At 45.0% G+C, this 72,089-nt stretch overlaps 1 protein-coding gene across 2 annotated transcripts; it reads left to right on the top strand.

The window, feature by feature from the left end:
• Positions 1-23,369: 23,369 nt before the first annotated feature.
• Sspn (sarcospan) lies at positions 23,370-71,822 on the top strand. 2 transcript variants are annotated; one of them, XM_057785928.1, is made up of 3 exons: positions 23,370-23,630; positions 61,148-61,234; positions 66,907-71,822. In XM_057785928.1, exons 1-3 carry the CDS (start codon positions 23,433-23,435, stop codon positions 67,270-67,272), a joined length of 651 nt encoding a protein of 216 aa, XP_057641911.1. In that variant the 5' UTR covers positions 23,370-23,432; the 3' UTR covers positions 67,273-71,822. The 2 variants fall into 2 exon arrangements, with proteins under 2 accessions (XP_057641911.1, XP_057641921.1); XM_057785938.1 differs by lacking the exon at positions 23,370-23,630 and adding an exon at positions 44,088-44,141.
• Positions 71,823-72,089: the final 267 nt, after the last annotated feature.

Here is a 72,089-nt window from a genome sequence, read left to right as displayed (position 1 = left end):
GGAGACCCTAGTACTCCGTACACAGCCTGCTGGGGGGAGGAAGCATGGGGGAGCAGTAGGGGGTTCCACCTTGGCTCCCTATGCAGCCTGGAGGAGTGAGACTCCGGGGGCTCCGCCTTAGCATCCTCCCCCATGGCCTGTTTACTGTTTTCTAGCCCTGGGGAGGTACCTTGTTACTTTTGTAAAGGAGCCTTGTAAGTTTCAGGTACTTCCTTGGTTTTAGGAGATGCCCTCCAGCAGGGAGTGTCTCAGAAGGAAAGGAGAAACCACCCAAAGCTGTTTTGTTTTCAAAGTAAACAGTGGGTTGGCACCGGAAGTGAGTGGGAGGACACTAAGAAGTTACTATGAAGCATCCATAGAGATGGGAGTAAGGGACTTGAACAATTCCAGAATGGTGCAGTGGACATTCCCCGTGCTCAGTGTTCGGCCCAGTGGGATTGATTCCACGTGAAGGAAACAGCATTGCGCCGCAGAGGGCCCTCTGTCTTTCCTCCCAGATGTGGTGGATGCTGCACTCATGCAGGTTAATGGCCTCCGTGAGGGCTCTGGGAAACTTAACTAAATCCAGTTCCTGTTGATTGAGCGCCAGCATCAGGGTCAAGGAGTGGCTGACATTCCGGGTTGTAGGAGAGGGTGTGGGGTCCTGCTGCTCTGACCGCGATTCAGACAGGGAAGAGAAGAGGAGCAAGAGGAAGATGCGTGTGTTTCAAAGAAAGAGTCTTTTACGACTCATTAAACTAAGGACATTGTGTAAAAATCTCTCTTGAGAAGAGTGTGTACCCTAGACATGATATGATGGCTAACACAGTACCTGCCATGTGTGCATCAAATATGGTTTTGAATTAAATTGATAATTGTCACCTGTAGAGAAATATGATGTCATTAAAATATTAAGAGGCAAGGAGTGTGTGTGTATATATGATGTCTATATGTACATGTGTGTAATTGCATGTATATGATGTATATGTGCCCACATGTGTATTTATGTATATGATATGTGGGTGCATGTAAGCATGTATACGCTGTATATATGTATGCATACATGTGTGTATGGTATACATGTGTTTGCATGTGTGTATATATGATGTATATATGTGTCAATGTATGTGTATGTATGTTTATAGATGATATGTGCATATATGACCATGTATATTTGTATGTACAAATTCCATTTACCAATCACTACACAAAAAATCATTCCATTCATTTGAAGAGAAAATTTATATAGCAGTGTTTTTGAAAATGGAAACACTTTCAAGAGAAAATTACGGTTCATTAGACTCCTGGATCCAAAACACATTTTTAGAAAAATATACCACAGCTATATACCAGTGTGCACAGGGGACAGGCACCCCGAAGGAAGTGACACCTTCATGGAAAAGCATGTTTGCAAACATTGAAATCTGTGTTTCTGGTCAGGCTCCTGTGGGAAGGAACTCAAACAGCGCCTGGTAGGTCTGAGCATGCTCGGAGCTGTCACCAGCTCCTGTGGATAAGACCCTCCCTCCCAGGAGAGGGTAGAGTCCCTGCAATTCAGGAAGCCGGTGTTGTGAGTGGTCACACTTGGAAAACAGGTTCAATCTTAACTTTGCATTTGATTGGCAAGAAAGAACCTGACAACCAAGGGGCCAGGCTAGGAGATCTACCGCCCCCCATCTCCTAGGCGTCACCCCCTGACTGTGCCTGCTCTAAGTGGCCTTGGGTGGTGTCAGCAGACCCAAGTCCCGGGTTCGCTTGTTTGAACCAAGGTTTTCCTGGGTAGTCCACACTAGCCTTGAACACAGTATAGTAGTTTTATTTTTTGATTTTTAAAGAAATATCCATGTTACTGAAGCACTATCAAAATAGCTCAGCTATGGACTCAGCTTAGGTGTTCATAAACAAGTGAGTTAGGAAGGGAAAATATAGTAGATACACACGATGTGTATTATCTAGCAATAGAGGGGAATAAAATGGTGCATTTTGGGGAAATGGTTGGGATTAGAGTCAATCATTTTAAGTAAAGTAAGTTAGACTCAGGAACATAAATATCACAGTTTTGTCATGTGTCAATCCTAGACTCTCAGTCCCTCTCTGTCCTTCTCATTTTCTGTCTCTGCCCCCGTGTGTATGTGACATGAAGGTTGAAATGATTCCCTGGGAAAGGGAAGGGGCCTGAGGAGGGGATGGAGAGGAAGGGGAGGACATGGACAGGGACTGTGGTCAGAGTACGTGATATAATCAAATGAAAGTGTCTTTATTGAACTTATCACCATGGACAGTGAATATAAGCTGATAAAAAGATTCTAGGCCTTTTGCAAATAATTTAAGGTGATGACGGTCATCTCCCTGGAATCCAGAGGAAATGTCTGAGATGCCTCAGAAGCATTCCAGTACGCAGCAGGCATTTCTCTAGTTTTGAAACTCAGAGAATCAACCCTTTCTAGTCAATTTCTGTCTCTGTCCTTACGTAGCAGCTTCACAAGCAGAAGCCTCTCGGGAATATGTAAATTTATTGTTGACCATGAAGATTGCCTGAATTGAGACTAATGACAGCCATCATGGGGAGTTTGAAACAAATACTTACCATTTCCTGATTTACCGTTTTGCCTGGGGAGGACGGGGAATGCTGTGCAAGGAAGGGGAATGCTGTGGAAGGAATGCCGAGGATGGAGAAAGCTCAGTGCTCAGCCTCTGAGTTCAGGGTGGGCTTTTTGAAGACCTTAAACACGTGAGTCAAGTTTTGCCCAGAAAGATCTTTCAAATTTTTTTCAACATGAACCTGCCAAGCACTAAGTTAGAGAATTCATAGAGGTTTTTTTTTTGTTTGTTTGTTTGTTTGTTCTGTTTTTTCTTTGGTTCATTCGCTTTAAGGAGAGGGCAGGCCTTCCTCGAGGGAAGCGGAACTGTGGGAGTGACTGCTGAGGGAAGCCTGAAGCCTGTCCGGGAGTCTTGGGACACCCAGACCCGCACGGTCCCCTTCTGTGTGGGTGTAGAGCGCAGGAAGGAGGGTTTAGGATGCTGAGGGATGTCTGTGCTGCTGCCCTGCTTTCTGAGGCTGGCCCTGGATGGTCTGTGCTCCTAGAACAAACACTAGCAAAGCTCCCTGCATATCCAAGATGGCGTGATAGGGTGACATGATGTGTGGCTGCGAGGTGGCTGCTGCCTCCTTGATCGGCCTACTCCAGATGGTCACCTTTAATCAAGATGGCAGTGAAATCATGTGACATTGGTCTTCTCTAACCCTAGCAAAGATGGCTTCCATATACGTGGCTGCCCAAAGATGGTGAAGTCACATGACATCTGCCTTCTCCAACCCTAGCAAAGACAGCAACCAGCCATGTGACTGGGTAAAGATGGTAGCAATCCAAAATGGAATCATGCCCATGGTTCCTTTAAAATTACACATACAGAGATATCAACTCCCAGTATTACTAGTTTTAACATTTATTTTTCAGATTTTATAGATTTTTAACCATATCCAACAAAATAAACGTATAAAACTGCTGGTGCAGAATGTTCACATAAACAAGTCTGTTTTGGCAGCTCTCCTATGCTTTTTCTAACTCATCACTGGGTCAGGTGGCTCAGACTAACAGGACACAAAAGAAACTTCTAAATATACCTCTGTCTAAAGGGAGAGGCTTAATCCAAGTCTAGAGCCAGCTTTCGAATAAAATAGAGCAGTATAAAACAATTTCAATGCTTCTATGCCCAAAAAACCTCCGAAGGCCTGCTAACCCTAATCCAGTGACCAGAGAGCTCAGAGGTGAATTCTGAGCCCCCGCCATAAATGCAGCCATGGCAACAGCAATGACTGGCAGCTGGCAACAGCCAAAATATCCAATCCATTTCTGTCTCAGATCCATGCTTGCAACAAAACTTACAGACACACCAGAAAACACAGGGAAAAGTTTCCAACAAAGCAAGGACACACAACTCTCTCCAGAAACAGACAGACGAAACTTTACAAGATAGACAATGCAACAAAACTTACAGACACACCAGAAAACACGAGAGACAAAACTTTAAAACAAAACAAGCATATGCAACTTTCTCAAGTCACAGACAGACAAAATTTTCCCTGGGGAACAAAACTTTCCAACCAGAACCAGATCCAGAACCCGATGGGTATACGTGCTGAACCTGGATGGGAGGATGTTGGGGTCCTTTTGAACCTTCTCCATGCCCCAGGTGGGGTCATGCTTTCTTTCTAGCATGGCAGCTCACTCCAGTAGTCCACGAACTGAAGGCAGTCACGAAACTTTGAAACATCTCAATTCACGTGCCTCCTTAGCCCCAGAATTCCAGAGTGAATGTCTAGTGTTAGAATTTGTGTGGGTGGCGTGAATCTCATTGGGGCCTCCAGAAAACGTTAACCCCACTAGCTGAGAATAAGGCTACTACCACAATTTAAAGCCATATTTGAAGTGAGCTTTAATTAAATACTGGCCAGGTGGTTGGGCTCTCGCCAGATCTGTCTCTAGGTTTCCAGAGATGGCCTCAGATCAGGTTTTGCAGTGGTTTGAGTATTTTCCATCAAGTCTAGTCTGGTGCAAGCATATATCCTGACATCCAATCGGGTTGAGTGTGTATCCTGACATATTTCCTGCCTGTGAACCTCCTGCCCACATGTGATCAAGCACACTCAGTACAGACAGGTCAAACAAATCTGTTTAAGGGGTGAAAAACAAGCGATTTGTGATCTCCCCTAAACAGTAGCTTCCAACATTTCAAGAGATATCTGTCCTTGAGCAAGAGACTTGTAAATCAGAGATATTTTTGTTTCATGGATTCCATAGGCATAGTAATTAAAACTGAAAATGTAACTTTGGATCTCACATCTGTCTCTTACATACTGGACTGGAAGTCCTCAGATGCCCTAGGGAGGGGTTCCAAGGATAGAGAGAGGGAGTCGATATAGAGAAACGAGTTTTCAATGCTGAGCATTTGGGCAAAAGCCAAGACCTCTAAGAAGCATTCGGAATGAGAGGCAAAATGAACTTCTGAAGACGCAACAGGGCCATCAGTGCTTGCCCAGCTTTCCACAGAGTGGGGTGGTGTGTGTAACAGCTGTGTGTGCTGCGATGCATGTGAGTGTGTGTGTTGGGTATGAGCATGTGTGAGCATATGTGTGGAGGAAAGAGCTCAATGTCGAATATCTTCCTCAACCCCTCTCCACTGTGTTTGTTTGAGACAGGGTCCCTCATTGAACCTGGAGCTCACTGATTGATCTTGGCTAGCTGGCCCATGAGTCCCAGGATCCCCCTGTCTCTGCTTCCCCAGTCCTAGGATTATAGGCACTTGCCACTGTGCCTGGCTTGTTATGTGGGTGCCGGACATCTGAACTCGGATTCTCATGCTTATAAGGCAAGCATTTTGCCAGCTGAGCCTCTGGCATGGCCTAAGTAACTGCATTTATCTGTACACTTGACTGTGTAGAGTGTGAGCGGACATTTGCCCCTATTGTGTGCAGTAAGATAGGAGTCTGATGAGGATGAGCTAGCGTGGATTATTTTCACTCTGTCAGTGTCAAACTAGTACAAGCTGAACCAAGAAACTCATCTTCAAATGCATGCATTAATTCCAATTGCCCTAATTGGGAACTGTCCTGGGCCATTAATGGACCAGCTTCCTTCCCTGACTTCAAAGCAGAGTTTGGAACATGGTGCTATTCTGAGTACCCTTGTATTTCCTGAGATGGAAACAAGTGGGTTGATTAGCAGACTGAGCCGCTTTCACAGCAGCAGGCGCTGTAAAACGTCGGCAGAGCATCTCCACCGCCCGCTTCACCTCTTGGTCTTTAATCAGCCCCATCATTACTCTAATTTTCCCCTGTGGCTTATGATTTGCTGACTCCAAATAATCTGGAGGAAATCTGCTTCGCTGCAGGATCCTACTGGCCGTGCTTTAGAATCCATCGAATATGGATTTATTGAGAAAAATTCTCTTTCCACTCGGGAGTCTTTATTCCATCCTTAATATCAACTACGAACCAAATGGGGGAGACTCCGGGAGCAACATCTCTGTCCTTTTACCAATAGAGCCAGTAAGGAGTGGACGTGTGCTTGTCTGTTAAACACGGTGCACCTTCTGCTGCCATGCCGACCATGGGGCATTGATGGAGGAGTTAATTTCATTGGTTAAATAAAGAAACTGCCTAGGCCCATTTGATAGGCCAACCCTTAGGTGGGTGGAGTAAACAGAACAGAATGCTGGGAGAAAGAAGTCGAGTCAGTGAGTCGCCATGATTCTCCCACTCCAGACAGACGCAGGTTAAGATCTTTCCTGGTAAGCCAGCTCGTGGTACTACACAGAATATTAGAAATGGGTTAGATTAATATGTAAGAGCTAGTCAATAAGAGGCTGGAACTAATGGGCCAGGCAGTGATTAAAAGAATACAATTCCGGTGTAATTATTTTGGGGCATAAGCCATGCGGGCGGCCGGGTGCCGGGGACACAGCCCTGCCGCTCTTATTACAACAGGGCATCACCAACATGGGAGCTCCTCGAGCAGGAATTGTTAACCTGCATTTTACAGATGCAGAAACTAAGACTAAGTAGCATGGCCAGAAGTCACTTTAAGTGATGGAGATGGGGTTCAAGTGTTCGGGTTGGCTCTCCAGGGCTCTTAACAACAGCACAGTTACAGTCAACCCTTCTGGGTTTTGTTTTTCAAGACAAGATTTCTCTGTGTAGCTTTGGCTGTCCTGAAACTCTCTCTGTAGATCAGGCTGGCCTAAAACTCACAGAGATCTGCCTTGTGGAATATTAATTTAACTGGGCAAAGATGTGTTACAATTGTTTATACTGCATTAGTTTAATTATGTAAAGATATGTTGTATCTGTTTCACCTTGTCTGCCTAAGGCACCTGATTGGTCTAATAAAGAGCTGAACAGCCAATAGCTAGACAGAGAAAGGATAGGCAGGACTGGTGGGCAAAGGGACTCGATAGGAGAAGTCTAGGCTTGGGAGAGGAATGAGAGGAGGAGAGGGAAGAGGGAGGAGAGGGACACATCTGGGGCTCCAGAAGCCAGGCAGCCACCAGACAGCCAGACACGAGAAGCAGTGAAGGTGAGAGACACACTGAAGGAAAGAAAAGCAAGAAGCCCCAAGGCAAAAGGTAGATAAAGAGAAACAGGTTAATTTAAGTTAAAAGAGCTAGAAATGAGCCTAAGCTAGGCCAAGCATTCATAACTAATAAGTCCCCATGTCGTGGTTTGGGAGCAATTTGGTGGTGTTAAAGAAATAACCTGCTATGCTGCCTGACTTTGCCTCCCAAATGCTGGGATTAAAGGTGTGCACTCTGGCAGCTACTGCAGCTGTCGCCGCCGCAGCCGCCGCCACCACCACCACCACCGTCACTTCCGGGCTCAGCTAACCCTTCTCTATCTGCATCTGATGAGCCATGCTATTGTCATGACTGTCCCTCTCTCTGCACAACGTTCCTATTCTGATTCTACGCGCATGTTAACTGGGTCCCTTTGGCAGCTGCTGTTTTGACCCCTGTGGTTTGTGCCCCTGACTGGACACTTCTGTGAAATCTAGGCACTTGCTCACACTTAGACAAAGAGGTGGCGATGGAAGAGCTGCAGAGGGGGTGACTTCCAGCTTCCACGGGTGAAGCTTCACCATAGGGCGTGAACTGTCATTTCTTTACTTTTGATAATAATTTTTAGAGTTAGTAACAGAGAAATAGGTTTCATTATGACATCTCGATGTATGTATATACATATCGCATGTGTGTATGTATGTACATATGTTTACTATCATTGTGCTTTGTTCTTATTCTTCCACTCTTTAATGATGCCCCCGTTTGCAGATCCGTTCCCAAGCTCCTTCCTCTCCAAACTGCAGCTGCAGAGCCTGGTGCCTCCCTAGTGCTCCCCCACTCAGAGCCCTGACTCTGACCTCAGGTGTAGCCCTTCTCTTTGGGGCTCCCCAGGGCCACTTCCCTGCCAGGATGTTCTTGTTCTGACGGTACCCATGTACACAGGTGCCTTATTATTTTCTCTAAGTTCGTTCCAAGCTTTTCTCTTCTTTAAGGCTCTTTCTGTAGGGTTTGGGGGTGCACACTAATATATGCTGGACGGGAAGCCCGTGTCCTTCTCTTGGGAGGTTATTTCAAGCATCGATGGATAAGATACTCTAACTCAGAATCTTATATTTCGATAAATTTGGAAATAAAATCCCAGAACACTAAAATATATTGCCATGGACTTTTATTTCTCCTGTTATTATGCTGACCATGGCTTCTGTCTGTGGACGATTAATCTGCATGGGTGAGAAAATGATGAGTTGTTTAAATAAGGCCATAGACCAGGCAGACACGGGGCATCGCAGACACAGAGTGGGACAGAGGTGCTGGGCATTTCTGGATTAAGCTGACAGGTTTCTGCCGGACCATCCTGGTTAGATGAGGCAGAGAGAAAGCATCGTAGAGGGGAATGGCACTGCTTAAACTGGTCTCCGTGAAAGTAAATATGCCTCGGTTACAGCCTAGTAAATACAAAACAAAAATAAACCAGAAAAACTCCTTGCAGTAACTGTGAAAAACGCCAGGCATTGGCTGAGACTGAACGCAGACTTCTGGGGCATCATCACTCCCTTATTGCACACACAGTGATCTCTAAATATCCACCTTGGTTAAATATTGTTTTTCCAACTCTACTTAAACTGCAAATACTGACCACATCTTCCTGTGATTTCCAATGGATAGCTTTATTATAGGGAGTGTGATTGACAGTCAATGACGTGCACACAATGTACCATTTGGTAAGGGGTCTGTGTGTGTGTGTGTGTGCACGCGTGCGTGTGTGCTTGTGTGAGAGTGTGCATGGAGGCCAGAGGAGGTCCAGGCATGCTGTCACTATTCACCACATTGCCTTTTGACAGGCTCTCTCACTGGATCTGGAGTAAGGATGTCAGCTAGCAAACCCCACTCTCCCTTCCCCCAACATTGAGATTGCAGGTGTAGTTAGTCACACTCAGCTTTTACATGGGTGCTGGGGATTTGAACTCAGGTCCTCATGCGTGTGCAGGAATCTGCTCTTACCACTGTGCTTTCTCTTCAGTCCCTGCCGGGTCTCTGGGGCATGGAGTGATTTCCCACTGTGGTTTCAGTTTGTGTCTGTGTACGGTGGGTTAGGAAACATTTTTCAGCTCTTGACTGCCCATCTGCTTTCTTCCACAAGGGTTCCGTCCAAACCGTTTGCTTATTTTCATTGGATCACTTTTGTAAATTGCTGAATTTGAGAATTCTTTGAGTATTTTTGGTCTAGGTTCTTTATCATTTTAGGATTTTTTTGCAAGTTTCTTCCCAGTCTGTGAGTTTTCTTTTCATCCCCACTATCTACCTGGTCTTATTTATTTATGTGCATAGTTCATCATAAATTTTATCTTATTTTTTTTTAATTTTCTTTATGTTTTGAAAAGATTTTTAATTTGGAGAGCAGCAGTGCACTGTGTGGACCTGGATGTTCTGGAACTCACTATACATATGAGACTGGCTTCAAATTCACAGAGATCTGCCACCTCTGCCTCCCGAGCTCTGGGATTAAAGGCGTGCACCACTACATCACGATAATGAGCTCTGGGATTAAAGGTGTGCACCACTATATCACTATAGTTACACTTATAACTGGTACATCTAGGTGCTCAACTATATAGAAAAGCTGAGTTGGTGCCAAAATAATAGTTCAATAAGTGTATTCTAATGAGACAGTTTGCTCGAACTGTTAGTCCATAATGGGAAGTTTGAGTGTGCATAATTCATAGAGATTATTTTTTATTGATATTTATTGAGCTCTACATTTTTCTCTGCTCCCCCTCCCTGTCTCTCTCCTCCTCCCTTCAACCTTCCTTCAAGGTCCCCATACTCCCAATTTACTCAGGAGATCTTATCTTTTTCTACTTTCTACTTCCCACGTAGATTAGATCCATGTATGTTTCTCTTAGTGTCCTCGTTGTTGTCTAAGTTCTCTGGGGTTGTGGCTTGTAGGCTGGTTTTCTTTGCTTTATGTTTAAAAACCACCTATAAGTGAATACATGTGATAATTGTCTTTCTGGGTCTGGGTTACCTCACTCAAAATAATGTTTTCTAGCTCCTTCCATTTTCCTGCAAAATTCAAGCTATTGTTATTTTTTTTATGCCGTTGTGTAAATGTACCACATTTTTCTTATCCATTCTTCGGTCGAGGGGCATTTAGGTTGTTTTCAGGTTCTGGCTATGACAAAAAAAAAAAAAGCTGCTATGAACATAGTTGCGCACATGTCCTTGTGGCATGATTGAGCATCCTTTGAATATATACCCAACAGCCGTATTGCTGGGTCTTAAGGAAGGTTGTTTCCTAATTTTCTGAGAAATTGACACACTGACATCCAAAGGGGCTGTATCAGCTTGCTTTCCCACCAGCAATGCAGGAGTGTTCCCTTTACCCTGCAACCTCTCCAGTATAAGTTGTCATCAGTGTTTTTGATTTTGGCCATTCTTACAAGTATAATATGGAATCTCAGAATTGTTTTGATTTGCATTTCTCTGATGACTAAGGATGTTGAACATTTCCTTACGTGTCTTTCAGCCATTTTAGATTCCTCTGCTGAGAATTCTCTGTTTAGGTCTGTACTCCATTTTTTTTTTATTGGATTATGTGATCTTTTGATGTCGAATTTCTTGAGTTCTTTGTATATTTTGGAGATCAGACCTCTGTCTGATGTGGGATTAGTGAAGATCTTTACCCATTCTGTAGGCTGTCGTTTTGTCTTGTTGATAGTGTCCTTTGTTTTACAGAAGCTTTTCAGTTTTAGAAGGTCCCATTTATTAATTGTTTCTCTCAGTGTCTGTGCTGCTGGGGTTATATTTAGGAAGTGGTTCCTTGTGCCAATGTGTTCAAATGTACTTCCCACTTTCTCTTCTATAAGGTTCAGTGTGACTGGCTTTATGTTGAGTTCTTTGACCTATTTGGACTTGAGTTTTGTGCATGCTGATAGATACGGGTCTATTTTCATTCTTCTACATGTTGATATCCAGTTATGCCAGCACCACTTGTTAAATATGCTTTCTTTTATCCACTTGATATTTTTTGCTTCTTTATCAAAGATCAGGTGTTCGAAGATGTGTAGATTGATATTTGGGTCTTCTATTCAGTTCCATTGGTCCTCCTGTCTGTTCTTATGCCAATACCAGGCTGTTTTCAGTACTGTAGCTCTGTAGTAGAGTTTGAAGTCAGGGATTGTGATGCCTCCAGAAACTCTTTTATTGTACAGGATTGTTGTGGCTATCCTGGGATTTTTGCTTTTTCATATGAAGTTGAGTACCATTCTTTCGAGGTCTTTGAAGAATTTTGCTGAGATTTTGATGGGCATTGCGTTGAATCTGTAGATTGTTTTTGGTAAGATTGCCATTTTTACTATGTTAATTCTGCCTACTGAAGAGCATGGGATATCTTTCCACTTTCTGGCATCTTCTTCAATTTCTTTCTTCAAAGATTTAAAGTTTTTGTCATACAAGTCTTCCACTTGGTTGGTTAGAGTTACTCCGAGATATTTTATGCTATTTGTGGCTATTGTGAAGGGTGGTGATTCTATAGAGATTATTTTTTAAGTTAAAGATTGTGATAAAAACTAATAATTTTAGAAGTACATTATAGTGTAAGTATAAAATTTGTTTTTATTCTCAGACAGAAACAATTCAGATCTGGAAATTCTTTGTGCATGCTCTCTTTTTTGCTCCCTCACTCTTGCTCTCTCTCTTCCTTTGCTTTTCCTCTTTCCACTTACAGATCTTTCTGTCTGTTTCTGGCTTGTGGTCTCCCGCTCCAGCCGTGAGCCTCTGCACATACAGTTTCCCTTAGCTGTCTCAATCTGAATTAGTGTTGTGTAACTCTGTGGGTTTGTCATATGATAGAAGAGCCACATTCACTAGGTGGCTCCTAGAACATCTGGTTTTGTGACTCATAAATGCAAGGGGGAGTTGATCCTGGGCCACGGTCTTTAGCTATTTACAAGACTAGATTCTTACAGTGACACCACAGCCATTGAATTAAGACAAATGAAACAAAGCCGGTCAGGCAGTCTGTATCTACACTGGAATCGAGAGCTGCCTGTGGCCCTTTCTGAGCATGCTGACACAGAAAGTTCAGTATTAAAAGTCTGTTTCAGGAATGGGGAGCTGGCTCGGTGAGTAAAGTGCCTGAAAGCATGAGGATCAGAGTTCGAATCCCCAGCACCCATGTGAATGATGGATGGGCATAGTGGTCCATCTATAACCCCAGGGGTGCCCCGAGTACCAGACTGTGAGAGACCCTGCATTAACATGAGACATGATCTCTGACCCCCACACATCATGAGTGGACACACACACTGTGCGTGAAACAACACACATGAACATGCATACATACAAGCATGCATACCACATATACATACAAAACAAAGACAATAACAAAGCTCTTTAGTCTCTGCCATTGCCATCTTAGTTGCTTATCCAGATAACGGTAGTCATTCCTCCGTAATCAGCTGGTTTTCATGATCTAGATTCTTTCAATGTCACTGCTTTAGCACCTTGTCCTGTGTAGCGGGAGCAGCGCCCCCAAACTGATAAATACTTCAGAATGATTTCCCTCTTCTCTGATTCCCAGTTCTTCTGCTCTGTTTACTCCGTCGCCATTGCTGCTTCACTGTTGGACCATCATGGCGGCCTCCTAGCGGGCGTCCCTGCTGCCTTTCTTCCCGTCTAGGTCCACTGTTCACGCTGTAACTCCTGTCATCCTCACCACATGAGTTCAGGCGCCTCACTTGCTCCCCAAGTTCTTGCATAGTTTTTACGACCTTAAGAATAAAGTCGAAGTTTCTCACTGTGAGCCTTTCAAGGTCTTTGTTGTACTCTACCTTAAGGTAGCACCGCTGTAGGAAGAGAGACTGAGTAGAGTGGACATTCTAATGGAGCAAGGGAGGAGCGGGGGTGGGGGTTCGCAGAAAGCACACTATGTATCTGTATGTGATCTGCTTTATGGGATGCAGTGCCATGTGTAACACATACAAGTAACTAAAAAATCTGAATAGCTCAGCAGTGTTGCATTGTGGGTAAAGACCCCAAGAGAAGATGCAAAGGAAAGGACATCAGGAGCGTGGTACCCAGCTCTTGTGTGCCATCTTACTGCTAGTGTTCCCTCTGGGCTTCTAGTGAACTCTGGGAATTACTGGATATTAGAATTGCACTTCAGCGGCTCGTTATTCCAGCTGAAGCTCATTAAGGCCTGGCCGTGTGATTGGCTGATGTGTGGTTCCAAGCGCTCAGGTACATGCTGGGCCACTGGGAACTTTCATCTATAACCGTCAAGGATGTTCAGCTTCAAATAGTGATGCTACCCCATGGCCACAGTCAAAGTCACCCTGGGGGAGGGACTGGAAAGCTGAGAGAAGTCCACTAAAAGTCCAAGAAATCCCCGAAACTGTAAGTCAGAGAAGCTTACCCTGGAGCAGCTGAGTTCCCAGAGTGTAAGGACTTTAAGTACCCTGGACTCTTCACGCATCAATTAGGAGGCAGAGAGTGGAGAATGCTGGTTCTGGAACCCTAGCCTATGGATATGTCATCCACATTTGGGGTTGTCTCCCCCCTCAGTTAATCATCTCTGAAACATCCACGGACACGGTCAGAGGTCTGTCTCCCAGGTAGATTCCAAATATAGCCAAGTTGACAGTGAAGTGGAACCCTCAGACCTCCCATCCAATCTTTCATTTCTCTCCATGTACTATATGTTTTGTGCATGTGATATACATCACCATTAAGAGTGAGAGAAGGCACTTGTGTGCTTGGATTAGGTTTGCAAATGCTAGCCAAGGGTAAGAGCCCTAGCTGCACAGTCGGGCAAGTTAAGGTCTGCGGACCAACGGTTATGCGGTAACAATGCAGATATGGGGTGTCATCCAGCTTGAGTGGGGAGATGTGAGGATGGAGGCGAAACTAGAAAAAGACATTAAGAGCAAATTCTGAACTCCTTGGTTAAAATTCGGGACTGTTACTCAGTGGTAAAGCCACTATAAGTACTCTTTGTTCCAGTAAGCAACCTCCCACCTGTGTTCATGTGAGCAACTCTAATTAAACTCAGGGTAACAAAAACACAACCCACGACTGTGCTGGAAAGAGGAGGGGGCACTGGAGAAGCGGGTGGAGAGAAGAAACGGTCCAGTGGGACTGTGATGAGGGAGGGCGTGGGGAATGATAATGACCAAGGTACATTGAAAATACATATGAAATTGTCAAAGAATAACAAAAGTATAGGGACAGTGACACGGGACAGGTAGGATGCAGGGAACAGCAAACGGAACTGAGTCCGGGTTGGGTGTAGCATTGATTCTGAACGCAGACCCAGGAGGTTGGGAGATGCCCACCTGCCTCCACCCCTACCCCCACCCCCTCCAGCCCCGCTGACCTGTTCCAGTCAGGTTTCTAGTGAGCCTGGCGCCTGCTGCGGTCTCCCTGAGTCTGGTGTGGGATAAAAACCTGAATGTCTTCTGAGGAGCTTGAAGACACAAGACCTGTAAAGACCTGACAGCGGTGTATTGCGGGCTGCTTTTCGTCCCGCCCGGCTCCTGCACGGCTAGCTTTACACCAGAAATAACAACACACAAACTGTATTCTTTTAAACACTGCTTGGCCCATTAGCTCTAGCCCTTACTGGCTAATTCTCATATCCCGATCAACCCATCTCTAATAATCTGGGTAGCACCAGTCTTACCGGGAAAGATTCAGCATGTCTGACCTGGCGGCTTGCTTCATCGTGTCTGCCTCTGAGAGGAGAGCATGGCATCTGCTCCCAGAGAGCAGAGCTGTCGAGTCTGATTTCACTTCCTCTTCCTCCCAGCATTCTGTTCTGTTTACTCCACCCACCTATGTTCTAACCTATGAGGGCTAAGCAGTTTCTTTATTTTTAACCAATGACCTTCCTCCATCATTTCCCCTTTTTCTGTTATCTGGTTTTCTGGTTATCTGGTTTTCTGTTATCTGTTTTCTGGTTATCTGGGCTGGTTTAAATCGTGTGCCCTTCAGAGACTCAGGTCTTCGGGGAGAGAGGCAGAACAGTAAACATGTCCGTCACAAGAGCTCAGGGAGTGAGTCAGATGATAGAGATGGGGTGGAAGGGATTCCGTCTCGCTTATGACTGGGTCTCCTTCACAGTGATCTGCTGGTTCTTTCTAAATACGGAGTAGGGACCCACAGCACACGGTGCAATGGTCATTTGGCCGAAGAGGAGTCCAAAGCAGGGTGGGTCTCTTTCTCCAGAGGCCTGCTGTTTCCCACATGTCCATAGGAAGCCTTATTCCCTAACACGCCAGTCAACGAAAGATCTGCCAGTGTATTGCAGTAGCTTTACAGATCCAGGATCAGAAAGGTTGATTTTACAGTTCAGCCTTGGGCTCAAATGCCTCCAAAGGGGCCTTGTAGAACTGTGCTAATACAGCGGTCAGAAGTCATTAGAAACAATTGTAAACAGCCATGCTTAGTGAAGGAGTCACCCAGCTGTGCCCGGTCATGCTCACACAGACATGTACAATGTTGTATGTTTCCCCGATGATTCTCGCATCTTAGGCATTAAAACCCCTAAACGCTGAACTCTCTTAGCAGGCATGTGTTCATGTGTACCTTTAGGAAAATACCCCCTCTGCCGCTACCCATGGGTCCTGTGGGTCCCACGTAGAGGCTGTCTCATTTCCCCCAAGACCACCCGATGCTCCTACGACCTGCTTTGGAACCAGAGAATCCTGGGAAGATGAAGAGTGGATTTGGGCGAAGTTGACGAACTTGTGTTTCTTTTCCTTCTCCAGTGTGTGAACAAATCCAGAAACTGCTAAAAAGAAAGGCAGTGTGAAGGGGGAAGGCCATGCGACGGGCCCGGGAGACTCAGAATCCAAGCAGGAGGTGCTGAACATTTGTTCACAGATCGGGCCCATGACGGCAAGACTTCTTTTCTTGAAACATCGAGAGGAGCATCCTGACACCTCTCGACATTAGGCTGCTCAGAGAGCTTCGTCAGGAGCGGCAACCAGGATGAGGCCTGCGTGTCACCTCCCACGCTACCTCCAGAAGTCCCGACCTACAAAATGACACACGGAGCACATGCCCCAAGGTGTGAGCTCAGCAGGCAAGTAAGTAGGAAGTGCACCTCCTCTCCAAGAGAAAGCAGACGCGACTGACGACGTCAGCTTAGACAGTTACGTCCAGGTCCATTTCCTAGGATACCGGCGGCGCTATTTTAAGACGCGCAAACTTGAAAGGTCCTTGAGGCCTTTGGGAAGAAAGAGGAGGAAACTAGACACGCACACTTCAGCTCATCCTGACTCCTCCAGCATCTCCCACACCGGTAGGGACTCAACTTCCGCTGAAGAACCCAAGCACCGCTCTGTGTGCGAGCCTGCAGCAGGTATTTGATGGACACAGCAACTGAAGACAAATGAAGACAAAACACTCGCGAGCTACTTAAGTGTTTGCTCCTCCGGAGAGAAAGCAATAACATTTCCAAGAGAGCCAGGTGAGTTGACACATGCCTGTCTGCAGCCTACGCTACATAGTGAGTTCTAAGCTAGCCTGGGCTGTAGGGTGGGACCCTCCTCAGCAAAAAAAAAAAAAAATCCAATAAGTAGAATGGTATGATGTGGGATTCCCCTCTGTATGCTGTGAATATGTTTTATTACCATTGGTTAATAAAGAAGCCACTTTGTCCATGGTAGGGTAGAGTATATGTTGGCGGGAAAACTAAACTGAATGTAGGGAAAAAGAAGGCGGAGTCAGGAAGACACCATGTAGCTGCCCAAGAAGCAAGAGGTAACAAACCATGAGCCTCGTGGTAAAATATAAAATAATAAAAATGGGTTAACTTAAAATGTAAGAGCTAGCTAGGAATATGCCTGAGTCATTGGTCAAACAGTGTTGTAATTAATACAGTTTTTGTGTGATTATTTGGGTCTGGGTGGCCGGGAAATGAATGAGCAGCAGTCTCTGTTCACACTGGTACAGTGGCAGACACCTGTAACCCAGCATTCTGGAGGCGGAGGTAGGGTGATCGCAACCAGTTTGGTCTAGATCGTGAGTGCACCTCTCAAAAAAACAAAACCAAACAAAAATGTCCCACTGCCTGCCAGTCCCCCAGCACTGTGCTCACTGGACCTCCTAGAACACTCTGTAGTCAGAGTTGCCAGGAGAGCAAATGAGTCAGCCTTGGCACAGACTCTTTGGTGAGGTTCACACTTGTGCTGAGTGTTCAAAGCTCAACACTTATTCTCATCCAGTCCTAAGGGAAGAAACCGTGGTCTGGAAAGCTGGCTGTCTTTACTCTTTCTCTGGTCTAAGAGGCTGCTCTGGTAGCAGCTCTGCCACCACTGAGGGAACCCCTCCTTTGCTGTGGTCTTTGACTATCAGGACGCTCTGTTGTCTTTTACTTGGAGCCAAGGTAACAGCAAACACCCTGGAAGATCATCACCCAGGGCCAGGGTGGAGGCCTTTCTCATCGCTGGAGGGGATTGGTTGACAGGTGTGGCCCTCCCATCCACTCTTGTTTTTAAGACCAGGTAATATAGTCGTGTCTTCTCACTAGTCGATCAAAGCACGGAGTGCCGCGAGAACACGTTAGCAAACGCCGTTTCTTCAGGAAAGCAAGTCAGTTTATAAAAGTGATCAGATGGGCAGTGTTATCTAAGAGCATTCGGTTGTGAAAGTGGAGACACTAATTATAGACCAAAGTGTAGTTGCTTTTGTACTTTGTTGGGCAGTTGAACCCAACTTGTCCAGTGGGGTAATCACCTTTGGCCAGAAAATTGATCACCTGATAGAAATCCATCAACTAAATCCAGAGCACTGGCGTCTGCCCCTGGGACAGTTCTGAGAAGGTGACGTGGAGTGATCTGGAAACGAACTCAAAGACCCTAGGAAACAGAATGCAGATGTGCAAAGCTGCCAGACGAGAGGCATGCCCTGGCACAACGGGGCTGTCACTCAAATCATGTTTTAAATCGTTCTTTAAGAATTGCCTTTGAGTGCTGACAGCTCCAGCATTTTTCTCTGTTTTTTTTTTTTTTTTTAGTTTTTTGAGACAGGGTTTCTCTGTGGCTTTGGATCTCTGTTTTTAACATAGATTTGTACTAATTTTTTAAAATTTGAATGTCGATAAGTGTGTATCTTCATGTATACCATGCACACGCATGGGTGCCTGCAGAGGCCCGAAGAGTGTGTCAGATCCCTGGAGCTGGACTTCACAGTTGTGAGCCACCATTTGATTGCTAACAACCAAACTTTGGTCCTCTGCAAGAGCCTTGTGTGCTCCTGAGCGCGGAGCCATCTCCCTGGCCCCTGTGGCTTCTGATGTTCTCAGAGAATGGACTTAACAGGAGGGGTGATGGATGTTTTTTAGCAGTAAGCAGGAGAGGCGTTGGGTGCGGGCCGAGCGGATTTGCAGTCAGCACTGACATTTGCCGGGAGTGAGGTCTTGGGAAACTGGCAATCTGAAGCATTGGATCATTCATATTTTCATTCATTCATTCATTCATTCATTCATCTTAGCAGTCAGTCATCTGGTCCCAGGAATGTGTGGTGAGAGCATTTAGGTGTCAGGGATGACGTCAATATCTCTCACCTCTCGCTTTATATCTCTGCTCTAGGTTAGTGATCACCATTTAAAAAATAAACAAAAGCCACATTGATAATTAGTTCCCCAAGAGAAATTCTGAAGGTTCTTGAATATCTGTGGTCTTAGCAAGTCAACATTGAACATGGCATGGACCAAGATGCAGAACCTCTCATTTCAGAGGCATCCTTTGGGGCATGGTTCGGTAGTTCGGTAGTTCAGCTAGTTTATTCCTTTCTTCCCTCCCTCCCTCCCTCCCTCCCTCCCTCCCTCCCTCCCTCCCTCCCTCCCTCCCTCCCTCCCTCCTTCCCATTGTGTCACACTGTTGCTATGGAAATATGTACAAATATCTGTTCATCCCAGACAGGGAACCAGTAAGAACAAAAGCAAGGAACCCATGAAAGTCCAGTCAGTTAGTCAGTGAGTGTGCTGGGGTCCCTTACAGGAGCAGAAATCACTCAAAAGTGGCTGTGCCACCAAAGTCCACCCCAGTGTGGGTGATGGGTCAAGATGGAAAATGTGGAGTGCAAGGCACAGCTACAGGGGCTCCACAGGCAGGATAACTCGGCCCCTCCTGGTGTCTGATCTTCAAGTATCTCCCAACAGTTCTTACTGCTTATGTACATGGGGGGGGGGCTGTTAAAGAGTCTGTTCAGTTTCAGAGACTCCAGAAGCCTTTGAGTTGTTTACTTCAGAAGCTTGATGAGCTTCCCTGCAGGATGAGAGGTGCGAAACCTCTGAGGAAATTGCTATCCAACACCTCCATGTCTTCCTCCCTCCCTCCCTCCCTCCCTCCCTCCCTCCCTCCCTCCCTCCCTCCCTCCCTCCCTCTCTTCTTCCTTATGCCCTCCTTCCCTCCTTCCTTATGCCCTCCTTCCTTATGCCCTCCCTCCCTTCTCCCTCCTCTTCCTCCTTTTTTTTTTTTTTTTTTTTTAGACACTTCTTCATGAGAGACACCCAAGTGAGAATCTGTGATCTACAAAGCATTCGAGCTCTGATTTGGGCTGAAACTCCAGTTTAGTAAGGCAGCCAGGCTGCTTTGTAGACACAGAAACACCCCAGATGACAGTGTGCCCATGGCCAGGCAGAGGTGGTGCACACCTTTAATCCCAGCACCCAGGAGGCAGAGGCAGGTAGATTTCTGTGAGTTTGAGGCCAGCCTGGCCTACAAGAGCTAGTTCCAGGACAGCTAGGACTGTTACACAGGGAAACCCTGTCTCAAAAAACCAAAAACAGTGTGCTGATTATTAACTAGGACCTGAAACCCCAAGTTGCGAGTGCTGGGGGGAGGGGGCAGTAGTTCAAGATGGCCTCCAAGGGACATTCCAGAGGGCATCAATTTCTAATACATATTCTAGAAGATCCCCAAAGGCAAGAACTGTCTCAGCAGCCTTCCTGGCACCCCTACAGGTTTAGCTGCATTCTGCCTTATGGTCTCCCACCTGTCTCAGTCAGAGAGAGACCTTCTCCTGCAGAGATTCTCCTGCTTCAGGCGACTGTCTGACGATTATCATCCCTTGTGCACACACCTGAAGACATCTTTATTAGCTTTGTCCTCAACACACAAGCAATATGGAAGTATCTTCGGGTGGGGGAGGAAAGAAAACCAACTTCAAAGGAGCTAAGGGTTCTTTTGATTTTGATTTTGGTCAAGGTGTCAGAGGCAATTCAAGGCCACTTGGCCCTGCTGCTTTGGGTCTGTGGTGGCATTGTCAATCACAGCAAGAACTTGTGGTGGCAGAAACAGCTTCCCTGTGACAGAAAGCAGGGTGGGGTGGGGTCCCAGTGTCTACTCCAAGGTCACATGCCCCAGGGACACAACTTCCTCCCACTGTGCTGCCCCACTTCCTAAAATCTCCATTATCTCTCAATAGTGCCTGAGGTAAATGGCGATGTCTCTAGCATGTGGATTTTTTTTTTTTTTTTTTTTTTTTTTGGATTTTTGAGACAGGGTTTCTCTGTAGTTTTTGGTGCCTGTCCTGGAACTAGCTCTTGTAGACCAGGCTGGCCTCGAACTCCCAGAGATTCGCCTGCCTCTGCCTCCTGAGTGCTGGGATTAAAGGTGTGCGCCACCACCGCCCAGCAAATTTATTTATTTACTTTTATTAACAGTGCATTGGTGTGCACACATACCTGCACGTATGAATGTGCATCTTGTGTGTGCAGTGCCCGCAGATGTCAGAAAAGGGCACCCAATCCTTGACTTGGAGTTAAAAATGGGTGTGAGATGCCCAATATGGGTGCTGGGGATTGACCCCAGGTTCTCTGCACGAGCAGCAAGGGCTTTTAACTTCAGAGCCATTTCTTAGCCCTAGGGATGATGTGTCCTTTAGTTTATTTGTGAAGTTGACACAAGCTAGGGTCATCTACAAAGAGGGACCCTCAGTTGGGAAGATGCATCCTTAAATTGGCCTCTGAGTAAACCCATGGGAGCATTTCTTGATTAGTGATTGATGCGGGGTGGGACAGCTCACTGGGGTGGTGATGTCCCTGGGCAGATGGTCCTGGGTCCTCCAGAAAAAGCCAAGCTGAGTGAGCCAGGAGGAGCGAGCCAGAAGCAGTGTCCTTCCGTGGCTTCTGCTTTGCTCCCTGCCCTGACTGCCCTAGTGACAGACTGTGACCAGACGCTTGTAAGCCAGAATAAACCTTTTCCTCCCCAAACTGCTTTGGCCTCTTAGCAATTAATTGTGGCATCTTAATTGTGGCGTCTTAGCACAGCAATGGGAAGGCTAGCTGGGACAGTGGTAGTGCAGTAGCATATGTGACAGACAAATGCTTGGTCATCCTCTGCAGAGGTCCCCGTACTCCCTTAAACCCTAGCCTTGAACTTACAACTCACCTGCTCCCTTCTCTGCAGTGTCCAGGAACACAGGCCAGTGCTAGATGAACGAATAACTAGTTATAGTTTGCTGCCCCACTGTGATTTTTATTAGATTTACATAGAAAACACAAGTTGGTTTTTTATTTTTGTTTGTTTTTCTTGATGGGCTGTCCTCGTCAGCGGGAATCATCTTCTGTTTTGTTTTGTTTTGTTTTGTTTTGTTTTTGTTTTTTTCGAGACAGGGTTTTTCTGTGGTTTTGGAGCCTGTCCTGGAACTAGCTCTTGTAGACCAGGCTGGTCTCGAACTCACAGAGATCGCCTGCCTCTGCCTCCCAAGTGCTGGGATTAAAGGCATGCGCCACCACCGCCCGGCTATCTTCTGTTTTAATATCAGCTTTTGTCTGTTCCTTCTGGAAATCCTCAGGGTTCTGTGACCCCAACATTGACAGTCACCTCCCTGGGCTGCACTGGGCCCCTGGTGAGTGTGGCAAGGATCAGGACATCCTGACTGGGAACTGAATGTGTGCCTTGGGTTCTGCTTCTGACTTACTGACGTAATCTGTGAGCCATATTTTTCCTCACTGGTGTTTAGAAAAAGCGTTAGGTGAGTGCTGCATCTCATTGACTAAATACCTCCACACTGCACATGGATGCAGCACCGCGCATGGGCGCAGCAAATGGTAATTAGTTTGGAATTCTGAGGGGGCAGTGGGAAGTTAGACTTGGCCATTTCAACCTGCCTAGGAATAGGCGCCATTTATTTATTAACAGCTTGGAAACATAATTTCCTCTTGAATAAAGTTTCCGAATGTTAAGGTGGCCATACAAAAGGAAGTCTAAACTCCACCCCCAATGGGACTAATTCTTAGCAGTTTCACGCTGTAGTGTGTCCCAAATGCTGCTGTATGAAGGCATGCAGAAACGGGAATAACTGGGATTACCTATCTGTTCCGTGCCTTCTACTGGGGGGATCAGATCTGTAGCCACCTGCCCTAGCACAGTGCAGGTGCTAATAGAAGCTCTTAAACATAGCCTGGTCGCAACTGCGCATCTCTGTCTGCAGTGCTCAACACCCTTAGACACGTAGTCAAAACGCCAAAACGCGGAGACTCACTGGGGGCCTCAAAGACACTATTATAAGAGCTTTTAAATTCAGGGACTGGGTGTGGTGGTGCACACCTGTAATCCCAGCGCTTGGGAAGTGGAGGCAGGAGGATTAAGAATTCAGTCGCCCCGAGTGATGGTGGCCTTTAATCCCAGCTCTCTGGGGGAGGCAGAGGTAGGCAGATCTCTGAGTTCAAGGCCAGCCTGCTCTACAAGAGCTAGTTCCAGGATGGGTTCCAAAGCTACAGAGAAACCCTGTCTCGAAAAACCAAAATAATAATAATTTCAGGGTCATAGAGCAAGTTTGAATCTAGCCAGGCAGGGCTGCAATACCGATACAAATGAGGACAAAGCTTTTTAAAACAAACACGGGAGAGGTGTCACCATTAGCTTTACACTGTGGGTCCTGGAGATCACACTCAGGAATAAAAAGTACCTCAGTGAGAAAAAATATTTTACTTTTTTCTGCCCTCTTCCCTTTTTTTCTTTTCCATTTTCTTTATTTTTCATCCTCTGCTCCTTCCTTCCTCCTTCCTCCCTCCCTCCCTTGTTAGTTGAACTACAAATTTAGAAAATAGCATAATTTAACTTTTGGCAATGACTTCACAGCTGTTAGTGCAGCCGAGCCCATTTTTGTGTTCAATGATCTATTAATTAAACACAAGCGGTTTCGCATTCATCACCCTTTCTTGCATGTCCTGGAAACCAAAAAGCACAGCGGGCTGGCATTCCCATCACACAGACTCTAGGCGCCAGGTCCCCACGCGTTGGCAGTTGGCGACCCCCCTCGGGTCCCCCTCGGCCTCTGGTGGCCTGAGAGTGTTTTCCACATTTGCTCAACCCCTTCGCTGTCGACCAGGCAGGCCCAGCCGCCGCCCAGGCGCAGCCACCGCAGCCACCACCTACCGGAACATGGGGCGCAAGGCGAGCCCCGGGGCGCAGGAGCGCGTGGACGAGGAGGCGCGGACCTGCTGCGGCTGCCGCTTCCCGCTGCTGCTGGCGCTGCTGCAGCTGGCTTTGGGCATCGCGGTGACCGTGCTGGGCTTCCTCATGGCGAGCATCAGCCCCTCCCTGCTAGTCAGAGACACTCCGTTCTGGGCTGGGATCATTGTAAGCATCGAGTCTATTCTGCCTAAGCGCCAGCGGGCATGCCAAGCCGCGTGGTGGAGTGGAGACTAACCCAGTTGCATGCGCTCCCCCACCCCAGCTGCACCCCTAACTGCTTGGAGAGTGACTGTGGGCACACTTGGGTTCCCCACAGCGAGGCTGGACTCAGGGGATTCCGGTCTCCTCCTGCCTGAGGCTGCTTGCTCCTCCCAGGGCCCTGACTCTCAATCTGCTGGAGCAGGAGAGGCCCAGTGGGTCGTCTTGCACAGCCTCTAAGACAACTCTGAAGATCCACCCCGCGTGGCTCGGTCCTTGTCCCATTGCCCAGCCCCACGCCTGTCTGTCTAAGTAGCACAAAGTGAAGTTCAGCTTGGGAAAAGCAGGGTAGGAAAACCTGAACTTGGAGTCACGCTGGTTTTGTTAAACTTCAATCCCTTGTTCTCAGGCAGGGCCGGAGAACACCCGCAAGCACAGATCAGACCCACACAGTGTCTGGCTATGGAAGAATGTGTTAGGGACTGTCTTAATTGGCACCCAGCACTACGAGTTAGTGTGGGAATTCTTTAAGGTAAAATAGGTTCGGCTTACTGAATACCTACTGTGTGCCTGCTCTGCGGGAGATCTACCCTGTGTTGTTCCCTACCTCCACTTTTAGGGAACAGTCCTCAAGCCAGAGAAGCCAGGCTGGCCCCGCCCAAGGTCATGAGCTCCGAAAGCATTCAGACAGCCAGGGTGGCATCTCTGTAGTCAGAGTCTGGCTTGCTATTTTAATACCATCGTATCTAAAGCCAGTGCTAAACTCTCTGACCGGTTGTTTCAGTTGATCGTGAAACAGTGAGGATTGTTACTCCTCTTTGGATAAGAGGAAGCCCAGTAAGATAAGGTAAATGACACCCTCATGCCCAGAAGGTAAAACGGCCTCAGGAGAGACCATCAGGGACCCTTCTGCCTTCCAGCTCAGGCTGCCATTCCTCTTGCTGACCACACAAGGAAACCCCCAACATAGCTGTGTACGGTGCAGAACTCAGAGACACCTGATGCATATGCATGGGTGGAGATATTTTTAAATTAAGATTATTCGAGCTCACAGATCTTTGAAGAGGAATTTAAAACATTTAATTCGTGTCCCGAGAATTCCCTTGAAATTATCGTGATTGGAGTTTTCTAAGCCAAATGATTTTAAAAATAACTTCTCGCTTAGACATACTGGATATTTTAGTCGCCTCGATGGCTGTCAACAGACTCTGGGGTGTGGGGGAGATATCTGTCCTTGAAGGTTAGACAGATGGAAGGGTCAGGAATGACACTGGTTTTGAGAACTGACTTTTATTTCATCTTCAAGACCAGTTCCAAAGAAATGGATGAGAAGGGGGACAAAACCATGTTTTAATGTTCAAGGCATGATACAGAAATCCTGAAACCTGGGGAATCCAAAGCTCCTGTGAGGTTTGCCATTCCTAATGGCTTGCTGGGTGTGGTGTGGAGACCCTTCTACACAGCAAGGGACTCTTGTTTCTTCTTCATAGCCTAGGGTTCACTTGAAGCTCACCCACAGCATGAGGCCCTGCTTGAGTTTCCTTTCCTCAGAGAATCTGGGTAGTGTGTCATCCAATACAGATGTCCCCAGACTACTGAGGGAGCCTCTGAGACGCCAGGTGGGGGGCACATCTCGTCTCAGCAGGATGAGGGCTGTGGGCAGTGTGTCACTGTCTCTCAGACACAGGGACGCTGTGCTTGCCTGACCACGGTCGGTGGTTGGTGTCAGGGCATACTTCCAGGATGTCAGGAAGGGAGAGGCAGGAGGCAGATGGTGACGACGGGCAGGTGTGTAAACACCACACCTGGTGGGGAGTCCTGGCTCTAACATTATTTGCTGAATAACTGTGGGTAAGTTAATGTCTCTAGGCTTCAATTTTGGGGACTTGGGGTCATGTTTGTCTGTCTGTCTGTGTCCATGTATGCACACATATGTGTCTAGGAAGGCATGCACACTCACACACACACACACACACACGACCTACCTGTGGAGGTCAGAGGACAAGACTGTGATGTCTTCTTCAATCACACCTCACCCCTGTTTTTGAGGCAGTGTCTCACTGACCCCCAAAACCTAACAACTTGACTAGATTGTCTGGCCAAGGAGCCCCCACCCCTGATCTCCCCATCTCCGCTCCTGCTGTGATGAGGTCACAGACACCTGTAGCCACACCTAGCTGTTTACGTGGGCGCTGGGCTCCGACTCAGGTCCACACATTGTGCATCAGGCACTTTACCCCAGCCTGGTTTCTGTTTCTTTATTGCTAATATAGTAAGTCCTACCCCTTAGGGTCACCCTGAGGAGATCAATACGCGGGAAGCCGCCCCTCGGCGCAGTGCCAGCCCATAGCTAACAGGATGACTGACCCACCATGCTTTAGGTTTGGGGAACAGACCCTGATGGTGACGCTCATCAAGGTCCATCTCCCTGGGGTAAAAGTTGCACTGTGCTGAGAGGCTTGGTACCAAACTCCTGGTAGAAGAGAGCCACACCCACTTCCGGAATGCAGGCGGAGCCTCCACACCGTCCACAGCTGTGCGTGCTTCATATTTTTGTTTATCCAGGCAGTCTCTTGGCATAAGGATTGGCTTTGGTTTTCAGACTCTGCTGTCCTGTTAACTTGAGGTCTGGGTGATGGCATTTCCTTCGTACAGCTCGGATATCTGTGTGAACCCACACAGGGGGCTTCTCTTTGGCCAGGGCCTGTGTGACTTGCTTGGTGACCTTGTACTAAAGGGGTCCTGGGTGGTTTATGCTTGGAAATTTCAGGCATGTGAGATGGTGGGGGATCACTGTGACTGTCCGTAAATGTGACTCCACTCGAGTTAACGATTTCCGTATAGGTGAGGAAGACATTGAATGTGGCTGCGGTGGGGGTTGTGACACACCTCAGAGTCCTTTGTATGTGGCAGAGGTTATAAATCACCAATGATAATGAGAAGAGAGGCGGTATCTCTGAGGACAAACGGGGTTGCAGGCAGAGCCCCCAGGAGAGAGAGAGAGAGAGAGAGAGAGAGAGAGAGAGATAGAGAGAGAGAGAGAGAGAGAGAGAGAGAAAGGTTCTCTGCGCCTGTGCACTGTTTGCCTATTTACTGTTTGAATCAGATTGCCGATCTAGGTTTTAATTTTATGTTTGGTCTTCAAGACAGGATCTCACATAGGGACTTGACTTAGCCAACTTTTTGTAGCTAGCCTTGAACTCCTGATCTTTCTGCCTCCACGTCCCACATGCTCAAGCCATTTCAGTTCTCCTTATGCCAGGGAAGGAATCCAGGACTGTGGGAATTGAGGGAGCGCAGTTCTGATTGAGATGTCTTATGTGTTTAAACATGGGTTTATTCTTCTCTGTTCGGTAACATGTGTTAGGGGCGTCTGCCTGTCTAAGATGGCATTCCCACAGCTGGGAGACATCTCCAACTGCTGATGGACTGGCCCCTCATCACATCTGTCTAATGAATAGTGCCCATTAGAAATGTACCCCACACCCGCGTTTCCAGAGCCCATCTCTGCTTGGAGTCCCAAGCGGTGGTTTATTTCCTTTGGCGTCTCTGCCCTAAAGTAAGTTTCAGTGCCTGTTCCCAAATCTCACCTCCCCTGAGGACATTGTGATGTTCTTGTCTCTAGTACCCAGCTAGTCTCTACTCACCAAGTGGGCGAGGCGGATGAGAACTTTCTCTCATCTTCCTGCCTCTGCCTCCTGAATGCTGGGATTGCAGGCGGGTGCAGCCATGCCCTGCCTCCTGCTATGTTCCTAAGCTGCTAGGCCTCTCCCTCCATCGTCCCCACATCATGTCCCCTGGAATCCAAACTCTGAGATATATGTCATATTAGCCCTGTCAGAATTTAAGGCAAAAGCTTAAAAGAAAGGGAATTGTGTTGGTCACCAAACCCATGGAATGGATGTGGAATGAGAAGTCTGTTGGGTCTTTCACAAACAATGCCAGTGCATAGCAGTGATCCCAGCGCTCCAAAGGCTGAGGCAGGAGGATTGCAAGTTCCAGGCCAATCTAGACAGTAGAGTGATATCCTATCTCAAAACACAGGCGCGCACACACACAAAGAATTTCAATATTTCTTTCTATTTTCAATGCTTCAGTTTCCGATTTCTCTGGGGGATTAGAAATGCAGGTGCGTTTGGATGTTTCAGATCGGCTTGGGACTTGACTCAGTGGAAGAGGAACCCATGGATGGCTGTTTTTAAGAGAGAATTGCAAGTCTGGGGGCTTGGTGAGAATTTACCGTGAAATTTGAAAGCAGATGGCAAGTCAGGTCGAGGTGTAGTTATTATTCACTATTCACAACTAGAGGAAACTCGATGCATGGTGTAGCTAAGGAGCTCCACCATCACGAAGACCAGCCGGAAGGGCACAGGTTTAGTGTCGGCTTTCATCAAGTCAGGAAGCCAAGGGGACTGTCACTTCCCACACAGGAGTTCTGAGATTTGAAAAATTAAATCTGGAATACTATTTTTAGAAACACACTGTGTAATAATTTATTATTTTTCAGACTAGGACTTTAATATGTGTTCCCAAACCTAGTACAACACCTCGGGTACCACTGGGTGACGGGTTTTATTACGTGATTGTCACAGGGTTGTTAGAACTCAGAAATAATGAATCCCCACGGAGCATACATAACAGATGAATAGTAAGAAAATAACTTGATAGCCATGTGAAATTCTCACATCAAATATAAAAATTTTAATGAGTATATGAAAATAGTGTGGAATATTTAAGAATTTCAGGGTAGAAGAGGAAGGTTAGGACAGAACAAAATCCACCAGAGATAGATGGGCTGAAACTTTGTTGGTAGACCATGACCTTGTGGTGTTATACAGAATAATAGACATGGGTTAAATTAAGATGTAAGAGTTAGACAGTAAAAAGCTAGAGCTAATGGGCCAAGCAGTGATTTAATTAATACAGTTTCTGTGTGATTATTTTGGTTCTGGGTGACCAGGACAAACAAGCGGCCTCCTCTAACAGTGGGGAGTGCTAAGGACCTAAAGATGCGTCCTTCACCTAATGAGGAGATGCTGCCATTTCTGATATATTTTAAAAATCCTTCACTTCAGATATATTCCACTCAGAAGTTTACTCAGAGGATAGTGTCTGGATACATCTTTGAGATGTTGATGTGAGTCACCTCAGTCTTTAATGTTTTTGTAAGAGTAATTCTAGTACATAGACTTTTGGGGTCTAACTGAAAGAAAAGGGAAGTAATATATGATTTAACCCCCTACCCACTAGGCTGCAGTATGTCCCCTACACATAATTTATCACACTGTGATGGAGGAGGGTCTCTGTCATTTCTAGAGTTTTGGAAGTTGCTTACTTCTTGTTTACTTAGGTGATATTATATCCTTCTGGAGTCTTTGATGGAGTTGAAGAATGGATAGTTATAATTTTCCTTAGTTATGATAAAAGATAAAATAGATATAAATATAACTGTAATTCTTACTTTATAACTGTTTTGTTATATGTAATTTTACTATGTTAAAAGCCTCTCTTTTTTGTTTAAACAGAAAAAGGGGAAATGATGGAGGAGGAGGGTCTAGGTGTTATTTTCCTTGGTTAATAAAGAAACTGCCTTGGCCCTGATAGGACAGAAAATTAGGTAGGCGGAGTAGACAGAACAGAATGCTGGGAGAAAGAAGCTGAGTCAGGCAGTCACCCATAGCTCTCCTCTCCAAGATGGACACAGGTTAAGATCCTTCCTGGTAAGCTACCACCTCGTGGTGCTACACAGATTCTTAGAAATGGGTTAATTAAGATGTGAGAATTAGCCAGTAAGAGGCTAGAGCTAATGGGCCAAGCAGTGTTTAAAAGAATACAGTTTCCGTGTAATTATTTTGGGTAAAGCTAGCCATGCAGGCAGCCGGGTGGCGGGACGTAGCCCCGCTGCTCCATTCTGCAACACTGAAATCTATTTCTCTCAAGATTGCTGTTATCCAAAGTTTCTTTCTGAACTTATATATTCCCATTTTAAAGTAATAGAACTGGATATTGAAATGAGAGAATGAGAGAAATTTTAGCCATAGCATTTAAGAGGACTCTAAAGTAAGAATAGTGTGTTGTTATTGCTGCCTGTGGCTCTGGGCTCCCAGAATGTATAGAACACCAACTCATGATTTCCAAGATGTTTTAAAGTGGTTTGAGGTTGGAGAGATGACATGGCTTGCTAATCACTCAGAGGACCAGAGTTTGGGTCTCAGCACCCAGGTCAGGTAGTTCACAACTGCCTGTCACTGCAGATCCAGGGGATCTGATGACCTCTTGTGGCCTCTGCAGGTACCTGCATAGACATTTGCCCATACACACTCACAAAATAATAAAGTAAATCTTAAAAAAATAACTAAGTAGCAATAGCAACCACAGAGTAGATAAATTCACTTGGCTTATTTTGCTTTTCCATGGCTAGAATAAATGACCTCTGGGGCTGATGTGCTGGAGTTGACCACTGGTGGGGTTAAGACCCCCAGGAGGGAAGCAACTGGTAAATCTGTAATTCTCAGTCTCACCATCCACAGATTTCTGATACACTGCTCACTTCTCACTTGCTGTGAGGAAATGTCTGGGCTCCCTTGCCCACCCCCACCACTACAGTACCATCCTTGCCATTTCTGTTAAGATTGCTGTCTGATTGGCCATGTTTGTGTTGCTGTGCTCCGGGATAAGACAGCAGCATTAGAAGGATGTGTGCAGGCCATACCAGACTCCAGCCTGCAAATCTTGATGCAACTCCAGGGCAAGATTAAAACTTAGTCACTGGACTAGAACTAGGTAGATGAAGTCCATTTGGGGAGCCTAGACCATGTCAGTCTAAAATGCTAGCCACAAAAACCAGTCAAAATGTGGAGCTGGATGGGGTTGGCGGGGGTCTCAGGATGACGTGGGCTTTGCCATGGCATGAGTGTGGACGTCAGAGGACAGCTTGGAGGAGTTAGTTCTTTTCTCCCACCATGTGAACCCTACAGATCAAATTCAGGGTTGGTTGTAGCAAGTTTACCTTTTGAACCATCTTGCTGGGTGTGCTTTTTGTTTTTGAGACAGGGTTTCATATATATACCTGGTTGACCTTGAACTTCTGATCTAACTACTTCTCCCTCCCTAATTCCGGAATTATAGGCCTGTGAGCAACCTAAAGAGAACGACACTCTGTTCAGTGACTCGTAAGCAGGTTCCTTGTCTAATTGCTGAAGACCTTAGAGTTTCCTAGAACAGTCAGCGAAAATTCTCAGTTGGTGAAAGCAAATATACAGTGTGTGCGTGTGTATGTGTGCATGTGTGTACGTGTGCATGTGTATATACATAGATATGTATATGTGTGTGCTCATGCCTTAGGGAAACATTTGGAAGAGGCTGCTTTTAAAAAAATCTTATTACATCATTTATCCCATTACCTTTCCTTCCTCTAATTCCTCCCTCAAATTCCTGGTCTCTTTTTCTTTAATTGTTATATGTACACACACACACACACACACACATATTTGTATATACTGCATATATGTGTGTGTTAGTTAGGTTTTTATTGCTCTGAGTTGCTATGACCACAGCAACTCTTATAAAGGAAAACATTTGATTGAGGTGGCAGCTTACAGTTTCAGAGTTCAGTCCATTGTCATCATGAAGAGGAGCACGGCACATGCAGGCAGACGTGGTGCTGGGGCTGGCGTCCTGGTCTTGACTTGGAGGCAACAGGAAGTCGACTGACTGTCTCACTGAGAGTAGCTCAAATCCTACCCCCCCCCCCAATAACACACTTCCTCCAACAATGTCATGCTTCCTAATAGTGCCACTCCCTTTGGGGGCCATTTCTTCAAACCACCCCATTCCACTCCCTGCCCCCCAGAGACTTATAGTCATATCATAAGGCAAAAAAAATGCATTCAGTCCAACTTCAAAAGTTCCAATAGTCTCTAACAGTTTAAAACTTGTTTCAAAGTCCAGAGTCTTTTCTGAGACACATGGCAACCTCTTAAGTGTAATTCCCCTTTAAAAGTCAAAAGGCAGATCACATACTTACCATTCCAAAACACACAGAAGGGAGCATAGCAAGGAAATACTGGACCAAAACAAGACTAAAACCCAGCTGGGCAAACTTCAAACTCTATGTTGAATAGCTATTCAGATCTCAAAATCTGAGAGTTAGAGATCTTAGTTCATCTTTATCAACTAATCTTTTGGTCTGGTTCCACTCCCAGTTAGCAGCTCTCCTCAGTAGGTGCCCCATGACTCTGGGATCTGTGACATCTTGGATTTTTCAAGGCAATCCAGACTTCAACTTCACCTCTTCACATAATGGCCTCTCTAGGCCTCCATTCAGGGCCATCCCTAGTACATGTCTGGCCTCAGTGGTATTCCCTTGGTGAAGAGGCAATTTCCTTAACCCATTTCTTCTATCCTTAATTAATATTCACAACCCTGTGACCGAAGCTGCCAACTTCTGCTGTTTTCTGGGGCTGGAACATGGCCCCCTTGTTAAATTGCATCTTCACCAGCTTTCTGTTTTCCACCTTTACTGCTAAAGCTTGACTGTTCTTGAACTTGTTTGATGCATTTTTCTAATTATTCTTTATCAATAAAAACTTGATCAGATATTGGTGTAAGAACCTGTTTGATCAGAGAAGCAATCAATGACCTCCTATCTCTTTTGTTCCTCCATCCAAAAGGATCGAGATCTCTCAGCCTACTAATTCTTGTCTGTCTGTCCTCAGTACTCCAAAACCTCTATGATTAATTTTGGTCAACAAGTAGCTAGTTCTGACCTCTGATTTAAAACAACCTCTAATGTCAGTCTTGGGAGTATCATAATGCAATCAAAATATTATACAACATTTCCCCCTTTTGTCTAAATAAAAAAGGAGGGTTTTAACTTGGAAGCAAAAGAACTATATATAATAAGAAAAATTATCAGGTAAGAATTACATTTATAATGTCCAGTCCATTTGGATTTGGCAAACTCAGAGAAAATACTGCATTATCTAGCGTATCTTAGTGAGTTCCAAGTTTTGTAGCTGATTCACTTTCCATTGTAAGTTGTATTACCCACCCCAAGCTATCCTTTTTTGTATCTCAACCCTATACACTTTGTACCTCTTTCATGAGGTGTTTTTTTTTCTGAATTTGATAGCAAGAAAAACTAACTATAATTATCTAGTCTTCAGCTTCATCAGAGACCTGAGAAGGATATAAGATTACCCGAGTAAATAGGAAGTACAGAGCAAACAACTTCCAAAAATATAGAAATGATGAAAGCAGCTAGCTGCCTGGATAGTCACACAAGGTTCTCTATAAGGTTAGGACATCTTTCTTTGGCCTACAGGCCTAATCTGACAGACTTTTCTGTGAAGCAGAAATTTTGAAGGCCTGTCCTACCTCATCTTGGCAAAGTTTGGCAGTCAGCTTTTTGTGTGTGGGTCTAGCTTGTCCTATTTGGACAGTATACTGCCAGCTGTCAAGGCAAGGACAAATTTGGCCACAAAGAAAGCAAACTCCATATGGAGTTTCTTCAATGCCCATCATCTTCTCTAAGGTAGATTGGTACTGGCAGGAGTATTTCACTGTCATGAAAAGCCTTAAGTTATTAAAACATCTTAAATGACATATTCAATAGATTTCTGAAGTGTTTGGTGATTACCTGCCTATCTAAATATATCTGTTTGATTTTGAAAATATACATAACCTGACTACAAGTTTGATTGTTATAGGTGACTAACTACTAACCTGAATTTCTTTATTATCCTAAATAGATTGTAATAATAACTTTCAATGTAAACCTGCCTAGGGACTGTAATCCGCCTAGCGGGTCAGTTATTCCAGGGTCCTGAAGAGGCGCTATCTGAAAAAGACATGGGCGGGAAAGAGGAAGGAGACCAAACAGAGTTCTTGTCAAGGTCTCCGTTTATTAGCGTAATGGCAGCAGCTTTCCTTGGATGAGGAACTTGGCTTGGGATGGGGGCAGGGGCATGGCAAGGGCAGGAAGGGATCTTGCAACAATGGTCACAAGTTGACACTTGGTCACGAGTTGGTCAGGAGTCAACACACCTAACGTTCTCTATGAAAGCGGAATCGTTCCTTTTGTGATTCCAACCACAAACAATTCTCTAGATAGTTGGGATGTGGGGCAGGTTCCGCTAACAGATAGCTCTCAGGATAGTTGGGTGTGGGGTGGGCTCTGCCAACAAACAGTTCTCAATACAGTTGGGGTGTGGGGCTCTCCACAAACAACCCCAGGACAATGGTTCCTGCTATAATCTTTGGGAAAATGGCTCCTGACATTTCAAGGACTAAAAATTTATATTACATTGTTAAATGAGCTGCATAAACATAATACCTTAAACAAGAGTGTGTGCATATATTTATATATATAAAATAACAAAAATAAACTTAAATTTGTGTCAATATACAAAAACCCATACCAATGTAAAATATTTAAGATTAATAGTTGCTTTTTTAAGTTTAAAAGTGGATTCAGAAATCTACCCCTTTATCCTATTATTTATATATCCCCGATTTTTTTAAAGTATGAGATACCTAAATCTAATCTCTTTTGTTCAGCATTTTCCTGACCATGATCAATCATAACTTGTAACTTATTCCCTAAACAATGACAAATATCGATAGCTCATTGAATGACCAAAACCACCTCTTCGCCTCTTGGGAATGTGTGCTTTGTGTTCTTTGGGTTGCTTCCTGTTGCTTGGGGATGATGGAATTTCTAGAGCATCCTGAGAAAATTGAGATAATGGTCAGGTCCTGGGAGAGCTGGCTGTCTCATTTCTTCTCCAGTTTCTGTGTGATAGGAAAGTGTAGGACTTATTTGAAGTCCTGGCTTGAGTAGGTTACAAGACTGGACTATCTTAGCTAACCAACATGAAATTTTCCTGAGCAGCTTTTACTCCAAAACTTTTATTTGGGTGGTGTTTGTCATCTTAGTGACATTACCACAATCCAGGTGCAATTGTCATTGTGGGGCCCCATCTTCCTTTTGGAGACTCAAAGGTTCTTGTTAGAAATGGCCATGGTTCACTGCAGAACATTTAAATGTCATATGCATTAGATCTTGGAGAGGGTAAAGCATCACAATTTGTTAAGTGTATTTGGGTGCACAAAGTTAATTCCTAGTTACCTGAAAGAGACATAAGCCCAAAATAATGTACAGGAAGTTAGCTAAAACCTTTTTCTAAAGTTAGTACTCTATATGACCATTAATATCACAGCAGAAAGTTTATCTTATAAATTTTGAGATATTTATACCTTAAGACAAGTTTTGAAGGGTCAAAATAAAACTGAAAGCTGAGACTAGTAGCAATGAAATAGTCCCTTAATTTTGGTTTTTCTTTTATCCCATACCAGGTGGCTCTTCTGGCATGAGACAGAGATTTTGGATTTTCTTTTAACACACACGCTTGGGTTTAGAGAAGGAGTGAGCCACACTCCGACTCAAAAGCCAGATTTAATTTTTAATTGAACTGGGACTACAAAAAAGACCATTTGTGTTAAATATCTGTAGAGAACATCAGAAATAAACATTTAAAGATGTATGAAATTTTATCCCATTGGAAATGTGCTATATCATTACACCAATTTACTCTTTTTCTTAGGACATTTTCTCTGGATGATTCAGCCTTTTTCTTCAGATGTCTCATGTGTCCAGTGGTCTTCAGATTCCTTAGTTGGATGCCTTCATTCTGCTGGAAAGACAAAAATAAAACCCTGCCTCAACCCTAATTTTGGGGAGTCTCCATTTTGGCAGGTTATATCTGATCAAATGAAAGGCATTTGTTAGTCTTATAAGTCAGTTTAGATTGAACCATCATGCTGTTTGATGAAGTATCGCCTCTTTTAATCAAGAGGTCTCTCTTGTTCAAGTCTAATCTTTATCAATTTTGATGGTATCCATAGCTTTTCTTCTCCCATGGAAACAAAAATCCTCTTCCCCAAGGTAACACATATTCTGCTTTCCATCCTGAGGTCAACACATCTTTAAAGAATACAGCTGATTTAATTTAGCATTTTTTCCTACTATCCAGTGTCTCTCCACAGCTGTCCTTCCTTTCTCATTAGCAGTTAGAAATTTTAAAGTTAATAAAGCATTGTGCAATTTATCTCTTGGGGGTCTTTATCATCCTTTTCTGTTTATTAAGCATATCTTTTTTGCATGTGATTAGATCTTTCTATAACTGCTTGCCCTGTAGGGTTGTGTGGTATATTGTAATATGCTTTATATTATAATAAGCAAAATACGGTTTCATTTTACTAGAGACGCATGCTGGAGCATTGCCAGTCTAATTTGTACAGGTATCACCAGGATGGCCATGGCTTCTAACAATGTGTAATTACAGAGTCAGCCTTTTCAGAACTCAAAGCAATAACCTATTTTAATTCTAAATATGTATCTGTGGTATGGTGTACATATGTTAATTTTCCAAACTCTACAAAAATCAAACACTTTCATTTGCCAAATTTAATTTCTTTGAATTCCTTTTGCAGTACTCCTGCAGGTTGGTTATACAAAGAACAAGTAGGACATTTCCTTTTATTTCCTGGCTTGTTGACAAATGATAGAAAAATCTATCTTCAAACCTTTGCTACTAACATGTTGTTTCTTATGAAATCCTGAATCCTCTACCAATAGATGATCAATTTCATCATTATCTTGTGCTAAAGGGCCTGGTAGACCTGTATGGGATCTGTTACATGTTACATACAAGGGATGATTTCTATTTCTGAGTATTTCTTGTAATTGAATAAATAACAAAGTTAATTCTGAATTATTTGGAATAAGTTCAGCTGTTTCAATATGTAAAACAACTCTTTCTGCATATTGAGAATCAGTAACTATATGAAATGGTTCTAGAAAATCTGATAATACCCATGAGAATAGTATATAATTCTGACTTTTGAACAGAATAATAAGGGCTTTGAGCTACCTTCCTTAAATTTCCTGACTTATAACCTGCCTTTCCTGATTTATTTGCATTTGTATAGAATGTAGCTATTGGTGTAACAAATTGGTGTTCTCCATACAATGTGAGGGAGGTTCCAATTAGTTCTCTTTATAAACTGAAGTCTTTTGCTCTTGTTGCTAATATCTCCAAAAAATGACTTCAAGCTCTTTGCCAATTTTCATTTCCTGTCTATGATGAGGAAATTTCAACATTAATCAAAAGTATGACAATTTCTGCTGGCTCTAGTCGTGCTAATTGATGACGTTTTAATTTTCCTTTCAGAATCAATTTAGAATTTTTTTTTACATAGGTCTCTAATTGTTTTTTGAGGCAGGGTTTCTCTGTAGCTTTGGAGCCTGTCCTGGGACTAGCTCTTGTGGACCAAGTTGGTCTCATACTCACAGAGATCCACCTGCCTCTGCCTCCTGAGTGCTGGGATTAGAGGCGTGTGCTACTACTACCTGGCTGGTATTTAATTTTTTACTCTGTTTGTATGATAAAAAATCCATTCTAAGATATTATCTTCTCTCTGCATAAGAATTCCCACAGGTGAATGCATAGAAGGTAAAATATCCAACACACAGTCCAGCTCTGGATTGAAATATTCCACATGTGTCCTGTAATTTCATTTATGCCAGAGCCAATTCTCTCTCAGCCTCAGCTGATAATTTTCTTATACTATCAAGTTCTTGTCCCCTTGTAATGTTTGAAATAAATTGCTTAGTTCTTGCATTGTCGATTCAGTTGTGGGCCATAGTCAGTTAATTTCTCTCAGCAATTTTTAAAATAATTAAGAATTTGTAATTGATCTCTCCTGATTTGAACTTTTTGTGGTCAAATTTTTTTGCAAACCTATCTTTTATCTTAGATAATTAATATAATTGCTTCTCTGTATTATTTTCAGGAACAGTTTATAATCCCCAACAAGGCAAAATTTACTTTACTTCTTCAGACATTTTATCTAAGGTGTCTGCATCAGAATCAGCTAGTAAGTCGCATATAATGGTAAATTATAGATTTATAAATGATTTCCAATGGCTGTTGTACAAAATATTGACATAAGGTAGGGATATTTAACATCCATCATGGAAGAATTTTCCACTGATAACTTTTAACAGACTGGGAATTATCATACGTAGGCACTGTGAAGGCAAATTTTTCTCCATCCTGTTCTCCAAAAGGTATATTTAAAAGCAGTCTTTTAAGTCCATCACTACAATAGATTATCCTTTAGGTAATAGATAAGGCAAGGTTGAATCCCCTTTTTAATAGCTTGTGAATCTGTTGCCATTCTTCATTCTTCATATCTCTTTTTAATGACAAAAATAGGAGAATTCCAAGGACTGGTTGATTCTTCACTATGCTGACTATTTGGCTGCTCCTGTACCAGGTGTTCTGAAGCCTGTAATCTTTCTAATGTCAAAGGCCATTGTTCCACCCAGACAGGTTTGTCAGTTAACCATTTTAAAGGTAGGGCTGTTGGTGCCCTTTAAAGATCAGCATATGTGTGCCTGTTTGTGTGACCTGAATGGTCCATGACTGTTCTTGATAAAACCTTTTAATAATTCTCTCAGAAACATATGTTAGTTAATGGTCTGTTTCTGAGATTGGAGGGATGTTAATCTGGGTATTCCATTGCTATAACAAATCATGTACCTGTAAATCCATTGCTATGTTATGATGTGATCTACGTGTTACTTTCATTGGTTAATAAAGAAACTGCCTTGGCTTTTTGATAGGGCAGGATTTAGATAGTTGGAGTAGACTGAACAGATGCTGAGAGAAAGAAGCAGAGTCAGGCAGACGCCATGAAGCTCTGGCCTGAGATGGACGTAGATTAGGATCTTTCCCAATAAGCCACAGCCTCATGGTGCTGCACAGATTTAATGGAAATGGGTTAATCAAGATGTGAGAGTTAGCCAATATGAGGCTAGAAACAATGGGCTAGGTAGTGTTTAAATGAATACAATTTGTGTGTTGTTATTTTGGGTGTAAAACTAGCCATGCAGGAGCCGGGCGGGATGAAAAGCGGGCCTGCTCGCCTCATCACTACAATGTTAGGCATATATGGCTTTAATTTTCCTTTCTGTCCTTCTGGACTTATACACACAACCAATCTTGTGCTTTGTTTTTCCTGAGAGAACGTTGTAATCCCTATAAGCTTAAAATTTACTTCCTGAAGAGGCCAACTTGGATGCCAAGATTTTAATGCAATTATTATTACATCTGCCCCTGTGTCTACCAAACCCTCAATTTCTTGTGTGTTTAATTTTGGTGCTTGGCTGTTTATAGAAGTTTGACCAAATATTTGTTTTATTGTTTCTCCTCAAAATTCATTTTATCTTCTGAAGGTTTTCTGTCATTAGAGTAGTATGCTTTTTCACAACAGGCATGAAGTCTTTTAATTCCTCTGAGGAGGAGTTTCCCCAGTGCTCACAGGGAGTGATTGAACCAAATTTGACACAAGGGCCTGTGAGAGGCCCCCTAAGGTGTTTCCTGATGACAAAGGGTTACCCTGCCTGTCACATGTTGATCTGGATTCATTTGTCCAATGTCAGCCTTTGCCACAATCCTGTTTATTCCAGGAGACCGGGGCCTTCTATTGGGATTACCTCCATGATGACAGAAGTTACAAAATAATCCCACACTAGTTCAGAGTTAAGTATAACAAAGGGTTATTTATTTAGGGGAGACTCACAGATCACTGTCCTACCTCTACAAGAAATATTGTTCCCAGAAATGCCTTGCCTACAATCCCTTTTCAGATGACCTAGTTTACCACATTAAAACATCTGACCTTTTTGATTTTTCTTAAATTTTTTTGAGATCATTTCTCCTACCCAGCTATCATTATGAGCATGAGATCCAAAGTGCTAATCCTGCTGCTAAAGATCTGATCACCCTGTTGCATTCTGAACTAACATTTTCAAAAGCCAAATATTCAATTAATAATTGTCTAACTTCTGGATCTGATAACATTCTATTTATAGCTGTGGTCAGTCTTTGTAAGGAATCAGGAAGGTTCTTTTGGGCCTTGTATAATTTTAGCAAATTGCTCAGTCCTCTTTCCCAATTCTTCAGTCCTGTCCCATGCATTGAAAGCTGCTGCATGGCATCAAGCAAAGGTGTGGTCATCAAATTTAATCTGTCTCTGTAAGTCAGCATGTTGACCCTCACTAAGAATTTGACCTTGGAGAATCTCATAACCTCTAACCGTACCTTGTTCTTCTATGACCCTAGCTTCCACCATCCTTTCCCACTCTAGCTGAGTACCAGGTTCTGTTGTGTGATATTTTGCTCCTTTGGCTTTTGGGGGCCTGCCACCCAGTTCCCAAATAAATCACACATGGAGGTTTATTCTTAGTTATGAATGCCTGGCCTCAGCTTGACTTGTTCCTTGCCAGCTTTTCTTATCTTGAAGTGTTCCAACTACCTTTTGCCTCTGGACCTTTATCTTTGTCTATTTTTGTATGCCTTTCTTTCCTTCTTACTTCCTAGCTGGCTGGGTGGCTGGCCCCTGATGTCACCCTCTCCTTGTTCTCTTATTTGTTTCTCATTCCCCTTGTCTCAGATTTCTCCTCCTATTTATTCTCTCTCTCTGCCAGCCCTGCCTGTCCTTGCTCCTATCTCGCTATTGGCTGTTCATCTCTTTATTAGGACCACCAGGTGTTTTAGACAGGCACAGGAACACAGCTTCCAGAGTTAAACAAATGCAGTGTAAACAAAAGTCACACACCTGAAAATAATATTCCCCAATGAGATTCCAATACTGCTGTAACTAAATCTTTCCAGTCTTGTGGAATAATTCTGAGTGGCCCATGAATTTAACATCTGTTTCACAGAAGGTGAATACGTACCATATGAAACTATTGCTTCCTAAAATCTTTTCAAATCTAACATTTCTACAGGACCCCAGTTACCTTCTGCATAGCCTCGGGAACACCTAGCATCTGGTAATCATTCTTGAATGGTAACTGGATAAGTTAAGGTTGGTTTTCTAGTGACCTGGGATGCTCCCCTTCAGTTTTATAATGCAGGGGTGCAGTAGCTTCTGCTCTAAACTCATCTGTCCATATGTGAATACTTTTCTTAGTTTCATTAATATGTCTTTCTAAGGATTGTATCTTATCAGTTAATTTTTTTATATTTGGCACTGATTTCCAACAGCATTTTAGGGATAAAACATGAATTACCAAACTGATAGTGATTATAGTTGACATAATGTCAATTCACCTACGTTGATTATTCCCTCATTTAATTGTCCCATTCCAAACCATCCATTGAGGAACCATGCAGAGACCTAACCCCCTGTATCCTAACATTGCTTCCCATTTTTAACATGGGGGAAAACTTTAAAAAATGATTCCCCTCCTTAAGAATTCACAGTTGTTTCACCATACCTGCTGACAATCACAGTGGAGTGAGATGTTCACTGTTGCTGCATAGCACAGGTGGGCAGAGACCACAGGTGATACAGCTGCATAGCACAGGTGGGCAGAGACCACAGTTGGTAAGATGCATAGCACAGGTGGGCAGAGACCACAGCTGGTAAGATGCATAGCACAAGTGGGCAGAGACCATAGGTGGTACAGCTGCATAGCACAGGTGGGCAGAGACCACAGCTGGTAAGATGCATAGCACAGGTGGGCAGAGACCACAGCTGGTACAACTGCATAGCACAGGTGGGCAGAGACCACAGCTGGTACAACTGCATAGCACAGGTGGGCAGAGACCACAGCTGGTACAGCTGCATAGCACAGGTGGGCAGAGACCACAGCTGGTACAGCTGCATAGCATAGGTGGGCAGAGACCACAGCTGGTACCGCTGCAGCTGCTTGTGTATAGCTGGGAGCTGAGGTGGGCAGAGACCACAGCTGGTACAGCTGCATAGCACAGGTGGGCAGAGACCACAGCTGGTATAGCTGCATAGCATAGGTGGGCAGAGACCACAGCTGGTGCCGCTGCAGCTGCTTGTGTATAGCTGGGAGCTGAGAGTATGTGGCAGTCACAGCAACAATAGAAGCTTGAAAGGTTATCAAGGTGGCTGATGTGGGGTGACAGTGGCATGAGGAGGGGGTCCAGGGAAAGCCCACAACCCGTGAGGAGAGGGAACCAGCTGCCTGAAAAGTAGACACAGGAATGTGTGGAAGAAGCACCTGTGGTGGGAAGTGAAGGTACAGGTTGCCTGAAGGCAGAGCTAGCTGGCCAGTGGTGGGCAGGAGGCTAACTCAGGAGGCATTTGGAGCCCAGTGCGTGTGGAGTTGGGTCTGTGGAGTTTGTGGCCAAGAATGGGTGGCAACTGGAGGCTGTTGTAGAAAGAGGCTACAACAGGAAAATCCCAGACTCCTTCAGAGGGCCTGGGGTGAGGGAAGACAAGCAAGCTGCCAGTAGCTCCAGAAGTGGCCCCAGCATCTGTGAAGCCAGGGCGAGGGGCAACCTCATGATTTTGTGCCCCGAGTTGGATGCCAAACGATGCATTTATTGAACTATTCTGTATCAATAAAAATTTGGGAGTCAGATGTCAGGGTAAGAAATTGAATGATCAGGGAAGCAGCAGAAAAGCAACCAATGATCTATCTTTTCCATTTCTTCATCCCAAAGGGCCAAGGCCCTCTCTAAACCCTATATGCCCTGTGTCTGTCTGTCCTCAGTTCTCCAAAACTGCTATGGTTAGTTTTGGTCAGCTAGTAGCTAGCTACACCTTTATAGTCTGTGTTGGGAGTGTCAGATTGTGACCAAAATATCATACAACACTTACTCAAGTACTGGCCTCAAATTCAGAGATCCTCCTGCCTCTGCTTTCCCAGTGCTTGGATTAAAGGCATGCAGCACCACACCTGGCTCTAAGCTTTTCTTTAGTTCCTTTTCATTATAAATCTTTATAATTACCACCCAAAGCCACACAGCAGAGTCTCTGCTAGGCTGTTTTGAGATTTCCTCTGCCAATGGAATTAATCCAAAATTCTTCACTTTAGCCTTGGGCAATCTTCAGACAAGGGCAAAAGACAGACACTTTTGTTGCCAAAACATCATAAGAATGCTCTCTAGGCAATGTGCTAGAGTTCTTCTCCTGGAAGACCTTTTAAGGTAGCCCTCCCAGTTCATCAGATCACACCCACCACCGCTGGCTTCTATGTTTCTGCTAGGGGGCCCATTACGCAGCACCTAATGCCTTAACTGTTTTTCTAACCCACAGTCCCAAGGTCCACATTCCTCCAAACAAAAGTGTGGTTGGCCGATCACAGCAACACCCCAATCCCTGGTACCAACTTCTTAGTTTGAGTTTTCATTGCTCTGAAGAGGCACCAAGACCATGATAACTCCTCTAAAGAAAACCTTTAACTGGGGTGGCTAACTTACAGTTCAGGGGTTCAGTCCATTATCATCATGGCAGGGAGCATGGTGGCATGCAGGCAGTGTGGTGCTGGAGCTGATAGTCTTTACATCTTGACTCAGAGGCAACAAGAAGTCAACTGGCTGTCACACTGAGAGAAGCTTGAGCGAGAGACCCCAAAGTCGATCCCACAGTGACACACTTCCTCTGTAGAAGGGGAGCGGCAGGCTGCAGCCCAGCTCCCGGCTGCCGGCTAGCTTTACCCAAAATAATTACATGGAAACTGTATTCTTTTAAACACTGCCTGTCCCATTATATCTAGCCTCTTCTTGGCTAACTCTCATATCTTGATTAACCCATCTCTAATAATCTGTGTAGCACCACGAGGTGGTGGCTTACTGGGGAAGATTCAGCATGTCTGACCTGGCAGCTGGCTCCATCGTGACTGCCCTCACTTCCCTTCTTCCTAGCATTCTGTTCTGTTTACTCCACCCACCTATGTTCTGACCTATCAGGCCAGGCAGTTTATTTATTAATTAACCAATGAAAGCAACAGATAGACAAATGACCTATCCACATCATTCCTCCAGTAAGGCCGAACCTCCTAATAATGCCACTCCCTTTGGGGGCCATTTTCTTTCAAACACCACAATGTGCAAACATGTATAAATGCAGGACGTCTATTGGTGCTGTCCTTGCTCGAGTCTTGCTTAGGAAGCCGTGTTGTTGAATTGTCATGGGTGACACTCCTTGTCACTTCCAGGAGATGTAGAATATCACAACAGATCTCCTCTGCCTCTGACAGTTCTCCCACAATGTTCCTGAGCCTTGGGGTGCTGTAGATGTTTCCACAGGGTCACTTGTTCTCTGCATCTTGATGAGTTGTGGTTTCTGCACTGGTCTGTGTTGCACGGAGAAGCTTTGGCGAGAGGTGGGATAAGTACTTAGAGTGAAGAATGCCACTGGCTGCATTAGCTCTTGCAAGCACGTGTGTGGGGCTGGGGGCTTCAGTCAAGTCCTGCCTCCCTTCCCGGCTCCAGGTAGTATCTTGTTAAAATGCCACTAACTGACATCTTGACTTCTGAGGTCAGTGTGCTTAGCTGAGCGGTGTGGTGGGAAGATGCTCACAGTGTGAACAACTTCAGGAGCCTGCTCACCTGCGAGGGAGATTGATTCATATTTGTTGTAATGGTTGGTGTTAATTATCAATTTAACAGGGTCTGGGATCGCCGGGGAGATGGGCCTCTGTATCTGCTTGCATGGGGGATTATCTTGCTTGCCTTAATTGAGAGGGAGGAAGGGCCCCCTGTGGTGAGCACCATTCCCTGGCAGGGATCACAAACTGTAGGACATGGAGAAAGCTAGGTTTGTCTGTCTCTGCTTCTTGGCTGCAGGTGCCATGCAGCCTGCCCTCTCTAGCCACTGTTGCTGTGACTTCTCTGTCATCACAGACTGTAATCTGGAACTGCAGGCCAAAATAAACCCTCTCTCTTAAGTTGCTATGGTTGGGCTATTTTATCATAGGAAAGGAAAATAAACTGATCCTTGGTGTTCTAGAACTCTTAGAAGCCATCCCTCTGCTTCTCTTTCTAACTTGCAGTCATTGTTTATAGTTTTTGATGTTAGTAATGAAATGTCCATTAGTATTTTGTTTATAGACTGCATCACATATTCCGTCCTCACAGCACAGCCTCCCATCCAGGGGTTCCTCCTGGGTGGTGGCCCACTTATGGGTTCAAGGACAGACACCTTGTAGGATTCTGTTTGTCAGTCATGAAATCCCTACCAGGCTTTGATTTTCCTTTGCCAAGCACTGCACGAGTCTGAGACATCCCAGAGAGAAAGCTGGGAGGGCAGCTCGCAAATGCCAAATAGAAAGCCCTAGCTCTGCTCCAAACCCAGCTGCCAACAGGGGGCACAACCAGGGCTGAAGATCAAGAGCCTTCCTGTGCCTCCTCTGGTATGTGTGTGTGCACATGTCTGTACACGTGTCCACAGCCAGGGGTCCACAGAGTATCTTATGCAATCTTTTCCCTTACTTTGAGAAACAGGGTCTCTCACTGAACCTGGAGCTCACCAAATGGGCTGGACCAGCTGGCCAGAGAGCCACCGCCGGGACCAGTCTTTCCCTGCCTTCCCAGTTCTGGGATTAGTGACAGACACATGGCTTTGCTGGGCTTTGTCCTGTGGGTTCTCAGGCTTGCTTGGCAAGGACCTTATTTACTGAGCCGACAGGAGTGCTCCCTGATGCTTTTGACCACCCACAAGAGTGCTCCCATGCTGCCTTTCCTTGGGGGGTGGCAAAAGGCTAGTAGGTGACTGGATTATTAGGAATAAAGGGTCTGCTGGGGTCCTGTGAAGAAGGAATCTGATGTCTCAGTGTAGAAATGAGCAGCCACGCCCTGGCCGGGACTGTCCTCCTCCTGAGAGGAGCTGTGAGACCCTTACCATGTCATCTCACTCCGATGTTGTCTGGGAAGTGCTTGATGCCGCAATCTTTGTCACCTTGCCTTACAAGCCCCTTTGTGATAAGCTATCGTCAAGGCTCCTTCTCTTGAGTGGAGGATAATAGCCGGAGACAGAGCAATGGCTCATGTGTTAGCCACTCCAGAGGCCATGTTACCATAATAACTGTGGAGAATGCCATCCTGACTTTTCTACAAGGGGACCCTGTTCAGACCATGAGCCCCAGGCTGCACCTTATCTCCTGGTCAGCTGTGTAGTGGAAGTTGTAAAAGCTGAGGCCATTGTGGTCCCAGGAGAATCTCGAGAGAAAGGCGAAGGCAGGGCTGCCCTGCTTTCGGGGAAGAATGAGAATGACGTTATCTTGGGTGGTGCACCCAAGACCACGAGAAGGTCACGTAAAGATGTCAAGGCAAACAACCGAGGGGAAAAGAGGAGAGTTTTGCTGTGCATGAAAGAGGGAGCTCCAACGTTATCCTCAGGAGCCCCCTTCTCGGGACAGCCATGTCCTGTTCTCCTGTTGTCTCTCCTCCACTCTAACTCTAAAATAGAGGTCCAAACACGCCCGAAGAGGCAGTTTACTGGATGTTTACTGAAGGCTTCAGGGGTCTGAGACCAACTATGATTTTAAAAATGAACACGGAGTGACCAAAGCGATTGTGTTCTGAAACCCTCCATAAATAATATCCAGTCAGTCATCAGACCCAGTGCGTCACAGATTTTTCCACATCGAGACCTCCCTGAAGCCTCACTCCGCTTCTCCCTGGCCTCGCGCTTCACAAAAGCCCTGTGTCTGGCTAGCTGCCTTGTGGAGAGGCACACAGGACAGACTGGGGGCTGCTCGGGGACACTGACCTCCTGGTATTGAAAGACAGAAAGATTCTCAAACACAATGTTATGCTCACATCAATTACTTAATGTTCCCTTATAGCCAGCTTATATATTTAAAAAAAAAGTCAGGTCGAAAAGCCACTCCATAGTGTGTTAAGGATCAAACATGATGGTTCATTTGCTCTGCATGTCATATGTTGTCCAGGTGAGTAGTTTTCTGTCAAGTGTGCTATTCTCATGTATGAGCCTAGGGACGTCAGACCTTGTCTGCAGCCATTTCTTACTTTCGTTCTTTCCCCTCCCCCATCCCTCCCCCTCTTCCTCCCTCCTCCTGCTCCTCCTTCTCCTTCAAGATAGGATCTCATTGGCCTGGAGCTCACCAAATTCTAGGCTGGCCTACCAACAAGCCCAGGGACCTCCCCATCTCCACACCCCTTGCTGAGATCACAGGCATGCACCCCACATCTGGCTCTTTGCTCGTGGGTTTGGGGGGACTTGAACTCAGGTCCTCACACTTACAGGTTAGATACTTACTGTCTGTCACCCCAGCCTAATTGTTGGGAATTCCTATGGCTTTGGCTTCAAATTTTAGTGTGTGTACGTGTGTACATAAACACGAGTACCGATTCACTGGTAAGTTAATTCTCTGTGTGTTTACTAATTTTGGTTTGCCTTTCGGGAGGTGTTGTGTGGCAACTCAGAGTGGCCTATCTGAGTGTATCCTCCAGGTGGTTTGGTCTTACCCAGCATTCCAATGGCTTCATAAGATCATATAACCATTTCTCTTAGCCCACTTGTTATGAAGGTTCAGGCAGACTCAAAAGAGATAGGACTTCATAGTGAGCTTCCATGTTCCCTTCCCCAGCTTTGATAATTACCAACTTCCGTTTTTTCGTGTTTGTTCTGTATGCCCTCATAATTCTCTAACCATTCACAGTTATTTTGAAGTAAACCCCAGTCTTGGTGTCATTTTACCCATATTTATTTTGCTATTTAAGTCAAATGGTAAAGAATATAACAATCAAATTCTAATATCACACATTAAAATTGAAACAAACCAGTGTTCAAACATCCTTAATTAATTTGTGAATATTTCTTCATAGTTTCTTAAAGATTTAGTTGTAATTAGTTAATATGGTCTTTATTTCTCCTTCACTAAAACATTTGCCCTTTATTTTCCATACCCCCATTATTTATTTATTGAAACAGCCAAGTGTTAATCAAGGTCAGTTTCATGTCTGTCTTAATAGGTTCCAGAATCATGTAGATAGTTTAGAAGACCTCACCCCAACCCTTGCCCCAGTGGCCCAGACAATTGTGGAGCCATCAGAGCTGGTGGTTGACTACTTTGTAGACTTGTCAGGACGCAGCCAAGCTAAAGGCGCAGGCTTGGTTCCTTGGTTCCATCTTGATGCCTAGAAGGATGCTCAGACCTGTCATGGGCCTATGTAGCTGTTAAATCCGGTCTCTTCTTACCCAGAAACGGCCACATCCTCCCATACTGTGCCCCACATCTCTCTAAGACCTTTCCCCTTATCGACTCATTTTATTTTCTTGCTAGTTAATATAAAGAATATTTGCTACATTTAATCCAGTATTTTAAAGTGTTTTTATAAGGAGTTTTTATGTAATTTAGTCCTTGATACAAAATAAAACTTCTTGATGCTTTTAAAATTAGTTTTGGATTAACTTAAAATTTTCTCAACCTTTCAGAGTCAGTTTTCTATAAAGAAATACAATATTTTCAATTTACTACATTTTTGTAAGTAAATGAGCTACTATATACAGTATCAGTTCAATTTTTGAGTAAGGGCCGTATTGGACATGACTTAAGGAATAAATTAATGTGGCTGGATTGTAGACAAAGAAGTGTCAGTGCCCCAGGCAGAAAGAAAAGGGCATTTTCTGTCAACTGTCCAGTTTCTTTCCCATTGGTACCTAGCCTAGTTTTCATCCTTGACTTCTTTGTTGCTTCAAGATTCAGTTGTCTGTATATATTCAGTCTTTTGAGGATGTAATTGTGAACCTTCTCAGCAGATCCTGTGAATGAGGAACCTTCACCCAAATGCACGGATTTGTGTTACACTGTGAAAAGACAACACCAAGAAGATGCTGGGGTAGACGTGGGTTCATGAGAGCCACGAGACATGCAAGCAGAGAGCCCAGTGGCTTACAGCTATGAACTGCTTGCAATGGTTTTCAAATGAGGCTTTAGAACATCCGCATCATCCACATCAGGGCTCCCGAGTGCTAGCACGCTTCCCGCGCATCCTCCCGGTTTTCCAGCAGAAATCTTGCTTTGGCAGAAGCATCCGGGAAAAGGCACAGTACCCGTAGGATTCGGGGAATTCACACTTCCCTGACCCAGCCACTGTTCTCACATTCAACTCGTCCTTATCGGTTCTGTGGGAATCACTGTGTACATGGTGCAAGGAGGCAGGTCAGCGCCTGCGCAGCCCTGTGTGCTGGCTGGGCAGTGGCTTGAGGCGGAGCGCATCTTCCCGCTAGTGTGGTTGAGTAACAGGTCTGGCTAAACACAGCCGTGCACATTCCAAAGCCTCATTGGTGGAACTATAACAGCAGAAACAGTTGTGCTCATTGGAGGAGTCCAATCGCGATGAAGCCCGTCACTTTGACTTGAACAGAAGGTATTGAACGGTGGCAGGGGCGTTGCCGGTTTAAAAAGTTCTCCCGAAGCCCTGTGCTTACCCTGCTGGTCAGAGCTTTGGTCCCAGGAGAGCAGGTGGCTCTTGTTGCGTGAGGGCAGTGAGAGCAATACTTGCCTTTAGAATCAATGGACTTTATTTAAAAAAAAAAAAAAATCTCAGAAATTTCGTTTCCACGATTTATTTTGTAAAAAGATGTAGATAGCAAATCTGTGGGCCAGGCTAGGTTGACTTTTGTATTATAAGGTAATTGCCATATTATTAGTGCTGGTTTAAATTCAGCGTCTTCACACACTTGCGTATGAAAAGTGTATATGAACAGTTCTTGTAATTCAGAGAGGCGCTTGTCACATAGAAACTTCTCAGACGAAAGGACAAGAACTGAGAAGAAAATGGGAGAGCAGGGTTGAACTGATGTCGCTTGTCGTTTGGCAAGCCTGTCTCTCTAAACCCTGAGGGTACACTTCATGCGATAGCGTTATCATTGACAGGTCCCTTCTGACACAGAAATTTTGACCTGTACCTTCTAATATTTACTTCTTTTAAAAGTAATAAAATATCTGTGCGTGGTGGTACGTACCTGTCATTGCGGCACGTGGGGGCCGCGGCAGGAGGCTGAGGAGTTCCATGTTGGCATCGTGAGCTCCCTGCCAGCCTGGGCTTCATTCAACCTCCTCTTCCTTACAAATTCAATATAACAGAGTTCCCACCTTTCCTGGAAGATATGGCGATATAGAGCCTCCTAGGCCACAACTCAGATTGCATCTCCAGGGGCAGGCAGAGCGATTCTCTCCGCTAACCTTTCCCTTGACAAGCTCTGCCCCTGTGGAAACTGTTAAGGCCTAAGTAAAAGTAAGCAATGAAGTGAGCTGTCTCTAGGACAGCAGCTTCTGAAGGCAAATGACAGGGCCCTGACCACCCTCCTGCCAGGTCACAGGTAAACGAGGTGCCCCGTGGCAGTAGTTCCTGGGTGTGTGATTCATTTTCTCTGCAGCTTTGTGTATAGTAGAAAAGAAGCCACTATTCTGAATCTGACTTAGGAAATCAAGGTTGGTTTTTTGTTTTGTTTGTTTTGTTTTTATAGAAGATTACAGTTAAAGCCCAAGTCTGACGCCTGCACCCAAGGCTCCCTGTCTCTTCCTGCCTGTTCACCCCGAGTCCTGGAACTTAGTCTTTCTGTTTGTTCCCCGTCACTTCTGTTCTCTGATAACGTCTTGCGCACTTAGTTTGGATGGAACTGTTGTGTTTTTTTTTTTTTTTTAAATAATACTAATTTTGAATCTGTTATGGCCAGAAATTATTTTTTTCAATGAACATTTTCTTACAGCATTTCTAAATGCTCGCCTCTATAAAATTATAATAGGGTGGGTTAATCAGAAACATACATAGCACACAGTGATCACTGAGAGTGGCCTCTCTGGGCATTTGGTAACAAATTGGCCTATAGCAGAAGCGGAATGAAGCAGAAAGACAAGGTCTCTGTCACCTGGGTATTTGCTAACTGTTCGCATCAGCGTCACTGGAGAGCTGCCTGATGGTGGCCCTTGCAGGAGCAGGCCAGGCCACTCCATGAATAGATTCTTTTACCCTCTGGGTGTTGTTTATCAGCTGCCTTGCTGGGTGTTACACCAAGGCCTTTCCATATGTCGTCATGCTAACTCCTTCAGCAGCGCAGGGAGCAGACATCTCTGAGGCCCTAGACATGGAGGAACTACCTGGTCCACAGCTGAGTCTCTGTTTTAAGCTGTACAAACGACCTTACTATGAAACCATGGACAGCTGTTGCATTTCCTTTTTTCTGTTCCCTTGGTCCATACACGTCACATATGTTGCTGTGAGGTCTTGGGTAATGTGCAGTGGATCTGTGCAAATTCACTGGTGTGTGCGTGTACGTGTGCGTGCATGTACACGCATGCATGCTCTCGAGTGGGCCTGTGCAAGCTTGTATATTGGAATTGTTGAGAATTACCCACTCTTGTGTCTCAGGCAAAACTGTCACTTAAGAGTGAATTGCTGCCGGGCGGTGGTGGCGCACGCCTTTAATCCCAGCACTTGGGAGGCAGAGGCAGGCGGATCTCTGTGAGTTCGAGACCAGCCTGGTCTACAAGAGCTAGTTCCAGGACAGGAACCAAAACCACAGAGAAACCCTGTCTCGAAAAACCAAAAAAAAAAAAAAAGAGTGAATTGCTGTTTTGTGTTACTTTGTCCGCTGGAGAGGAACATTGAGGTGCTGTCTGTAACCCCAGTCATTGCTGTGTTACAGCCCCCTTATTGGTGCTAAGGACGTCCCTCTCTACTCAAGGCCATTGAGGCAGGGGTTTGGGTGTCGCTCCATGGTGCACGATAGGAGTGCAATGGCTTTGTTAGAAGAACAGAGGGAGATCACATCTAAGATATGACGGGGGTGCTTTCATTGATGTGCATTATTTGTTTCCAGCTCAGACGTCAGAGTAAGTGACTGGCAAAGACTGAGCTCGTGTGAGATGGGAAATAAAACGCTACTTAAAAGTCTTTGAGACAATCTATAAATTAGCCAGTAGGATTCTCTCTGCCGAGTACGAGATAAGGGAGGCTCCCTGGCTGAGAGGAACTGCCAGTGTTTCACCCATGACTCAGCCATTCAGGGGAGGAGCGGGAGCTGGCAGGCTCCACACATCTCTGCCACTTGCTGCCAGGATTCCTCCGGGAGACACGGCGGCCTGCGGTGGCGAGGAGACAGTGCACTCAGACAGGTCCACTGTTAACTCTGGTGTTATATTCTGTGACGCCTACCATCAAGCCTTTGTTGACTTAATCTCATTAAGTTTTCCATTCCTCGCCTATAAAACCGAACTAGTAGCAGTGGCTTCCGAGGACGCCTGTGAGTGTGAAGTAGAAGCCAGGTGTGGCAAACACTTGTGAGCCCACCACCTAGGAAGTGGAGTCGGGAAGGGTGGGAGTTTAAGGTCGTGTTTATCGGCAGAGTTTAGAAGACAGAGCATGTGGAATCAGCGGTCTCAGCTGTGAGCCTGGCTAAGTTGACAGTACATTCGGGACCTTTTAATAGACTTTTAGTTTGGTCTCTGACGGCCACAATAACTATGGCATTAGTAATCACTAGCTAATGATATGTCAGCTGGCACTGGTGTCCTCTGTATGGAAGGATTAGCCCAGCTGCTTTCTTCACGTTTCTGTTAGTCATCAGATTAACTACTGCAACAAAGCGTCATTGCTTCTTTTTACAGATGGGGGAATGGAGAACTCAGAGAATCAGATAAAGCCAGGCATGGTGATGCATGCCTGCAACCCTAGTACTCAGGAGGTAGAGAGAGGAAGGTCCGAGTTCAAGGCTACCCCAGCTACCTAGTGACTTCCAAGTCAGCCTGGATTTCATGAGATTCTGTCTCAAATGGAGGATCAGAGGGCAAAAGACTTATGTCTAAGATACTCCATGAGTAAAGGAATGGAGTCAGAATTCAAGCTGTGAAACCCGTGTTCCCATCACGCTGCTCTAGTAGCAAGTACAGTTTCATGCTTGCCTTTCAGCTGAGCTAAGCAACTAGTTTTTATTTGTTAAAGGAACTGTGACTTAGCGTTTTGTGGTTTCAAATGTTCTTTCTTTCTTTCTTTCTTTCTTTCTTTCTTTCTTTCTTTCTTTCTTTCTTCTCTTTTGGTGTATAATCTAATCGGGAAGAATACATTTCTGTGTCTTATTATTTTGCATTTGCCCAAACCCACAGTGAAAAGTGATGTGGTAACAAATGCAGAGGATGTCCTTCACAATCCCATTGTGCTTAAACTCTGTCTGATTAACTCCAAAAGCTTCATCTCTAACAAACGGTACATGGCAAAAAGAGATATAACTGTTTCGATGGCTATAACATTATGAAGTGGATAAAGATTTGACAATAATTGGGAGGGAACATAGTATTGGCTGCTTATTTCACAAGAGGATGTGAATTGTCCCTTTGTTCACTGTTTCCATGTTGCATCCACTACCTTCCTATTACCCATTTAGCAGATATACAGGCTACCAAATCAACTATAATTCTAGTATAGCATATATATTCAACTAATTCTATTTTATTTACTAATGCTCTTGGCATACTAGAATATTGATGCTGATGGGTAGATGGATAGATAACTAGAAGATAGATAGATAGATAGATAGATAGATAGATAGATAGATAGATAGATAGGGGTAAGTGGGTGGATGAATGGATGGATAGATAGATGGGTAGCTAGATAGATAATAGATATATGATAGATATAAATATAGAAAGATACATAAATGGGTGAATGAATAGATATAGACAGATGATAGATAGATAGATAGATAGATAGATAGATAGATAGATAGATAGATGAATAGATAGATAGACAGACAGATAGCTACTACCTGCTATCTCAAGCATCTGATGTGTCCTTAGAATATATCTCTCATAGATAAAGATGGACTAGAGTGTAGTGGGATTTGTCTTTGGTGCTCTCCTGTGCCCCCTTTTACTTAGTCTGTGTGCTTATTTCAGGGATTCTAAGCAGTTAGTAAAGTTTAATATAAGCCATCCTCACTGGGTGAGCAGCTGCTCCCATCAAAGCAGAGGCAGATGTGGTGGGAAGGGAGCGTGGAAGGGAAGCCTGGCATCTCATCAGTCTCTTTGGGTATTGTGACATCTACCATGGTAGAGTCTACTCCATGGAAGTGACTGAAAGTGGCAAACTGCTCCAAGCCATCAATGGAACAATGGCTGTCACATCCCTGAAGACATGGTCCAATTTTGGAAAAGATCACTTTGCTTTGATCTGATATGGGTGATAACTGTCCAGTGTATCCGGATGACATGTAACGCAACACGTGCTGATAGTTCAGAGACTCCCTGAGCCTTCCTAATGGAAAGCTAAATGACCAATAGCGAGGTGGAGGGGGTAGTGGGGGTCGGCAGGCGGAGAGGATGAGTAGGAGGAGAAATTTAGACTCAAAAGAAAAGAAGAGAGACTGATGGGGAAAGAAGAGGAAGTTGCCCAGGGGCAGCCAGCCAGGCTGTCACCAGCCAGTTACTAAGTAGGACATACAGAATGAAGGAAAGGTTAAAAGCTCTGAGGTAAAATGTAGACGAAGAGAAACAGGTTAATATGAGTTATAAGAGCTGGGGGACAAGCATAAGACAAGGCCACACATTCGTAATTAATATTAAGTCTCCACATCATGGTTTGGGGGCTGATGATCCAAGAAAGCCTGCTACATTCTACACGGCGCTGAACACAATATAAGTGGCCATTGATAATACATACTGTCTTCACCAGTAGTAAATAAATCTCTACAGTGTTCTGCTGTCTTGATAGACCCCACACAGACACTTAAGGGATTGTATTTACAACTGGACCTGTGTGTCTCAGTGGTGTGGGAGGTCCTTTTGTCTATGTGTTGCTTTTATTGGCTAATGAATAAAGAAACTGGCTTGGCCTGATAGGGTAGAACAGAGCTAGATGGGGAGAACTAAACTGAATGCTGGGAGAAAGGAGGCAGAAGCAGAGAGAAGCCATGGAGCCGCCAGAGACAGACTCTGGGAACTTCAGCCAGTAAACCACTGTCACATGGCAATGCACAGATTAATAGAAATTGGTTAAATTAATATGTAAGAGATTAGCCAATAAGAAGGTAGAGACAATGGGCCAAGCAGTGATTTGATTAATACAGTTTCTGTGATTATTCTGTGTCTAAGCTAACCCGGCAGTCGGGGACCAACAATCAGCTTCCTACTACATTTCAGGGGGTGTGGCCCAGGACCACTAGCAGCAGGATTGGAATTTCTTAGAAATTCGGATTCTGGGTCTCAACCATAGACCTGTCGAATCAGAAATGGTGAAGATGGGTTGGATCAAGTTTTTTAGGTGATCCTGAACCAGGCTCCTTGACCTTCTCTAATGAGGAAGCAGCAATGAGAATCGAGTAAGAAAAAACAATCCCCAGCCCTGCTTACCTATCCCCTACAGTCCTGAAATCACGAGCCAATAAGCAACCTTTAAGAGTTCATTTATTATTTCTTATTATCTACTTTCCTGGCACATTATTTGTTAACAAGTCTCCTGAGCAAGACAACAAACATCACACTGAGACTACAATACATTTATTTGTTGAAAAAGACTCCAAATAGTTTACGTTCCCTTACATCTATAGACAGTCCCTTCAGGAAAATCCAGTGAGATGCAGCTGCTCCACTTCCGTGAGTGGTCCACTGACTTCGTGACCACAGGAAGACGTTAAGTCTCATTGTTACAATGTTTACTGCGTGGAAGCACTTTGCATACAATCAGATGCAAATAGATACAGAAATAGAGTCACGTTTCTCGTGTTTACGACTGATCCATGGGGCCAGGAAGGAAAGAGAAATAATAAGAGGTATTTGACGGGAGACGTGTATATCCCTCAGTAACCTTGCCTAGCGTCTCTGTCAACAACACTGAGTGAAGAAAACAGATAAATTGAAGGTAGGGGAAATGTCGCAAGGCCAGAATATGAATATACAATGAGAGAGGTAAATGATAATAATCCTATTTTTCTAATCTTTCGGGTGGTACCTTCTTGCCATGGCAAAATGGAGAAATATCCACGCATCTCCCTGCCTTGCTCCGGCTTCCCACTCGTGATTATTTAAGGGATGCGTCTGCAGCCCCTGATGTCAGCTAGGCCATTGTGTGGCAAGACCTGGGACCTCTGTCTGGAAACAGACCTGATTCAGAGAACATTCCAGCCCCACTTAGCTCTCCAGCGCACAAGAAGCAGACTTTCCCCTGTACAGACAAAACTGTCTGTCTATAGATTGTGGGGTTTAGAAGCAAAGAGATTGTAGATACATTATGTCTGAAAATAGGTTAAAATTATTTTTATCTTTTGATCCTTTCCATTCTAACAAATACTTCAAGGTTTTCTTATTAATAGAGTTATCTACCAGTGGTGGACTGACCTCCCAAAGCCTTCAGTGACCCGGGTCCTGTTGTTTCTTGGTACTGATGTTCAGGGCTCTTGGTACTGTCTCCTCGGGCTTCGTATAGTGTGGCACGACCTGGCCCACCTGGACCTGTGTCTGGTCCAACGAGTAACTTCTGAAAAGCCTCACACTAATGTCCACTTCATACTCTTGGGCCTCCTTTCACTGTATGAAATGGAAGCTCTGGCCCAGATTCCAGCAGATCTTGCATTAGCATGCCTTCCCCTTCCCTGCCTGGAAACCAGAACACCCTGTCTTCTGGGCATGTCTACATCCTGCCAGCTCAGGAAGTGGGCCCTTCAGTCTGGCATGAGAACTCTAGTTCTTTCCCTAATGCCATAAAGCCTTTAGCTTGAAATATTTGATAAAAAATATTTCTAGATCATCCTTGTGCACACTACCAATAAGAGGAAAAAATTGTTAGTCCATAGAAGGCTGTGGGTAAGAAGACCCCACTCTCAGCTTATACAAACCAACTTATTAGCATACGTTGAGTTTGCTCAAGCACTATAACAATATAACCAATGTACTAAAGTTAAAAGAAGTATATTTGAGGTACTTTCTGCACAAAGTGGGTAACTTGGACGGTTTTCTATTTTCACTAGATTCTCTAGTTGGGCCAGTATTTCCTACAATTTTAACTGCCTCGTATAGGTACATGACAAACATACCAGCATCCATCTTCCTCCAGGGAACTTCCCCCAGCCTCCATGAGGTCAGTTACACCATCTGTACATTCCCACAGCTAACATGATGTTCACGACGCCATTGTATTGTAACTTGACTCTACCAGGCTGGATCAGTCTGGAGTGAGACTGTGGTTTTCATCTCTCAGTTCCCAGAGTCGAGTATAGAGCATGTAGCCCTAACGTCAGTAGACGGATGGGTGGTGTGCTGTTGATGTGGTCAGGCATGACCATGCTAGGCAGCGTCTTGCTGGAGCTCAGGCCTAGTGAAGGTGACACAGGAGGGGCTCTTTGATGTGGAGGGTCTGTGATGGTGTTTAAGATGCTGGCCAGTCTGTCTTGCTCCTTAGAAGGTATGTGTCTCGTAATGAGAGGGAGAGCTTAGCAATTACGATTTCAGCCCAGCATCCTCCAGGGACCAAGACAATTATGTGGGAGAAATCTCAATCCTGTTGGCAGAAACTAAGGCGAAAGCCCAGGCATGTACTTCAGGATGTGACAGGAGCGAGTTGGGAACATTCTGCCTGGCTTGCTGCTGCTGAAAACAAACCCAAACAAGGTTCCTTTGGTTCAGTTCTGCAGATCCTCCATGTGAGGGTAGGTAGTGAACCCCAACAACCTTGTCAAACTTGCGCTGGATTGGAACGCTTAAAAACGTACTTAAAGACATGAAAATGAAGTAGGGGGTGGTTGCAAAGAGAAAGGGGGTCATTGGGATGGGAGGGGGCAGTGAGGGGAGTGGATGAATGCTGTGGGAAAATGTCACTTGTATTTTCAATAAACGCTCATTGGCCAGTAGCCAGGCTGGAAGTATAGGTGGGGAAAACAGGCAGGAAGTAGAGGTGGGGCAGCCAGAATTCTGGGAAGAGGGAAGTTCCAGTCTGCAGTCATCACCCAGACGCAGAGCAATCAAGCTGTGACTGCCTCACAGAAAAAAGGTACTAAGCCACGTGGCTAATACAGACAAGAATAATGGGCTAATATAAGTTATAAGAGTTAATAAGAAGCCTGAGCTACTGGGCCAACCATTTTATGATTAATGTAGACCTCTGTGTGTTTCTTTGGGACTTTACAACTGCAGGAACCAATTGGGACAGAAACCTCGGCCAACAGATGAGTGTGATTAAGACTTATTATATGTATGTATGAAAATGTCATGATAAGATCTGTTGTTGTGTATTATACGTGCTGATAAAATAATAAATTTTGCCAGGTGGTAGAGGCACATGCCTTTAATCCCGGCACTCAGGAAGCAGAGGCAGGAGGACCTCTGTGAGTTTGAGACTAGTCTGGTCTACAGAGTGAATTTTAGGACAGGCTCTAAAGCTACACAGAGAAACCCTGTCTTGACAAATCAAAAAGTAAAATAATAATAATAAATTTAAAAAGTGCTTTCAAAAGGACTTGCCCCCGACTTAGAAGCATGACCGGCACAGCCTCTCATCTCCCCCGCCAGCACCTGCTTGTCCTGTGCTGCAGAACCGCCTCCCTACAGCTTACTTTGTTTTCTGTTCACATCTCTTCAGTCCGGCATGCTTACGGTTCCAATGGTGTGCCTCTCAAGAATATCACCTGGAGCTTACAGTGGTCCTCCTGCCTCACCTCCAGAGTGCCGAGATGACAGGCATGGGGCCACCACACCCAACTAATGATCAATCTTGTTCAGATTGGTGAAAGAGTATCTCAGGATCCTCATGGTATCAGCAAACATCTCTGCCCATCTTCCTGAAATGTGTCTGAAGCCATGCCCCTTCCCTGCTGGAGAGCCCAGCCACCTCCTCATCACCCCTCTGTCCTGTATCTCCACCCTGCCTTTTCCACGCTACATTTGTTACAGTTCTGCTGTGGGTCTCTGTCTGTTATGCTAGGATGCTCTGCTCTGTCCCATTGCTGGGCTGTGGCTCCTGAATCTGCCTTCAGCCAGGCTCCCTGCAGTGTGGTTCCTGGCTTCCCCTCATCAGGGTTCTGTGAAGACGACATGAAGAAAGACACACAAGGCCCTGAGAAGGCTGCTCTGGCTGTCACCATTATTAGACCTTTTCAAGCCCAAATTTTAAGGGAAGCCTTCTATATTTTCCTATTAGATTTCTTTAAACTTTAATAAGTCTCTGAATGGCATGGAACAAAAAAATGTTCTTCCTTAGAGTGTGTGTGAGAGAGAGTTTACTTCAGACTCTACTGGATATACACTAATCAGATTAAATTCAGTTTATCATTGTAAATGTTCTGAGCTATCTTTTTTTTTTTTTGAGCTGAGATCCTAGAGGTGTTTTTTCTTTTTTATAGGTTATGTTTCTTTTTTATTGTTTTTATTGACCTATACATTTTTCTCCACTCCCCGCTTCTTCCCCTCTCCCCTTTTACCCTCTCCTATAAACCCCATGCTCCCAATTTACTCAGGAGTAAATTGTCTTTTTCACCTTTCTATGTAGATCCATTTATGTCTCTCTTAGGGTCTTCTGTGTTGTCTAGTTTCTTTGTGGTTGTGGCCTGTAGGCTGGTTTTTTTTTTTTTTTTTTTTATGTCCAAAAGCCACTTCTGAGTGAGTACATATTATATTTGTCTTTCTGGGTCTGAATTACCTCACTCAATATGTTTTTTTCTAGATTTACCCATTTGCCTGCAAATTTCAAGAAGTCGTTATTGTTTTCTGCTGTGTGGTACTCCATTGTGTAAATGTACCACATTTTCCTTATCCATTCTTCAGTTGAGGGCCATCTAGCTTGTTTCCAGGTTCTGGCTATGACAAATAATACTGCTATGAACATAGTTGAGCACTCGTCTTTGTGGTATGATTGAGTGCCTTTTGGGTATATACCCAACAGTGGTATTTCTGGGTCTTGAGGAAGGTTGTTTCCTGATTTTCTGAGAAAATTTCATACTGAAATCCAAAGGGGCTGTACCAGCTTGCACTCCACCAGCAATGCAGGAGTGTTCCCTTACCCCACAACCTCTCCAGCATAAACTGTCATCATTGTTTTTTATCTTGGCCATTCTTTCAGGTGTAAGATGGAATCTCAGACCTGTTTTGATTTGCATTTCTCTGATGGCTAAGGATGTTGAACATTTCCTTACGTGTCTTTCAGCCATTTTAGATTCTTCTGTTGAGAGTTCTCTGTTTAGGTCTGTACCCCATTTTTTATTGTATTATTTGCTCTTTTGAAGATGTCAAGTTTTTTGAGTTCTTTGTATATTTTGGAGATCAGACCTCTGTCCAGTGTGGGGTTAGTGAAGATCTTTTCCCATTCTGTAGGCTGCCGTTTGTCTTGTTGACCGTGTCCTTTGCTTTACGGAAGCTTCTCAGTTTCAGGAGCTCCCATTTATTGTTTCTCCCAGTGTCTGTGCTACTGGGGTTATATCTAGGAACTGGTTTCCTGTGCCGGCTTTCTCTTCTATGAGGTTCAATGTGGTTAATTTTATGTTGAGGTCTTTGATCCATTCGGACTTAAGTTTTATGCATGGCAGTAGATATGTATTTATTTGCATTCTTCTCCATGGTTATATCCAGTTATGCCAGCACCGTTTGTTGAATATGCTTTGTTTCTATTTTGTATTTTTGGCTTCTTTGTAAAACATCAGGTGTTCGTAGGTGTGTGGATTTATATCCGAGTCTTAAATTTGATTCCATTGGTCCTCCTGTCTGTTTTTATGCCCCTACCAGGCCGTTTTCAGTACTGTAGCTCTGTAGTAGAGTTTGAAGTCAGGGGTTGTGATGCCTCCAGAAGTTCTTTCCTGGGTTTTTTTTTTGTTGTTGTTGTTTATCCATATGAAGTTAAATATTGTTCTTTCAAGGTCTGTAAGGAATTTGCTGGGATTTTGATAGGCATTGCATTGAATGTATAAATTGCTTTTGATAAGATTGCCATTTTTACTGTGTTAATTCTACCTACCCAAGAGCATGGGAGATCTTTCCATTTTCTGGTGTCTTCTTCAATTTCTGAACTGTCTTCTAAAGTACCAAATACAGAGGAACTTAATAAATACTGGATAAATTGAAATAATGTCTTTGCTATTTCCACTGGGCTAGATAGATGGTTCCAAGTTTAAAAGTGCATGAAGTTGGGTGGTGGTGGCACACGCCTTAAATCCCAGCACTTGGAAGTCAGAGACAAACAGATCTCTGTAAACTCAAGGACAGCTTGGTCTACAAGAGCTAGTTCCAGGAAGCTAGAGCTGTTACACAGAGAAACCCTGTTTTGGAAAACAAAAACAAACAAACAAAAACTTGCAGACAGCTCAGGCAGAGGACCTACCCTAGTTCAGTTCCCAGCACCGGTGTTAGATAACTTACAACTGCCTACAATGCCAGCTCCAAGGAATCTGACACCCTCTTCTGGCCTCTGAGGACACTGCATTCATGTACACATATCCACACATGGAAATGCAAACACGTACTGAATTCAAAATAGTAAAACTCCATCTTTAAATTGTATTAGTGAAAACCTGTAGCACATAGTAAATAGAATGAAGCGAAGGGCTTGGCAGTGTGGATGATCCTGGGGGAGGGACCCTGAGCTCAGAGTTGCTGGAGTCCTGACGTGCGTGCTCCAATAATGTTCCGTGTACTGTGTTCCCTGCTGCAGGTCTGCGTGGTGGCCTACCTTGGACTGTTCATGCTCTGTGTTTCATACCAAGTTGATGAGAGGACATGTGTCCAGTTTTCTATGAAAGTAAGTTGTTTCTCCTTTTTTTCAGAATCATTACATGGGAAGAAATGTGAGTCAAAATGAAAGAGTGCTTTTCAGTGTTACATGTCTGATGAGTCTAGAAACTTCGCTTTCAGGCAGCCCACATGTGTTTTAGGAGGATGTTGGTCCAGACACAGAGGCAATGCCAGTCCTTTTACCTGATTTCCATGATTTAGGTGGTTCCAAGAGCACGTGAAGTGGGAACTCCAATGCTCCTAAAAGGAGAATTGAACAGTCACCAGCTCAAGGAAAACCCTGGGCGGGGAAAGGACTCCCTGGGTGCCCACTTCCATATCTTGGGGTTATTTGGATGAAATATCTCAATAATAAAGCAATCTGAGTGTATTTCCTCTTGTCGATGGGATCACTGAGACAGAAAGGGCATTGGGTGAAGTCAGTGGGTCCTGCCAAGAGTCTGTGGGAAACTGCAAGGCTGTGCATGGTTTGATGGCTTGGCAATTGTCTGTCTCTCATTGCTGTGAACTTTTTGCCTGTAGTGGAAAGCATATTTGGTTGCAGTCTCTTTAAGCACACAGCAGATTATACTTAAACGCTTCCGTCAGAGGGGAGGAGCATAGCGCAACCTGAGCAGCCTGGCTGGTGGGTTTCACTCAGTGCCATCGCCAAGGATGGAGACCGCTCTGTATGTTTCTCTTGTCCCTCTGCCATTGACTTTTCTCCTGGGCGTGTTCTTCGCTACAGTCGGGAAGCATGAAACCCAAGAGTAAGTCAACAATGTCATTTAAAAGCCACAAAGATACAAGATAGGATGTGTTAGTGGATGTAGCTTGGTTGGTACGGCGCTTGCCTCGTGTGGGCAAAGCCCTAGATTTGACTCCCAGCACCGAATAAATGAAGCCTGGTGCGCACGACTGTGATCTCTCTGTTCATGAAGTAGAAACGGGGATGGAAGCGCAAGGCCGGCCTCAGCCGTATATCGAGTTGGAGACCAGCTGAGCTACATGGAATCCTGTCTCAAAAGGAGGAGGAGGAGAGGGAAAATGTCAGATACTCAAAGATGATGGTGTAAAAAGCAATGTGCTCATTTGAAGGACGGATGTGCCTCATCATGTGGGTGCTGGGAACAGAACCTGGGTCCTCTGGAAGAGCGGCAGCGTTCTCAACCCCTGAACCCTCTCTCCAGCCCTGGAATGAACTTTTTTGATAGAAGGATTTTTTTTAAGAAGGCAAGAGAGAGCAGACACCAGTTCAGGCTCTTCTATGCTGAGGCTGGCCAGACAGCAAGGCAAGGTGGTAAGAACAAAGCACCTTGACTTCCTCACTCCCTTTGTGATTCCTGAAAAAACAGGGGTGAAGCCTCACTTTCAGTGAGGCCCCCTACCAGGCATCTCAACATCTGTACCTTAAAAAAGACAGGGGATAGGGGGAGGGAAGAAAAGAAAAAGAGTGAATGGCAGTGTCAGGCAGGCTGCAGACCCCACGGGAAGACCTCATTAGCTCTCTCCTTTCTCACCAGGACAGACACACAGACAGGAGGCCCTTCCTCCTCCCGGAAGGGGATCTTCAGCCAGGCTGCTGCCACAGCAATCTAAGATTCTCTCTGTGGCTTCTTCAGTCCTGAAACAGCTCTGCCCAGGCCCCATCAGGACACAGTTGATGTCCCCATGCTTCCCATGTCGTCTTAGGGGATGGAATGGGCCTTCAGGAGGTGCTTGTCAGTGCATGGCTGCATTTTCACCCTCTATCTCTGAGCCAAGCTTTTAGTTTATTTTCACTTACTGAGCGCCCTGATAGACAGGCCAGACCATCATGCTATGGTGATGGAGTCTTCTGGTACAAACTCACACATGCACACTGTTCACATACACATACATACATACAAACACATACTCATACACATAAAACCACACTCACATACCCACACAAACACATACACATACCCACACAGACACACACACATGCACACTGCTCACACACACAAACACACACATACAAACACACTCACATACACATACAAACACACACTCATGTACACACTCAGACACATAAACACATGTTGTTGGAGCCTGTTCATTTGTTCCTGGCCACTTAGATGTGAAATAACCACACAGAAACTATGTTATTTGCAATACTGTTTGGCCCATAGCTTAAGAGTATTTCTGGCTAACTCATATCTTAAATTAATCCATTTCTCTTAATCCATGCATTGCCACGTGACTGCAGCTTACTGGCAAGATTCAGCACGTCTGTCACCCCTCCCCAGTAGCTTCATGGCTTCTCTTTGACTCCGCTCTCTTTCTCCCAGAATTCAGTTTAGTTTTTCCCACCTAGTTCTGTTCGTCCCTGCCGTAGGCTCAAAGCAGTTTCTTTATTCATTAATAAAAGACAGAAGGACTTCCCATACCAAACACACACTCACAAACACACAGTCACACATACAAACACACTCTCGCAGACTCACATGTACACAAACATATAAAAACTCAGGTACACACATACTCATGCACACACGCATGCACAAACACGTACATGCACGTGCACACTCCCCTGCTCTTAGACCAGGAGACCACCAGCATTTTTCCTGCTTTTTCCTTGGACTCTGCCTCTGGACCTGGAAGGTCACTGGGTGTGGACCCTCCCACATGCCCTCTGGGTACTCTCTTGCCTTTGCTTGGCCTGCTTGGTGGCAGCAGAGCAGGCCTTACCATTCTGGCCAGAGAGGAGATCATTAAATCCAAGCAGAATTCCCACCTCCTCCTACCTCCCCACCCCACCCCCGCCACCAACTGGGACAGCCTCAGCAGGTTCCAATTAGGCAAGGCAGGAGAAAGCCTGGGGATTATATAAGCACAGAGCTGGCCTCCAGGGATGTTCTGCAGGGACACCCACACAGTCTGCTGCCACATCCCAAGGTCACTCCACACACCTGCCTTCATTGATAGCTTATTCCCATTGTGTGGGCAAAACAAGGCGCCTGGTTTTAAACTGTGGATCTCAAGGCAGGAGCCTGTTGCTGTCGGGAAGGGGCCTTGCTGATGTCTCCAGCAGGCTTGAGTGTCCAGCTGTTACCCAAGAGACAAGATGCTCTCCTGACTCTGATGCGTGCCGGTGCCCAGGTCACTTTGCTGATGGATGTGTCTCTTCTTGGCCCCTTGAGCTGCTGGGTTCTGTATAGTAAGGAGCTAGATTACAATTCAGCAACCTCTGTGTTTGTGTCAATGTTTACCCCTTCTGCAAGCCAATCCGCATTGTTCCGCCCACCCGACGGAAAGCAGGCAGATAGTAGAGCCGGTCCTGGGCGATTCCTGGAAATGGCAGCTCCCTTCTCTGCTGGTTTAACTCCTGTGCCCTTTGGAGAGGTCAACTCTTGGTCCTCATAGTGATAACAGGAAGTCAGGTTAGAAGCGGCACTCCACATTCGCAGGTGAAGAGGTACAGGTTAATATGTCCAGCAGACGAGTCCCCTGGGTAGCGGTCAGGAGTGAAACCTTAATTAGGTGGCCGGCCCAGCCCGGCTGCTGGTTCCTGTCCTCCACTGTTGTCCTCCTTGTTAAATGGTCTTTGGCAAATAAGTATCTGAGCCAAAATGTATCATTTAAACATTTTTAAACTATATTTTATTTATTTATCATCTCTGTGTTATGATGTATGCAGACAGGCCAGCGTGCATATTGCGGGGCGTTGGCTCACTCTTCCCACCATGTGGGTCCCAGGTATGGAACTCAGGTCGTCAGACTTGGTGGCAGGAGCCCTTACCCACGAAGCCATCCTGCCAGCCCTGTTTTCTTTAAAGTAGACAAACGCCTTATTGTCACAGATGGACTTTCCCTGTAGTAAGTGTTCTAAATACCTACTGTTTAAGGACGTGTGTGCATCCGGGTGTGATTGTGAACGTGTGTGCATCCGGGTGTGATTGTGAACGTGTGCGCATGACGGGGTGTGCGGTGGGGAGTGGAGCAAAGCAGGATCTAGCTGCTGGTGGCCAAAACTGGAAACGTGTGGCCGCAATTCAATCTGGGGCTGTTCTACTAAGCAGATGGCTACCCAGAGGGAAATGGCCACTTTTAACTGGGGTTCCTCCTGCTAGCGGTCACACGTGACCAGCACAAACTGGCTCTCATGCCAGGAATCTAAACTCAATCACCAAGTCCAAAGATTTCAGAATAATCCACGATATTTTTTAATATTCCATGCCGTTAGCCTTACACAGTAAACTCATATTTTAACGTCTAAACACGCCAAGTCTACATAAAATATTGTCACTGAGTGTTCTGGGGACAGCACCAAAGCACTCCTTTTAATATCACAAATTAAATAAATCCTTTCTAAATTTTATAATGATGCCACTTTGAATTTATCTGATTCTTTCCCTCCAAGGAAAAATAATCATGTCAAATACAAATTGTTCCTGTTATGTTTCTAAGATACACGATGTTTTAGCCAGGCATGGTGGTACCTGCCTGAAATCCCAGCCCTTGAGGGGAGGAGGCTTTAAGGCTGGCCTTGGTCAGACACCAGAATTGCTCCCAGTAAGGGGTAGCTTTTTTTCTCTATGGAAGCATAAATCTTGCTCTACAAACTGTAGACACAAGTCCCAAAGTTTGTGGAACTGGTCTTTGTCTGGACCCCACACAGGGAGACCGCTAAGAGAGCCGCGTCGGGTGTGTGAATCCTGTCACAAGGGCATCTCTTGTGCCGTTACAGTGCAATTTATTGTGGCTCTGTCAGTGAGAACCCAGGACTTTCGGTCACAGTGTTCCAGATATAGGTAAACTGAATCAGAGATGCTTAAGAAGATACAATCCCTTCCGAGCAGAGTTAGCACACCCAACCCCAGAGCTAATGTCTAGGCCACCTGCCTCCTGTCTCCACTATTCATGTTTCCGCCCAGAGGCCACTCGCTTAGGGATCTTGACCATCATGGCTGTAATGTGATAGCTGCTACATCAATTGCATTGTTCCCCTTAACCTTTATCGTTAGCTGATCAATGTGCAATAGTTTTGACCAACACGGCGCTCGTAGTACAGAAGCCTGTCCTTTGCTTTTGAATCCTATTTCCGTCCTATGACCTGTCTTTCTCAATTTAAAGAATAAGTGCCGTGTGTCACGTGGGAGAGAGGGCTTGTTTGGGATTCATTTACATTACCTGCTAAATCTAGACATAAACATTGCAGCCAAGCTAAGAGGTCATTGCAGGTCATGGGAAAAGCCAACAGCGGCATGACAAATGGTATAAGCGTGATTTCCCAGTAAATAACTCTGAAGCTGGCCACGGTGGCATGCATCTATGATTATGATTGTGAACATGTGTGCATCCGGGTGTGATTGTGAACGTGTGTGCATCCGGGTGTGATTGTGAACGTGTGTGCATCCGGGTGTGATTGTGAACGTGTGTGCATCTGGGTGTGATTGTGAACGTGTGTGCATCTGGGTGTGATTGTGAACTGGAGGCAGGAGCCAGTCCTCTATAGCTATAGAGCAAGTTCAGGGTCAGCCTGGGGTACCCAAGACCCTGCTGCAGAAATCAGTCAATCATCTCGCTAATCAGCATAAAGTATAGCCGTGTCTTGGTATTATGGCTTGAGAAGAGAATGGCCCTTGCCTCAGAGAACTCAGCCAAACAGCGTGGGCTAGTCTGCTTTGTGTTGGGCCCCTCTTCTCTGTAACAGGAAGCTTTTTCTATCTCTTGCAGGTGCTCTACTTCCTGCTGAGCGCCCTGGGCCTGGTGGTCTGCACGCTGGCGGTGGCCTTTGCCGCCCACCACTGCTCCCTGCTTGCCCAGTTTACCTGTGAGAGCTCTCTGGATTCTTGCCTGTGCAAACTGCCTTCCTCGGAGCCTCTCAGCAGGACCTTTGTGTACCGGGATGTGGCCGACTGTACCAGCATCACGGGCACTTTCAAACTGTTCCTAATCCTCCAGATGGTCCTCAACCCGCTCTGTGGCCTTGTGTGCTTGCTGGCTTGCTTTGTGATGTGGAAACACAGGTACCAGGTCTTTTATGTGGGTGTTAGGCTGCGCTCCCTGATGGCTTCTGATGCTCAACCACAAAAGGCCTAAGAGCTTGGCTCAGGGGTAGAGAGGCAGAAACGGAACCCTGACTGGCCAAGGTGAAAAAAATGCAATTTTCTAAAGGCAAACTTTTGAAAACAAATTATTCATTCTCTAAGGGAATATTTTTAGATTTTTTTCAGAAAACAAAAGAACTTTTTTTAGATCTCTTTGGTGCACTTTAAAATGTTCTTGTGAGGACAGGGTGGAGAGATGGCTCACAGGTCCTCCTGAGAGGACCTAAGTTCAAGTTCAGTTTCAGAACCCAAGTTGGGTGGCTCACACCTCCCTGTACCTCCAGTTCTGTGGGCATGGGGTACCCCATACACATACAAACACATGCCCATAATTTTTAAAAAAGACTTATTTTTTTAAAGTTTTTTTATGAGAAACAAGATTCAGAATGATTCAACAAACCCTGAAAGGAATAGAATTGACAGAGGAGGGCGGAGCTACCGGGATCTCGTGCTGCCCTGGGGGCTTCCTCCTCCCGTGCCGCCCTAGGGGGCTTCCTCCTCCCGTGCTGCCCTCGGGGGCCAGGGGCTTCCTCCTCCCGTGCTGCTCTTGGGGGCCGGGGGGCTTCCTCCTCAGTCTTTCATCCCTGACTTTCAGCCTCCTTTCCTGTCTGTCCAGTGTGAAGTGTGAACTGGTGTGTAAGGCCGCTTCCTAGACCATAGATTCTTCTAGTTCCTTCTACCACTTGCCATTATTCACGTGGTATCTCCGAGAACGGTAGAGGTCTGGGGGAAGACGAATCTCTGTGCTTTTATTTTTCACAGCAGAGATGTCCTTAAGGATTGAAATAGCTTTCTTTCTTTCTTTCTTTTTTTCTTTCTTTCTTTCTTTCTTTCTTTCTTTCTTTCTTTCTTTCTTTCTTTCTTTCTTTCTTTTAAGTAGAACAGGAAGGCTGAGTAAATTATAAACACCTGGGCTGAGGGGCAGCCTTCTGGCTGCCTTAGCTCTGCCCCGTGAGTGGGCCGCAGCCTCCATGACCGTCATCTGCAGCCTCGCTCCGTGACTGTCTACGGCCCCCATGATTGTCCACTTCACCTAATTGAAAGGTGGCTCCTTTGCATTCTTAACGACGTAGAAAGTTTAAAAATAATTATATTATGCCTGTAGTCTGTCATCTAAAACAAATCATTAAGACTAATTTCCAGCTAATTGTTCACTGTAATTGGGCTCAGAAGTCTGTTTAATGAGCCCTGGCTGTACTTAGGCAGCGCTGTTGGTGTTAAGAAAAATTACAGCCACAAGGGAAGATGTCGGAAGATGCACTTTCCTGGAAGCCGACCACTGCAGAAAAGAACTTGTGATTTACAACGTTCTGGGAGAAAAAAGCAAGAGCATTTGTCATAGGAAGCACACTATTAGCGCAGTGGTGATGTGTTGGAAAGTGTCTCCTTTGACAACCAAGCACCTTTGATGGTGATTGGGTAGCACTGGTGAGTGCTCTCATAAGCTTGGCCTTCCTATGCTGACTTTCACAGTGGACCTGGACACAAATGTCTCGAAGTCGTTATTTGGCAATGTGTCCATGTTAGAGGGTCGACTCAGTGTCATTAGACACAGGTACTTTGTTGGGATGGACTTTGCTGCGCTGTTGTCGTTACTAAATTCAGAAGAGCCTTGAGGAAGGGCTCACCTGGGTAAAACCCACTATGAATGTCTCTCTTAGTTGATATCTCTAAGTTCTGGGCCATAGTGCAGCCAAGTTTGCTCTCCAGCTTCTTGTTCATATACTTTGCTAGTCAGAACATTTGCCTTAAAGGGAACATACGTCCTCCTTTGCCCTTGAGAGTCGGTGGAGAGTTCATGGCGGTGACAATGGAGTCAGTCCTGTGTGACACATCCAACTAACGGAAAGAGTTAGGCTAGTCAGCTGGGGGATTGACTCTGTAGTTTTCTCCGGGAACACTCCTTATGGTCTGACTTGCTTTGAGTCTGCCCTTCTCGCCTGCTGGCTCAGGTCAGGAAGGCCCATCTGAGAGGAGAGTGGGTAAAATCCCACCAGAGGTCTGATCTCAACGTTACATGAGCACAGCACTAACCCTCCAGATACTGACCTGAAAACCCTTCCGTCTTTGTTAAGAACAACCAACTCTGCCTGGGGAGATAGCTTGGTTTGCCAAGTGCTTGCCACCCCAGTGAGAACTGGTCCTTAGACCCAGCTAAAAAGGCCAGGCCTAGAGACATGTGCTTGTAATCCCCGGACAGGTAGAGACAGGTAGATCACCAGGACTCCTGGACCAGCCAGCTTTTGTTTAATGATTGAATTCTGGGTCCCGGGTAAGAGTTTGTCTCAAGAAACAGAAACAAAGAAACCAAAGTGGGCAGCTGACCTCTGGCCTCCACATGTATCACACACACGGTTGCACCTACGCACATGTAAAGAATAACTGAATTCACATTGACTGTGGTAGTTTTCTATAGAAATAGTGAAATGATTGGGAATCTGGGATCTCACAGGCCGTCCTTTCAGAACGAGGCTGCAGTCATGTCGGCTTCTGTGCGCGGGGCACACAGGACACCTTTCACAGCTTCGACCAGCAAACCCAACAGGGTTTTTGTTTGTTTGTTTGTTCATTTGTTTGTGTTTAATGAGAAAATTAAGATCCCCACACAGTTAGGTTGCTCTATACTTTACAAACGACTCACGGGGCATTTTAAAGGGTAGAATAATTTTAGCCTGCAGGTTTCTCCTTTTCTTACAGTCAGGAGTAGGCATGGTTCAAGTTTATAATATTTTGTCTGCATAGAATGGGGATTTTGCTATGATATGATCACATTATTCTTTACTCCCCAAAGAGGGGGGAACGTTGTACGTGCATAGAAGGAGCAAAAGCAAATGAATGGATCCCTTTGCTAAAGCGCAGTGGTACGTCTAAGAATTGCGTTGCATGAATAATAAACGGCTTTGGGCTGGATTTGCAGTATTTTGACATTGTTTTGCAAATATTGAAGCTGCAGGAAGGGCAACAGAGAAGGAGCAGGCACACAGCTTCTCACTTAGCAAAATGTTACACTTCCAATCTGTCAAGGAGCCAGGATGGTGACTGTGCCTTCCAAACCCTAAAACAGCAAGGTTTGCACAGCCCCCTCCACAAGCCTCCTTCAGGAGAATAAAACGAATCAAGATTTTGCAAAGAAGAGAAACGGCCAGGACTTGGCAGCACTTGGAACACGACAGTCTGCATGTACAGACTAACCGAGCCCACTCAACGGATCTGTGTCTTGGTGTGACCATCATCTGTAGCTCCCAAGCTCCGTCCAAACTGGTGTAGGCTGCACTTGGAGCCATGCCTGAGCCGTAGCTACTCTAAAGCCCTAGAAACGGCAGTCAAGTAGAGGCCTCACGTTCCTTTTTTGGATGGAGAACTTAGATGTCCTCTTGTGAGTGCCTTCCAGTGTGTTCCCGCAGCGAATGCCGTTTTCTATCCATGTCCAACGCGATCTCCGGATTCTCTTCTGCTCCCTTCTACGTGCAGTGTACGGTACACGATGAGATTGCTGTAGAGACTGGATCAACGCTCGGGGGCGTGGGGGGCAGGAATTGGGGGGCAGTTGTGGAGCGATCACCCAAAGACGACCAGAAATGGACTTGAAAGCCGCCCGCCATTTGCAGACGTGAACTGGGACCTGGTACTTGATGGCGACCGTCTCTGACTTCTTGCTCCGTGATCGCATTTGTATACACATGCCACTGGATTTTCCTCTGGTTAAAAACCCATAGTGTGCTTAGCAGTGCAGTGTAAGCTCTGTCTGTGTGACGACCAGATGCTTGGTGGTGAAGCCACCGAAATGAGTTCACATCTTCTGATTTTCTTATCTCACATGGGTCTGAGTGTTTTGGTGCTGGGGTTTCCTTCCCTGGCCTTGAGCAACCCAAGAGTAGAAGATGAAGTGTTTCTATACATTTGTTTTTAAAGGGGGTGCATGTGTTTCCTTTATTAATAAACTGTTCATAATCCACAAAGACACGGTGTTGAGTGTGTTTTAGGGTGACCATGTGGGACATGTGAGCTGGTGTGTGTGAAATTGTTTGTGTTTGCTTCGGAGACCTGGCTTAGAAACTGGAGATCATTGTGTTAAACAAAATAAGGCAGGTTCAGAAAAATTAATACTGCCTCTGTGTGTGTGTGTGTGTGTGTGTGTGTAGCCCAATAAAGTTCAAAGAGGACTGTAATGGAGGAAGAAGAGATCTTTTTTTTAAACATCAATAATAATAAACAACTTTTTAATTTTATTAGAGTGGTATGCTTGAACACTATGAACGATCAAGCGTTGATAAGCATATTTCTGCAAACAGCCAATTTCGTACCCCTTGCCCCTCCCATTTACTAAGAGAACAATTTCTTCCTTTTTTTTTTAAAGCTGTTTTCACTGGTTATGTCCTCTTGTTTAGTTTTGAAGCTTGGGCTATCTGAGGGGCCTCTGGCAATAGGACCAGGATCTATCCCTGGTACAAGAGTTAGCTTGTTAGAGCCCATTTCCTAGGAGGGGGATGCCATACTGAGACTTAATGCAGAGGGGAAGCGCTTGGCCCTGCCCCTAATTAATATGCCAAACTGTATAGACTCCCCATGGGAGGCCTTACCTGTTGGGAGGAGTGGATGGGGGATGGGCTGGGAAGGAAGCAAGGGTGGGTGGAACAAGGGCTGGGAGGGAGACCCTTGGTTGGAATGTAAAATGAATTTAAAATAAATAAATAAATGTTAAAAAATTCCATATTCAGCCACTTTCTCCTTCAAATAAAAGGGCTGATGCCAAGCACGGAGGCTGAGGAAGACTGCCTCAGCCTGAAACCAAGCTGGACCAGTGAGTGC

The sequence above is a fragment of the Chionomys nivalis genome, chromosome 1, assembly GCF_950005125.1.
Source record: "Chionomys nivalis chromosome 1, mChiNiv1.1, whole genome shotgun sequence".
NCBI lineage: Eukaryota > Metazoa > Chordata > Mammalia > Rodentia > Cricetidae > Chionomys > Chionomys nivalis.
The sequence above is the reverse complement of the archived record's forward strand: the minus strand, read 5'-3'. Positions and strand labels throughout refer to the sequence as shown.

Coding starts and splice junctions, on each gene's coding strand:
- Sspn (XM_057785928.1), top strand. CDS start 23,433: ATGGGGCGCAAGGCGAGCCCCGGGGCGCAGGAGCGCGTGGACGAGGAG. Junction 23,631..61,147: donor CGTTCTGGGCTGGGATCATT/GTAAGCATCGAG, acceptor TCCCTGCTGCAG/GTCTGCGTGGTGGCCTACCT. Junction 61,235..66,906: donor GTGTCCAGTTTTCTATGAAA/GTAAGTTGTTTC, acceptor TATCTCTTGCAG/GTGCTCTACTTCCTGCTGAG.